The sequence below is a fragment of the Lissotriton helveticus genome (assembly GCF_964261635.1).
Source record: "Lissotriton helveticus chromosome 1_1 unlocalized genomic scaffold, aLisHel1.1 SUPER_1_unloc_47, whole genome shotgun sequence".
Lineage (NCBI taxonomy): Eukaryota > Metazoa > Chordata > Amphibia > Caudata > Salamandridae > Lissotriton > Lissotriton helveticus.
The window spans coordinates 665,938-738,026 of record NW_027611689.1 but is presented as its reverse complement, the minus strand read 5'-3'; the positions used below and the strand labels follow the sequence as shown (position 1 = coordinate 738,026).

Here is a 72,089-nt window from a genome sequence, read left to right as displayed (position 1 = left end):
ACCGACCCCAAGACCACCCTCAGAGGCACCCTCATCTACAGACCCCCGGGACCACGCACACAATTCAGCGAAGCCATCGCAGACTTCATCAGCCCACTCGCCCTCACCTCCTCAGACTACATCCACCTGGGAAAACAACAATGACAACAACACCACCACCCTGCTGGACAACCTCGCCAACCTTGGACTCAAATAACTGGTGAACACCCCCACCCACTACGCCGGCCACACGCTTGACCCAGTCTTCTCCTCCAGCACCACATCTCCTTCAGCCACTCCACCAAACTACACTGGACAGATCACAGCTGCGTCCACTTCAACTTCAGAAAAACCACAACCCACCACCACCCGCAACAGGCTCCCCTAAGATGATGGAGCAAGATCACCACCAACCAGCTCACGACCTCGCTGAGCCAGAACCCTCCTACCACCACTACGGACCCCAACGAAGCAGCCCGCAACCTCACACAATGGCTCACCAACTGTGCCGATGCCCTTGCACCACTGAAGAATCCCCGCAGCGGACCCGGAAGCAAGAAAGCCTCGTGGTTCACCAACGACCTCAAAGACTCCAAGAAATCCTGCCGCACCCTCGAGAAAGCCTGGCTCCACGACCAGTCAACAGAAAACATGACAGCCCTCAAGAACGCCATCCGCAAACACCACCAGCTGATCTGCACCACCAAAAGGACAGCATTCAGAGAACGACTGGACAACAACACCCACAACAGCAAGGAACTCTTCAGCATCGTAAAAGAGCTTTCCAACCCCAGCGCCAGCAACAACGACATCACGCCCTCGCAAGACCTCTGTGATTCACACGCCTCGTTCTTCCACCACAATATCACCGACATACACAACAGCTTCGGCGCCCAGACCACGCACGCTACCACCGAACCAACGCCCCCCACCACCACCCTCTGCACCTGGACCCCCGTCAGCACTGAAGACACCACCCACGTGATGAACACCATCCACTCCGGCTCCCCAACCAACCCCTGTCCTCACCACATCTTTAACAAAGCCGACTCCATCATCGCACCCCAACTCCAGAACATCATTAACAACTCCTTCACATCTGCCACCTTCCCAGAGAGCTGGAAGCATGCAGAGATCAGCGCCCTCCTGATGAAACCCACCGCGGACCCCACGGACCTCAAGAACTTCCACCCCATCTCGCTCCTCCCTTTCCCCGCTAATGTCATCGAGAACACCGTCAACAAACAGCTGGCCGCCTTCCTCCAGACAAACGACTCCCTCGACCAATCGCTGTCCGGCTTCTGAGCTAACCACAGCACCGAGACCGCCCTCATCGCATCCACCGACGACATCAGGTCCCTGCTCGACAATGGGGAAACTGCTGCCCTCATCCTCCTTGACCTATCGGCCGCATTCGACATGGTCTGCAACCGCACCCTAACAAACCGCCTCCACCATGCCGGGGTCCAAGAAAAAGCTCTGGAATGGATCACCTCCTTCCTCTCCGACAGAACTCAGAGAGTCCGCCTCCCTCCCTTCCGCTCAGCAGCCACCAAGATCATCTGCGGCGTTCCTCAAGGCTCCTCGCTAAGCCCCACCCTCTTCAACGTCTACATGAGCCCCCTCGCAGCCATCGCACGCCAACACAACCTAAACATCATCTCCTACACTGACGACACCCAGCTGATCCTCTCCCTCACCAACGGCCCTGCCACCGCCAGAGCCAGCCTCCAGGAAGGAATGAAAAACGTTGCGGAATGGATGAAGCTCAGCCGTCTGAAGCTGAACTCGGACAAGACAGAAGTCCTCATCCTCGGACCATCCCCCTCCACCTGGGATGACTCCTGGTGGCCCCCTGCACTGGGCACCGCCCCCATTCCCACGGACCACGCAAGCAACCTGGGTTTCATCCTGGACTCCTCCCTCACGATGACCAAGCAAGTCAACGCCGTCTCGTCATCATGTTTCAACACCCTGCGCATGCTCCGAAAGATCTTCCGGTGCATCCCCACCGAAACCAGAAAGACCGTCACCCAGGCCCTCGTCACCAGCCGACCGGACTATGGGAACGCCCTCTACGCTGGAACCACAGTCAAACTACAGAAAATACTCCAACGCATACAGAACGCTTCTGCATGACTCACCCTGGACATCCCCCGTCACAGCCACATCTCTGCCCACCTGAGAGACCTGCACTGGCTCCCGGTCAGCAGGAGGATCACGTTCAGGCTCCTCGTCCACGCACACAAGGCTCTCCACGACATGGACCTCAAATACCTCAACAACCGCCACACGTTCTACACACCCACCCAGCAGCTCCGATCCGCCAGCCTCGCCCTCGCCACCGTCTCACGGATTCGCAGAACCACCACCGGAGAAAGATCTTTCTCCTACCTGGCGGCCAAGACATGGAACTCCCTCCCCACCCACCTACGGCTGACCCAGGACCATCTCTCCTTCAGGAAGCAACTCAAGACCATTACTCTTCGAGCATTAGCAGCACCCCTTCTCCCCCCAGCGCCTTGAGACCCTAGCGGGTAAGTAGCGCGCTCTATAAATGTGTTTGATTGATTGATTGATTAATTGACCTGTCTGGAATTCCATCACTATGGACAAGTGGGTAAGACATATTATCCAGTATGGTTACTGCCTGGAACTTTCTGCTACTCCCCTCAACTTACCACCCAAACAGCGTCCAATGTCCAGGGAACATCTAACACTCCTCAAACAAGAAGTTCTTTCACTGCTTCAAAAGCACGTAATAGAAACAGTTCCCATAGAACATCAATGAACAGGGGTTTACTCCCTGTATTTCCTAATTCCCAAAAAAGACGGGACTCTAAGACCAATACTGAACCTCAGACCACTCAATTTCTACGTTCAATCAGATCATTTTCACATGATCACTCTTCAGCAGATCTTTTCACTGCTTCAAAGAGGCGACTTCCTTGCCACACTAGATCTCAAGGACTCCTACTTCCAAAGTCCCATTCACCCTGCGCACAGGAAATACCTAAGATTCACAGTGGACGGCCAGCATTATCAGTTCAAGGTCCTTCTATTTGTGGTGACCACAGCACCCAGGCTGTTCACAAAGTGCCTTGCAGTAGTAGCAGCGCACTTAAGAAGGCAGCAAATCCACACATTTCCACACCTGGACGACTGGCTCTTAAAAGCCAAGTCATACGTCAGTGTGTTCATCACACTTATCCAATGATCCAGCTATTACACGACTTAGGGATCACACTAAACTACACCAAGTCACACCTTCAACCCTCCTACGAACATCAGTATCTAGGAGCTACAATAGACACTTGCAAAGCTCTAGCATACCCCAATCCAGCCAGGATAGCCAGCATGCAAACCCTCATCACCAAGTTTCAGCCTCAACACTCTCTCCCAGCACAAGTGTTTATGCAGCTAATAGGGATGATGGCCTCTTGTATTTTCATCGTACCTCACGCAGGACTTCAGATGCGCCCTTTACAAGCATGTTTGGCATGACAGCCAAACACATCGCTCTCTGCGGTGGTGGAACACACAAAACCTTTCCAAAGGACGGCCGTTCCTAGAGCCAGTTTCACAAATAGTGCTAACGACAGACGCATCACTCACCGGCTGGGGAGCCCATCTCCTAAATCACACAATTCAGGGCAAGTGGACCACTCAACAAAAAGCACTCCACATCAATCACCTAGAACCATTGGCAATATTTCTAGTTCCAAGTTCATTTTCTCAACAAGGCTGCCTTAGTCCGGACGGACAATATGACAGCAATGTACTACATACAAAAGCAAGGAGGAACACATTCTTTGCAGCTGTCTCACCTAGCGCAAAGTATAAGGAGGTGGGCCATTACACAAAACATATATCTCCTGGCAGAACATCTTCCAGGAGTAAACAATCAGATAGCGGATCTGTTAAGTCGTCAGACTCAACAAATACACGAATGGGAACTTCATCCACAAGTCCTTCAACCTTTCTTCAAAATGTGGGGCCAATCAGACATAGATCTGTTCGCCACACACTCAAACGCAAAATGCCACACCTTCGCTGCCAGGTTCCCATTGTCCAAGGGCAATGCAATATGGATGAACTGGTCAGGGAGATTTGCGTACGCTTTTCTGCCACTCCCACTCATCCCACTAGTAGTACGCAAGCTCAAACATTAGTCTTTCAAGATGATCCTGGTTGCTCCCACATGGGCAAGGCAACCATGGTTCACAACACTCCTGGAACTCTCAATAGTTCCACACCAAAAACTACAACTGGCCCCAAAACTGCTGATGCAGAACCATGGAGAGATAAGGCACCCAGATCCAGCACAACTGAATCTAGCAATCTGGCTCCTGAAATCTTAGAGTTTGGTTACCTGAACCTCCCATGGACTGTATGAATATTATTAAAGAAGCCAGACGCTCCACTACTAGAGCTTGCTATGCAGCTAAATGGAAAAGATTTGTCATTTACTACAATAACAACAAAATTGACCCATTAGATGCTTCAATTCAGAACATTATTTGCTATTTACTACATCTACAAAGATGAAATCTTACATACTCATCAATCAGATTACATCTACCTGCTCTTGCAGCCTACTTACAAAAGAGACAACATTTGTCATTGTTTCGGGTACCTGCTATCAAAGCCTTCATGGAAGCCCTTAAAAGAATAATTCCAACCAGACTGCCACCCTCTCCAGTTTGGAACCTAAACAATGTTCTTACTAGGCTCATGAGTCACCCGTTTGAGCCTTTACACAAATGCGAATTACAATTCCTTACATGGAAAGTAGCTTTCCTTGTCGCAATCACCTCTCTCAGGAGAGTAAGTGAGATTCCGGCTTTAACCGTACAAGAACCATTTTTACAAATACATCGCAACAAAGTGGTTCTTAGAACAAACCCAACAGTTCTTCCAAATGTGATTTCCCCATTCCATCTTCTTAATCAATCAGTAGAGTTACCAGTATTTTTCCAAAAGCCTGATTCTGCCGTGATGGATATACTGGGGTAGTCAATAAGGCATTTAGAGTGGAGGAAAGCGATGTAACTGCTTCACTTTGGGATTCGGATCATGTATTGGGCCGTGGTATCGGCATAGTTGGAGCAATCGCGAGGAGTTCACGCGTCAGCTGCTATAATGGGCATGGCACATTGACACTTCTCAGCCATTGAGCGATAAGGATTTTGCCCATCATAGCAGCTGACGCGTGAACTCCTCAAGATCGCTCCAACTATGCCGATAGTGCAGGATCAATAATGAAGGTCATGGAGCTGCAGCTGTGTGATAGCCAGGTTGCGTACCTCACTTCAGAAGAGTTCAGGATAAATAATGAAGGCCACGGAGCTGCAGCCGTGTGATTGCCAGGCCGAGCACAAGGTGTCTGTTCAGCAGATACAAATTAATAATGAAACTCTCTGACCCACGTGCTCTTTGATAGTCAGGGTGAGCACGCAGCTTCTCTTCAAGAGAGTGAAGAATCATTTATAAATGTCAATGAGCCGCATGTTGTGTGATATTCAGGTTGAGCACAACAGTACGGGCTCATTCACAAAAGTCACAGAGCCTCACACTGTTTGATAGCCAGGCAAAATCACCATTTTACATTCTTAGACAACAATTTCTAGATGGCTAATGGAGCCAAATTTTGAAATGATTGTTCCACAAAAGAAATGAAAAACAAAAAGATTGATTGCACAAAAATAATATATAGCTAGAACCAATCAAGATGCTATAAAATGTACACAATAATTACTAGCTTTTACATGTTAAAAAGAAATGCATGTTTTTTGATATGTAAAGGAATAAAAAAAATGATTTGGATATTGCCATTTGACTGCTGATTGTAAAGAAATGAGATTGCTCCCCTAAACTCAAGATAATTTGTGCTGTCAGCAGGGAGTCTGATAGAGGTGGCAGTAGAAGGGGGTCCCGTCTCGACAGTGTAACTGCTGTCAGCAAGGAATCTGACAGAGGTGGCATTAGAAGGGGGTCCTGTCCCGACAGTGTGACTGCTGTCAGCAGAGAGTCTGACAGAGGTGGCATTAGAAGGGGGGGCTGTCTCTACAGCGTGACTGCTGTCAGCAGAGAGTCTGACAGAGGTGGCATTAGAAGGGGGGGCTGTCTCGACAGCGTGACTGCTGTCTGCAGAGAGTCTGACAGAGGTGGCATTAGAAGGGGGTCCCGTCCCGACAGTGTGACTGCTGTCAGCAGGGAGTCTGGCACAATGAAGAGACAATGCTTGAAATGAATGTCTAGAGTCTTCGGAAGTTGTTAGGGTCTCGATGTGACACTGTTAGTCAAATCTTCAAGGGGAGTTCACAGAGACTCAAAGCCGATGGATTTCAATGTTGAGCCTGTTTATCGCCACTTAATCATCCACACTGATCGTAATAAGTGATTGGATCAGGCCCTCTCCTACCAAATTGTGTTTAGTATGTATTAGTATTATATTTATCTATGATTTTCTACTGTACCATTCTGCACATTGATGTTAACTACGATCCCATTGCACTTGTTACTTTCTTATATGATTAGTTGATTTTTGTCCTTCCGTATATACTCTTGTATGTCTTTATATGATTTACTTTATGTAATTTTGTCTGGAAACAACCAATAAAAACTGGTTTGAAATCATAAACCACTAGGACAGCGGCTGATGTCAAACTCTTGAAGGAGGAAGAGTCACGTTCCCTAAACCGCAAACTTCGGACAACTTGGCCTCCACTGGTTCTTTTGGTAGGGCACTGCCAGAACCTCCTTTAGGCTTACTTCAGGAAGTAGTGGGTTTGAAACTCTGTGACTTGGATAACAGTCCGTCTTTGTGTAAGTAGCCCTAAAGTTGTAGGGTGCTTCATAGGGTTAGCATTAAAGTTGGAATAGGAATGTCCCGTGCATTTTTTTCAGAGTTTTATTAAGCTCGCACTCGACCCGAAGGTATCGGGGTTCATAGTGCTTTATTTGAGCCCCAGTTGCTTTACAGATGGACACATTCATTTTTGTTAGGCACGTGGATATTGAATGATTTGCCCAGAATCACAGGATGTCTCACGTGACGGATCTGAGTGCCATGCCTGAATGTATAGAACTGGAAATTTTCAAGATTATTAAGTCACAAACAGATAGTTGGATCGGTGCACTAATATACAGACCCCCAGGAACTAAGACCAATTTCACGGACCAACTGATAGATCTAATTGCTATACATGTGCTCCCCTCAAATACATTTCTTTTGTTGGGGGATTTTAATTTTCATGGTGAAAATCATACGAACCCTGAGGTTAATAAACTCCTCTCTACACTTGACATGATTGTACTCACCCAAAGAGTTACAGGCCCAACTCGTCCAGCTGGCCACTCGCTAGACCTAATCTTTTCTAATATTGATCATCTAACCTGTAACCTCCCAGACTCTCTCACTTGGACTGATCATTCAATGATCAGGTTCTGTATCCAACAGCCATGACCTAAGAGCTCAGACTTAAGTGCAGGGAAAAAACAAGTGGCACAAGACCGTGGCGAAATCTTTCTGTAGAAGCCTTTAATGAGGATTTTCACCTGGAATCACCAAAGAAGGATAAGGAGGCTCCTACGGCGTTGGAAGAATTTAATACTGCCTTTGTGACAGTTTTGGATTCTCCCCAATGTCCACCATCAGCCCCCTGGTGCACTACGGAGCTAAAGATTGAAAAATCCAAATGCAAGAGATTGGAGAGACTTTGGCGAGTTAGTAAGGACCCACAAAACAAACTACGCTTTAAACAATTCTTGTCTAGCTGTAATCTGAATTTAAAATCAGCCAGACGTCTATTTATTATTAACCAAATTGAACGTGCCAGTAACGTCCCAAAGGCCCTTTTTAATATAGTAAAAGACTTCGTATCTCTTCATGTCTGTAGACAATTGCCTATGGAAACACAAGATTTTTGTAATTCGTTAGCAATCTATTTTCAAGAAAAGATAATTGATATTTATGCTAACTTTTCATCGATCACCTCTCAAGACCTTGAAGCCTCTACTAGAACAGAGGGCTTAGAAAAAATGTCAGCTAGCACCTTAGATTGTTTCGAGTTAACCTCGCTTGAGGAAGTTTTCAATGCTCTCTCCTTCTCAAAATCTGGCTCACCCCAAGATCTTTGTCCTCCAAAGATAATGGCCCTATTAGCCACTCGTTGCGTGCCATCAATTCTAAATATCAATAATTATTCAATACAATCAGGTACCATTCCAATAACATGGAAGGAAGCATTCAAACGTCCAATATTGAAGAAACCGACTGCGGATCCGCGAGAACTTAGCAACTACCGCCCTATTTCTTTGCTACCCTTATTGGGCAAGCTGCTGGAAAGTATAATTAACAAGCAACTAAGTCTATGCCTGAGTCCAACGAAATTCTGGATCAATCACAACCCAGGTTTCAACCGGGCTTCAGTACCGAGACTGCCATGCTCGCTGTAACTGACTCGCTCAGACAGAAAATAGACATTGGAGGATACTGATCCTTCTAGATCTCTCGGCGGCTCTTGATACCATCTCACATTTAGTGCTCGTGAGAGCCTAGCTTCCTGTGGCATTCAAGGGACAGCCTTGAAGTGGTTGCAGAACTTTGTCAGACAGAACACAAACTATCATGCTAGGGCCATATCTGTTAGAAAAAATTGTAGAACAGCTAGGTTTTGAGATAATTTCATATGCTGATGATACTCAGCTTATATTTACTATTGGCCCAAAGATAGAAGCAGAGAAATTGCGGTTCTCCAGCAGAATGCTTGTAATCTCTAGCTGGATGACACAGAACTGCCTCCAGTTGAATCTTGGAAAATCCGAGGTCATGCTAACGGGGAAAGCCTCAGCTAGCTGGTCTGAAGAATGGTGGCCCTCACAATTGGGACCAGCTCCTGTTCCTAAACAATGTGTTAAAAATCTAGGCCTAAAATTAGATCAGTCATTAACCATGAAAGACCACATTGCTGCCACTACTGGCTCCTGCTACTATAGTATGTGATTTCACAAGATGCCGAGCGAGGAGAGTTACAGGTTGCCCGTACTGCAGGGACCTGAGGATCTAGGCGGAAGGATTGGTTCCGCATTTTCGTCACTTCTCTAATATACGGATAGAATCGGAGCAATGTCAATGTACGAGATGAGTAATTGAACCTTGGGAGACAAGCCGGAGAAATATTTTAAGCCGACTGTTTGATTTAATCAGCGTATTTACATGGTGAAAAATCGGATATTGAAAAAAGTTTTTAAAGTATGAAAGGGACTCTTACCCTGGGAAAGACAACCTACTTCTTGCAACAGCGAGGGACAGTAATCTGGAGCTTACAGGATACATAAGCCCTGAGGAAGTCGTGGGTACACACCCAATGACGACGAAATGCGTTGGCATAAGGGAGTGGAAGACTTTGATCAAGTGAAAAGGAATATAGACACAAGACAAGCACAATAATTTGGAGATCAATCTGTATATTCTTTTGTATTGTCAATTTATATGTTATTTGGCTTGTGCTTCGGGAAACTGTTAAAATTGCATTCAATCTTCTGATTGATTTAATAGGAGGGATTGGGTGTACACTCTCCTTTTCTGAAGGCACAGCGATACATAGCAAATGTCAGGATACTGTGGGTTCATAACAAATTGTGTGTAAATTGTACATGAGCGCCCAGAATCTCTTTAGACACCCAATTTTCAGTTTCTACCATTCCAATAACATGGAAGGAAGCATTCGTACGTCCAATATTGAAGAAACAGACTGCGGATCCCCAAGAACTCAGCAACTACCACCCTATTTCTTTACTACCCTTATTGGGCAAGATGCTGGAAAGTATAATTAACAAGCAACTAAGTCTATGCCTGGAGTCCAACGAAATTCTGGATCAATCACAATCCGGGTTTCAACCGGGCTTCAGTACCGAGACTGTAACTGACTCGCTCAGACAGAAAATAGACATTGGAGGATACTGACCCTTCTTGATCTCTCCGTGGCTTTTGATACCATCTCACATTTAGTGCTCGCGGAGAGACTAGCTTCCTGTGACATTCAAGGGACAGCCTTGAAGTGGTTGCAAAACTTTGTCAGACAGAACGCAAACTATCGTGCTAGGGCCATATCTGTTGGAAAAAATTGTAGAACAGCTAGGTTTTGAGATCATTTCATATGCTGATGATACTCAGCTTATATTTACTATTGGCCCAAAGATAGAAGCAGAGAAATTGCGGTTCTCCAGCGGAATGCTTGTAATCTCTCGCTGGATGACACAAAACTGCCTCAGGTTGAATCCTGGCAAAACCGAGGTAATGCTAACGGGGAAAGCCTTAGCTAGCTGGTCTGATGAATGGTGGCCCTCACAATTGGGACCAGCTCCTGTTCCTAAAACATGTGTAAAAATCTAGGCCTAAAATTAGATCAGTCATTAACCATGAAAGACCACATTGCTGTCACTACTAGCTCCTGCTACTATAGTACGCGTTTACTCTGCAAAATTCTTCCCTACTTGCCCACTAATCACCGCAGAACCTTAGTTCAAGCCATGGTCATCAGCCAATTAGACTATGGTAATACTCTGTTGGCGGAAGTGGGAGAGACCCTGCTTACTAAATTACAAGTGATTCAGAACACGGCGGCCAGAATGTTACTGAACCGCCCTGCTGGCTCCCCTTCTGCTCCCTTGCTGAGAGAGCTGCGTTGGTTCCCTGTAAGGAAGAGATCCTTTTTCAAAATCTGTTGTCTCACTTACAATGCGCTGAATGGCAGAGGCCCTTAATATCTACAAAAGAAACTCACCTTGCATACACCGAACAGAAATCTTAGATCCAGTACTCTAGGCCTTCTACAGGTTCCTCGTATACGTTTGAGTCAGACTGGTGGAAAAGCTTTTTCGCATCTGGCCCCAAGATACTTGAATAAACTACTGCTGTCCCTAAACAAAATGTTCATATACTGCACCTTTAGGAAACAACTAAAAGCATTCCTGTTCTAACTCTGTTCTGACTTTCAGTCCTCGGGCCAAATTTCTAGGCGAGCGCTGAGATGCCCCCGGGTGAGTCATGCGCTATAGAAATGAACTTAACATAACGACATACATAACATGCCTGAATGTAGCTAAACCAGAACCCCTAAATGTGCGCTGCTAGCTTTGCTCAGTTTGACTTCTAATTATTATAGCAGCGCTTCAGCACTTGACAGCTCAGGAAGCCATAAAAATGTGTGACTTTGCATTTCAATACGGTGATGCGGACCACCACATTGAAACGTGTTACTCTAACCCCTGATGCGTGGTACTTGTCAGGCCTGTTCCCCTCAACGCAGGCATCCTTGCAGTATGGTGCAAGGCTGCCTGCATTGGCGCTAGGCAGCTAAATTCAGCACCAGCACAGGCTGAAATGCAGGGCTGCACCGTATTCTTGTAAATACGGTGTAGCCCTGCATTTCAGAAGTGGAGAGCGTAGCGTTAAGCCAAGGAGGCCAACGCCGTGCTCCACCATTTCCTTGTAAATATGTCCCTTAATGTCAACAGCCTGACATATTTTATCAAGAGACAGAAAATCCTTTCATTTCAGTAGATGCACCGCCTTGATGTAGCATTGCTCCAGGACACACACCTGTCACCTATTGAACATGATACATTCAGAAGGGATTGGATGAGTACGGTACTACATGCCAGCAGGATCCAGACTACCCTTACACAGCCATCTACTCCTTTGGAACAGGGGGAGAGTGGGTTGGACATCTGTTTTCACAAATCCCTGGGGGTTTGCACACTGCAGACATGGCGGGACCCCCCGGCTGATATATATTTGCCAAGGTTCAGATTCTCAATGTATCTTTGTGTGTGGGCTCTATCTATGCCCCGGCGGCTGACCAAACTCCTTCTCTCCTTTGGAAGAGGCAGGGTATTAATGAGGGATGTGCTGGAATATGGCACCTTGACAAGTCCAGAAACCATACGACCAGGCAGCCCCGAGACCGGTTCATCCTCTCTGACATTATTGATGATCATGCCTTGATGGATCCAGGGTGATTGACGCACCCGAGGGACGTGGACTATACTTTCACCTCCTACGTCCATTGTAAACGTTTACGCCTTGATCCTCCCAAACAGTACCTCTGATCATGATATTCTGCTACTCGACCATAAACTTTGATTGTTGAAAACCCCTCAGGCCCGTTGGCGTATGTACACAGCATAGTATAAAGCCCCTGAAAACAAACACAGACGGTTACAATATCTGAGCCAGTACTTGGAGGAGAACGCTGGGTCCATCTCCTCTGCACAGGTGCTGTGGGAGGACAGGAAGGCCGATGAACGATTTGGCTGCCTATAAGTGCCACTGTGAGGCATAACAGTGTTGGTTGACTGACCTTGAGTTTCACCTGGCTCAGACGTATAACGCATTGCTGACCCCTGCTCTTCTCAAGGAGCTGCTTGGGGCCAAGTATGATCTGAACTCCCATTACACAGTGGAGGGCCAGAGAGAAACGATCTGTTGACGATATAGTAGGGGACGGTGAGTTGGCCCCCTTTGCTACACTCATGCGTGATTGTGGGCTGCCACAATCGCATCACTGACAGTATCGACAGCCTATGCAGAGCCTGCGACACATGCTGGGTGCTCCCCTTATGATCTTAAGACTGTCCCAATGTTGAGTTATAATCTGATGCGGAAAGGATTCAAGGACACTATGGGCCCGATTCTGATGCGGTGTGGAAAGCTTCCAGACCAAATGGGTTTGGGAATGGTTTCCAACCAAATCTGATCGGGAGAGTCCAACCAGCCGAGTATGATGCGTTGGGATGCTTCCAGATATGATTTGGTTGGATTCCCATTGACGTCAATGGGAGCCTATGTTCCTAACCTCATCTTAATCGGGCCCGAGGTGGGAATGCTTTCCTAATCGCATCGTAATAGGGCCCTCAATTGGTAAGACACGTTCCCGATCCGATTTGGACATAGCAAATGCCGTTAGGAGGCCTTCCTGACCACATCAGAATCAGGCCCTAAGGTGGAATTGTATGTTACAGCTGTGGACAGTCTTTTTTAAAGCACTGCTGCCTACAATCTATGCTGTTTGCTGGAGTAGAGGTTGGGCCTCTCACTCTCTGAGCAGGACTCCCATGACCTTTGGAAAGATCATGGTAGTTTCCTCCAGGAGGTCAGGTTGAAATCAGTTATTTCAAGTTCCTACATCACTGGCACTGGACGCCGGAGTGGATCTATAAAGCACATATGGCAGACGATTCCAAGTGCTGGAGGTGCTGATGGTGTAGCGCACTCGCCTGTGACATTTTGCATTTCCTGTGGACTGTACAGTACTTTGTGCTACTGGGCTCCGTTTGGGATACCTTGATGACCAACCTAGGGGTGGCACCGCAATTCATGGCCCCTCAGACCTTGCTTCACAAAATGTAAATATTCCAGGATTTAAATCCCCATGGTACGAGTAAGCTGGCTGCCTTCGTAGTGGGAGTTGGTTTTTTGGGGGGCGACCATGGGTCCTGGCACCCTGACTTTTCTCTCCTGTTTCCAGGTCCCTTCCCCTCCTGTTCCCCCTCGTCCTCCCTCCCTGATCTTCTGCGGGATCTTCTAGGACACATCACCTCTATCTGGAAATGTTATTTTATTTATCATTTTTCCTGTTATCAATGTCGTCTCACCAGTTCTAGTTTACACAGTATCTTGGACTCTGCTGAATTGATAAACTTCAATCCCTGTTAAATGCTCATTGTGTATGAAAAGTCAATAAAAAAATTAGATATTTAAAAAAGACACAGGGAGTGGTGTCACTTAACATTTGACTTTGACAATTCCAAAGGAAGAGACATTACTGAATTTATAGCCATGATCAGAAGAAATGTAAAGTGATCAAATTAACAACCAAGTCTCACTAAAATTGACGTTCAATTTAACATTCCACTGAACTGTGTGCAATACTCATGGTGAAATATAAGTTTTGCCACTAAAATGTGGGACAGAGGGTCTGCTCTGTGCCGAATAGTCACGTGTGAAGTTCTAGTTAATCCCCATGTTTTGGAAGAATGAACCAGGTTTGAGTGACACTTCAGACCGACCTCCAAATGTGTGAGTGTCACTCATGATGGGTGAGGTTTGAGAGCTCTGATGTATGCACGTCCGAACTAATGTTGCTGTTGAGACATTCAAGACTGCTTGCATGACAATGCTACAAAGAGTTGACGCACTCACTAATCAGTGGTGTATTGATGACGAGCGTACGATGATATAGGGGCCTATGTGAAGGAGTAGAATATTTTCCAGTACTCAAATGCCCCTCCCCAGTTCTTCAGACCTGTAACACCCACTCATTTTTATGATACAATGCAAACTGTGTGAGAAATTTCTGGTTCATACTTGATATCTCTATCTTAGGAATGTAAATGTATGTAAATGTATTTCGATTTATATAGCGCACGAATCACCCGAAGGTCTCAAGGCGCTTGCTTAGGGAACCCGTCCTGGTATTCCCCTGTGAGATACCCCGGCAGGGTATCCACAAGGTGAAAACCAGGCATCCCGCCGCGAGGGGCCGTAGTGGAGATTAAGCAAGCTATTGCCCAGAGTCGCAGAGTGTGACCCCGTCAGTCGAGTAGGCACCGGAGCGAGAATTGTCGAGTCCGTGGAATTTTGAGCACAATACCCGCCGAGGCGGGGAATCGAACCCTGGTCCATGGCTGATCTCAGCTTCCAGGTCTGCCGCCTCTAACCACTGAGCCACGCTTCTCCACGAATGAGTTGTTTCAAAGATAAATTGCTTTATTTTTTGTCAGTGAATCTTTGTTGAGAGAGGATGGTGGTTACTGTAAACAAAACAACAAAGCCTGGAAGAGGCCGGTGTCTTAATATTTTAGGTTGTGCTCTTACACCAGAAACTCAAAACCTAATTAGAACCTACAATTCAATCTTGTTCGAGGATATAAAACCGTATTAAATATAAGGAAAAAGTCACAGGCATAGGAAAATTAGAAATAAGCTCCTTCAATTGTCACTTTGACACATGACCTATGCCTCATTGTCACTGATCTGGTGTCTTAACCACTTGGATGCTATGGCATCCAACGATTACCTGTAAATTTCCATTGAAATGAATGGGCACTCCATGACGAGCTGACCTTGTCATTAGCATGTTAACTCCATGGTATTTATCTCTGTTTACTTTGCTATCCAGCACGTTGTGGATTTGAAAAACTGCAAATAAATTATTTAAAAGAATAAATAAGCTGTCCAGTTTAATTGCAAAACTGACCTAAATACTCATATATTCATTAAAATACCGATATATTCATTGAAATACAGGTATATTCATTGAAGTACAGATGTATTCATTGAAATACAGAGCCACTGCCAGTTGTCACCTTTCTGTAAACACTCTCAAGTCCTTTACATCAGTGTTTGGAAGATGCTCACCTGAAGTGAAGCTATAAATACTTTTCTACAGCAGCAACCAAGTGTGAGGCCCTGTACTTGACCTGTCTGACCCTTAAAACCATTCCCGTCTGTGACATCTGAAATCCCAGGTCTTTACAGGTGTAAATGCTTGTTTGTGTGAAATGTATTCACTGCTGTAGCCTGGAGATGGTGGTTCCGACAGCGGCCACCAGAGGGCGATCCTCGCCTGCTGATGAACTCCACTAAGCACATAAAGGGAGAAGAGTTTCCTCCTCCGGGTCAGCGGTGGCAGAGACAGCATCGGCAGCGATGGTGACATCACTTCCGGCCTCCCCTGGTGTGTGCAGCCTGCTGCAGAGGAGGAAGGAGCCCTGTCTGGTGAGCAGCGACCTCCATCTACAGACCCCCCCCAGTGGTGGTTCATCTTCAGACTCTCACAGACCCCTCCCAGCCCCCCAGGGGGAGGAGAGAGCCTGGAAAGGTTTCTGATCAGGTAGGAGAGGCCTGTCCAGGGGTGCAAGGGGGAGAGGCCTGTGCTGGGGTGCAGAGGAGGTGAGGCCTGTCCAGGGGTGCAGAGGAGGTGAGGCCTGTCCAGGGGTGCAGAGGAGGTGAGGCCTGTGCTGGGGTGCAGAGGAGGTGAGGCCTGTCCAGGGGTGCAGAGGAGGTGAGGCCTGTCCAGGGGTGCAAAGGAGGTGAGGCCTGTCCAGGGACAGAGGAGGTGAGGCCTGTCCAGGGGTGCAGAGGAGGAGAGGCCTGTCCAGGGGTCCAGAGGAGGAGAGGTCTGTCCCGGGGTGCAGAGGAGGAGAGGCCTGTCCAGGGGGTGCAGAGGAAGAGAGGCCTGTCCAGGGGTGCAGAGGAGGTGAGGCCTGTCCAGGGGTGCAGAGGAGGTGAGGCCTGTGCTGGGGTGCAGAGGAGGTGAGGCCTGTCCAGGGGTGCAAAGGAGGTGAGGCCTGTCCAGGGACAGAGGAGGTGAGGCCTGTCCAGGGACAGAGGAGGTGAGGCCTGTCCAGGGGTGCAGAGGAGGAGAGGCCTGTCCAGGGGTCCAGAGGAGGAGAGGTCTGTCCCGGGGTGCAGAGGAAGAGAGGCCTGGCCAGGGGGTGCAGAGGAAGAGAGGCCTGTCCAGGGGTGCAGAGGAGGAGAGGCCTGTCCCGGGGTGCAGAGCAGGTGAGGCCTGTCCATGGTTGCAGAGGAGGTGAGGTCTGTCCAGGGGTGCAGAGCAGGTGAGACCTGCCCACGGGTGCAGAGGAGGTGAGGCCTGTCCAGGGGTACAGAGGAGGTGAGGTCTGTCCAGGGGTGCATAAGAGGTGAGGCCTGTCCAGGGGTGCAGAGGAGGTGAGGCCCTTCCAGGGGTGCAGAGGAGGAGAGGCCTGTCTAGGGATGCAGAGGAGGCGAGGCCTGTCCCGGGGTATAGAGCAGTGAGGCCTGTCCAGGGGGCAGAGGAGGTGAGGCCTGTCCAGGGGTGCAGAGGAGGAGAGGCCTGTCCAGGGGTGCAGAGGAGGTGAGGCCTGTCCAGGGGTGCAGAGGAGGCGAGGCCTGTCCAGGGGTGCAGAGGAGGTGAGGCCTGTCCAGGGGTGCAAAGGAGGTGAGGCCTGTCCAGGGACAGAGGAGGTGAGGCCTGTCCAGGGGTGCAGAGGAGGAGAGGCCTGTCCAGGGGTCCAGAGGAGGAGAGGTCTGTCCCGGGGTGCAGAGGAAGAGAGGCCTGGCCAGGGGGTGCAGAGGAAGAGAGGCCTGTCCAGGGGTGCAGAGGAAGAGAGGCCTGTCCAGGGGTGCAGAGGAGGAGAGGCCTGTCCCGGGGTGCAGAGCAGGTGAGGCCTGTCCATGGTTGCAGAGGAGGTGAGGCCTGTCCAGGGGTGCAGAGCAGGTGAGACCTGCCCACGGGTGCAGAGGAGGTGAGGCCTGTCCAGGGGTACAGAGGAGGTGAGGTCTGTCCAGGGGTGCATAAGAGGTGAGGCCTGTCCAGGGGTGCAGAGGAGGTGAGGCCCTTCCAGGGGTGCAGAGGAGGTGAGGCCTGTCCAAGGGTGCAATGGGGTGAGGCCTGTCCAGGGACAGAGGAGGTGAGGCCTGTCCAGGGGTGCAGAATAGCTGAGACCTGTCCAGGGGCTGCGGAGGTGAGGCCTGCCCAGGGGTGCAGAGGAGGTGAGACCTGTCCAGGGGGGCAGAGGAGGTGAGGCCTGTCCAGGGGTGCAGAGGAGGAGAGGCCAGTCCAGGGGGGCAGAAGGGGTGAGGCCTGTCCAGGGGTGCAGAGGAGGAGAGGCCAGTCCAGGGGGGCAGCAGAGTGGAAGCCTGTCAAGGGGTGCCGAGGAGGTGAGGCCTGCCCATGGGTGCAGAGGAGGTGAGGCCTGTCCAGGGGTGCAGAGAAGGTGAGACCTGTCCAGGGGGACAGAGGAGGTGAGGCCTGCCCACGGGTGCAGAGGAGGTGAGGCCTGTCCAGGGGTGCAGAGCAGGTGAGGCCTGCCTAGGGGTGAAGACGAGCTGAGGCCTGTCCAGGGTGCAGTAGGTGAGGCCTGTCCAGGGGTGCAGAGGAAGTGACGCTTGTATAGGGGTGCAGAGGAGGTGAGGCCTGTCCAGGGGTGCAGAGGAGCTGAGGCCTGTCCAGGGACAGAGGAGGTGAGGCCTGTCCAGGGGTGCAGAGGAGGTGAGGCGTGTCCAGGGGTGCAGAGGAGGAGAGGCCTGTCTAGGGGTGCAGAGGAGGCGAGGCCTGTCCAGGGGGAGCAGAGGAGATGAGGCCTGTCCAGAGGGTGTAGAGTAGGTGAGGCCTGTCCAGGGGTGCCGAAGAGGTGAGGCGTGCCCAGGGGGGCAGAAGAGGGGAGGCCTGTCCAGGGGGGCAGAAGAGGTGAGGCCTGTCCGGGGGTGCAGAGGAGGAGAGGTCTGTCCAGGGGTGCAGCAGAGTGGAAGCCTGTCCAGGGGTGCAGAGGAGGTAAGACCTGTCCAGGGGTGCAGAGGAGGTGAGGCCTGTCCAGGGGTGCAGAGGAGGTGAGGTCTGTCCAGGAGTGCAGAGGAGGTGAGGCCTGTCCAGGGGTGCAGAGGAGGTGAGACCTGCCCAGGGGTGCAGACGAGCTGAGGCCTGTCCAGGGTGCAGTAGGTGAGGCCTGTCCAGGGGTGCAGAGGAGCTGAGGCCTGTCCAGGGACAGACGAGGTGAGGCCTGTCCAGGGGTCCAGAGGAGGTGAGGCCTGTCCAGGGGTGCAGAGGAGGAGAGGCCTGTCTAGGGGTGCAGAGGAGGTGAGGCCTGTCCAGGAGGAGCAGAGGAGATGAGGCCTGCCCAGAGGGTGTAGAGTAGGTGAGGCCTGTCCAGGGGTGCCGAAGAGGTGAGGCCTGCCCAGGGGGGCAGAAGAGGTGAGGCCTGTCCAGGGGGGCAGAAGAGGTGAGGCCTGTCCAGGGGTGCAGAGGAGGAGAGGTCTGTCCAGGGGTGCAGCAGAGTGGAAGCCTGTCCAGGGGTGCAGAGGAGGTAAGACCTGTCCAGGGGTGCAGAGGAGGTGAGGCCTGTCCAGGGGTGCAGAGGAGGTGAGGTCTGTCCAGGAGTGCACAGGAGGTGAGGCCTGTCCAGGGGTGCAGAGGAGGAGAGGCCTGTCTAGGGATGCAGAGGAGGCGAGGCCTGTCCAGGGGGAGCAGAGGAGATGAGGCCTGTCCAGAGGGTGTAGAGTAGGTGAGGCCTGTCCAGGGGTGCCGAAGAGGTGAGGCCTGCCCAGGGGGGCAGAAGAGGTGAGGTCTGTCCAGGAGTGCACAGGAGGTGAGGCCTGTCCAGGGGTGCAGAGGAGGTGAGGCCTGCCCAGGGGTGCAGTCGAGCTGAGGCCTGTCCAGGGTGCAGTAGGTGAGGCCTGTCCAGGGGTGCAGAGGAGGTGACGTCTGTCCAGGGGTGCAGAGGAGGTGAGGCCTGTCCAGGGGTGCAAGGGGATGAGGCCTGTCCAGGGACAGAGGAGGTGAGGCCTGTCCAGGGGTGCAGAGGAGCTGAGGCCTGTCCAGGGGTGCAGAGGAGATGAGGCCTGTCCAGGGGTGCAGAGGAGGTGAGGCCTGTCCAGGGGTGCAGAGGAGGAGAGGCCTGTCCAGGGGGAGCAAAGGAGGTGAGGCCTGTCCAGAGGGTGTAGAGGAGGTTAGGCCTGTCCAGGGGTGCAGAGGAGGTGAGGCCTGTCCAGGGGTGCAGATGAGGTGAGGCCTGTCCAGGGGTGCAGAGGAAGTGAGGCATGTCCAGGGGTGCAGAGGAGGAGAGGTCTGTCCAGGGGTGCAGCAGAGTGGAAGCCTGTCCAGGGGTGCAGAGGAGGTAAGACCTGTCCAGGGGTGCAGAGGAGGTGAGGCCTGTCCAGGGGTGCAGATGAGGTGAGGCCTGTCCAGGGGTGCAGATGAGGTGAGGCCTGTCCTGTGTTTGGGTGGTTCACAGAATGTGGGGCCTCTCCAGGAGGGATGCAGTGAGATGAGGCCTGTCGGTCCAGGCGGGGTGGTCGAGAGCTGAGTTTAAATTTGTTAATTGTTGTCCCAAGAGATTTGTGGAAGGAGTGTAAGTTGTTTATAAAATGGCCAATTGAAGAGCCACAGAGTGAAGCGCCTCAAAATATTTTATTATATATTACAAGAGATTAATGCAGATTTACAGACAATATTGCAAAGTCGTAGACCGGGTGAAGGAGGACGCGCTATCTTCCAACACCACAGTCTTCGTGACTAAGACCAGTAATACTGAAGACTCTGAGACTCACAGCAGAAATTTCTCCTTTCAGAGCGTTATTGCTGCAGATGGAGTGAAGCCGAGAAGTAAGCACATTACTAAGGTACCAACAAAGTTTAATATTGTTCATTTGTATTAACTGTTTCTCTTTTGCCGCATTTGAAAATACATTTTCTAGTTTTGTTGTTCTTTGTTTTGTTTTTTCATGTAGGTTGTTACCTTTGGTTTAAAGGGAATGATGTTGTAGTGTATGACCTTAATGCTGCAGTTTGCATTTTATTACCATCATTTGCTTACCCTGGAGAATCTCCAGGGTGCAGGAGGTTTGCTGTTCCAGAGTTCTTTCTTCAGCTTCTGGGCAGTTGTCACTCTGTGGTGATCTGTGGACCTGTTTCTCTGCTCTTCTTATAGTAGCTTCTATCAGAGCTTCATCCTCCCGCCAACGATAATAAGATGCCAGGCATCACCCAGCACACAACACAGTCTATGATGGGCTACGTCTATCTGTTCGGCGCAGTTAGAGCGAAGATAAAGTTCTCCGCACCTATCAGGCTGTGACTGTAACCTAAGGGCTTAAGATGAAATGAAGAGCTTACCTCCTTCCTGAGTGGCTCCAGTCTGCTGTGTGCAGACCCGATAGCTGGCAGCACCCTGGAGTATGTATGTATAAATCAGATTATGTTGGAAGTAACCTGCAACATAGTGGCAGGCAGCACCCTGCCATAGAGTAGGATTTCTCATAGTATTTTATTTCCTGACACAATAATGGTGCTAGTCTATTAACTGGCAGAAGAAGAACACTGGCCATACATTTCCTGCCACAGTCTTTAAAATTACGTACACATTAGGAATGGCATTTCATTCTGCTGGAATAATAACACATGTTATCTTGCACTCTGCTATGATGTTGCACCACAGATCTTTGGCTGCAATGCATTCCATGTTTCATTCAAACATGCTTTCTACGGGGCACATACATGATTTGCTGCTGTAGGGAAATAATGCTCCTGTGTACTGTGGCAGACTCAGAAATATTGAAAAACTTCATGATTTCTCTTTCAGCTCTTCCTAGTAAAATCTTTCACTTTTTGACCCAGCAGAAACATAACTTAGTACCATTAAAATAGTTGTGATGGGGAACAATCATGTGGGGTTAGGACTGCCTCGACCAGAGAGCATGCTGAGTTGGAGGAGTATGGAGTTGACCACCTTGCCTAGTCCGGTGTGGAACCAAGCCAGCGATGCTTTGCTGCATGCTCATTTGCCCTGATAGCTGGTCAACAGTTTGAGGAGGAGGAGGTGAAGAGCTGGCTAAGTGTGCCATGAGGCTGGCATTTCAGTACATCCCTGAAAAGTGAGCTTTGAGTCGATGTAGTGTTCCTCTTATGCCACGTGCAATTCATCCTCTCCAAAGCCTCAAGAATTCCTGGGTGTGAAGGGCGGCTGATTCTGATTGGGTGCTTGATAGTTTTACAGAAACTCATGTTCTTAATTGTTCATGTTTGTCAGTAAATTAAACACGCCCAGGGGTTTTATCTCTTCAGTTGACACAAGCTGTAATAAAAGTTTTCTTCTCGTTGCAAAGAAATATGAACAACTGACGAGCCTCTGTCTGTCAAAGAATGGAAGGGCTGGGGAACTGTCAGTCATCTCACTGCTAAGCAGAGCAGAGCCTGCTTCATCCTCCGTCAGGCCTCTGATTTTAACCAACATCACTTAGAACACTGGGACTTTAGAGACCATCCTTTTAATGAGAAAAACAAAACTACAAGTCCCATAAGCCAAGTCAAGTCAAAAAGGCTTTATTTCGATAAAAAAATTATCATAAAAGCTTCACATAAAATTCATGAATACATTAAGAAGAGCCAAAAATAAACAAAGTACAAAAAGAATCTATGCATGAACAATTAAAAAGGAATTCAGTGTTTTTTAAAAATCACATCATAAATTATTTAAGAAAGAATTAAACAATTGATTTAAGCCTTTTGGCTCGGATAGACCAAGCCCATGATAAGAATTTGGCAAGAGCACAAACATAGGTGGTACGGCTATCAGACATTAGTATGCGTATTGCATCTGAGTGACACCTAGTGCCCAGTTGGCGGCATAGATGTTTAAGCCATATCTTCCTGGGTAAAGTATACTCTCCACATTCGAACATGAAATGTGCCACTGTCTCTGGTCTAACTAGACATGCTGGGCAAAGCTCTGCAGTTTGTGCAGGCAATTTCCATCGTGAGGAAAAAGCGTACAACGGCAATGTTCCTGCTCTAAATTTTAAGTAAAGTGCCCTATCAAAAGGTTTTCCAATAACGTCTAAATAAAGTTCTCGTTTTGGTAGGTCCTTAAACTTTAGAAAATCTTCAGTAAGTCTGCCCAAGGAAGCATTAGTATTCCATTGTAACGCAATCCAGTTCCAATAAAGTTTCTTAAGGGTTGCCTTTGGGGGAGAAGATCTATTTGCCCACTCATCATTTAGACCCAAGTTAAGTAGCAAGGTTTTCATGTCTCTCAGCCATTTAATTTTGTGCCACCCTGATAAAGACATAATTTCTGCGAGGCCTTGCGCATATTTACTAAGTTCGGGCACTCGCCACAATCGTGCCCATAATAGGAGTGGGCGAAATTTTGCTAAATCGTCAATAGGGCGACAACCCAGATCCAGCATTAGTGGGACCGTAGGGGTACCCTGAGGGAGTGACATAATCGCCCTACAGAATTTCTTTTCAGATCTTGGCAAATCATTGGTAATAGATGAACCCCATAGCTCCGCCCCATACAGAGCAGAACTGACCCCTTTAGCTACATAAATATCGAGGACAACAGCTATTGGTCTGATTTCGCAGGAGCGTTGTTCTTTCAAAATAGCTCCTGTTATCCTCTTATGGGACAATAACATTTTATCCAAATGTGGGGTCCATTGCATTTTATGGGATAAGCGAATGCCGAGGTAGTCAAACACTTCTACCCTCTCCAAAGGTTCAGCATTCAGAGTTGGAGGGCGTGCTAATTTTTTTGGGGGGTTCAACACAAGGTATTTCGTTTTACCCGTATTATTTACCAGGCCCGTTCAGTGCAGAAAGATTGGAAGTTGTTCAAAAGCCTTTGAAGACCTATTGGGGTTTTCGATATTAAGAGCGTATCATCCGCAAAGAGAAGGGTAGGTATACGTTCTCCAGCCAGGGATGGTTCATCTGAAGGATGTTCCCGAAGGTGCTCAACCACCCCGTTGATATAAAGGGAAAAAAGGGTGGGAGCTAGGACACATCCCTGGCGGACCCCCCTCTCAACCTGGATACTGCTAGTTTTTTCTCCTCCCGAACCCCACCTAATCTGGGCAAAACTATTATCATGGAGCCTAACCAGTAATGAAAGTATATGATGTGGCAACCCCATATCGGCCAAGACTCTCCACAGGGTCTCCCTCGGTACAAGGTCAAAGGCAGTCTTTAAATCGATAAACGCGAGATAAAGACTGCCTTTGCCTATAACCACGACCTTCCAATACACCATCATCAGCCTAAAAGCTTGTTCGATTGTCCCAGTACCCACTCTAAATCCTGCCTGGTAGTCAGAAAGGATTTTATTTTCTTCTATCCAGTCCAGTATTCTGACCAGTAGAACCTTGCCGACTACTTTTTGACTAATGTCCAGCAGGCTAATGGGCCTATAGTTGGTCGGGTCTTCTCTGGCGCCTTTTTTAAAGATGAGGACAACCTCTGCCCCTTTCCATGGTGAAGGGATCGGAGCACCCCTGCAGATGGCAACAAGTAAGCAGTGAATAAGTTTCCCCCACTTTGGGATGTCTAATCTCAAGAGGTCACCAGGAATACCGTCCGGGCCAGCGGCTTTTTGGGGCATGATGGTGCTTACGGCATACTCCACTTCTTTTATTGTGAAGTCAAACTCTTCGGGGTAAATACCCCAGTCTGTTTGATTCATTGTTAGGGCCACAACCCTCCCTTCAGCATCATTGGGAGCCTCAATAGAAGTCTGATCATCTTGTCGGGAGTATAGCTTTGAGAAGTGGTTAACCCACGCCTGGCTTGAGATGTTGCATGTGATAAGATCACTATCTGGCCTATTTCTGGCTCTAATTGTATCCCAGAAACATTTTGGATCTTTTTTGAGGCTAGCTTCTTTAAGAGTGAACCAGTGCTCCTCTTCCCACTCTTTTTTTGCGTGTGCCAGTGTGCTCTTATGCTCTTTCCTGGCTGTCTGGATCAGGGATTGAGATTTACTTTTGACGGCCTCTAGTAAGAGAGACTTTGCCCGTCTGCATGCTGGAGTATACCAATCATGCTTTCCCCTGGGTTTGTAATGAGACGAGTTCCTCCCTGCAGAGCCCCTTACCCAAAAAACTTCCCCTATGGACTTGACAACTGCTTCGAAAATAGGTGTTACCTTTTCGATTAGCAAGGCTGGATTAGTGTTGTCTAATTCTATTTGTGAGGCCATAAGTAATTCGTCTATGGTGGAAAGCTTGGCAGCATCAGTGGCAATTTTATTCCACTTTAGACGTCTTCCACAGGAAGAAACAATAGTTGTGTGTGGGCAGTTAAATGAGACTACAGATGCATTGCTAAGCCAGGGATTCGTTAAAGATAGGGAAAGTGAGTTGTGGTCGCTCTCCACAGTAGGTGTAACTACCATGTCTTGGACCAGTCTCCAGAGTTTTAGGTCCAACAGAATATAATCAATCCTTGAGGAATGATCAACTCTGTTGAACGTATGGGCACCCAGGCGGTCTGAAGTTGTACGATCATTCGTAGCTCTTAAACCAAACTCTAGTGTCAGCGCATTTAGCTGTATTGCGCTACGGGACCATCTTTTTATCGGGGGGATAGTAAGTGCAGGAATACCCCATCTGCTGTCCTCCTCAACTAGGTCTGAAATGTCCTCCATAGGGAGTGGCTCATAGGTGCAATTGAAGTCACCTGCTACCAAGGTATGGTCAGCTTCCACATGATCTCTAAGTTGTGTTTCAAGATCAGAAATCACCATAGAAGTACACCCATTTTTTGTGCCTCTGGCATAGATATTATATATGGCAAGGGATAAGCCCATACTAGGATTAGTTAGTAGGATCCCTAATATATCTGGGCTATTAACCTGCCTAGATGTTATACAGCAGTTAAGGGAAATGCTTATCCAAATAAGAAGACACCCCGAGGGACGTCCCTTCCCGTGCGTTGCTTTCTCAGCAGGCACAAAATGGGTTACAAATCCAACCCGATGGAGCGGTTCCATACTCCAGGTCTCCTGGAAGAGGCAGATTTTGTGTGCCTCAACCAAGTCGTTCCATTCAGGCAGGCCCAATTTCCTATGAATACCTGCAAGGTTCCAACTAAGAATTTTTATTGGTTCCTTGGCGGGTTTACTTTTATAGTTGTTAGTTTCAGTAAGGATTTGGGCTTCCAGGCAATCACTTGCCAGCATAGAGGGTGTTTGCTGGGTTAAACTAGTGACTAACGTGGTTAGAGGATTAGAGCACGTGGGTTGTAATACAATCGGCGCGCGCTCCTCCTCGCACCAGTCCAAGTCCAATTATGGGGTGGTAGTTTCCTCAGAAATGAGTCAATCTACCTCATCAAGGGCGCAGAATCTGTTCCAATGTGCAAACTGGGATAAAGAAGGGTCGAATTCAGGGGGGCCTTGCCAGGGTGGCTGGCGATATTGGATAGTATGATGGGGAACATATGTATGGGCCCTATTGGTTGGAAAGCCAAATCTCGGAAATTGTTGTCTTGGTGCCACAGGGTAAAAGAAAGAAAGAGGAAATGGATGGACTTGGGTATTGGGTCCACTACTGGGTGCGTTACATATGTAATTTACTACTTCTGTATCCCTGAAATTAACAGTTATAACGTCCCCTGCTATGGTCTTAGTGTTTCTTCCAACCCACTCTCCTCTTCTAACTGCGAGTATTTCACCATACATGTTTTGGGGTAAAGGTCTATGTAGCTTGAGCCACTGTGCACATTTATTTCTCAGCTCAACAAAGGATTCCCTTCTTCCCTCCTTGAGAGGTGGAACACCCGTTAACACAACCACAAATGGTGAAGCCTCCGGTGGCAAATTAATTGTCTTAAAGCGAGCTGGTCTTTTTGCTGGCTCTTGTTTTTTGGTTGGGGAAAAGGCTATTGTGGCACTTTTACCAGTGCTTTGCACACCCTTCGCTGATTGGTTGGGTGATTTTCTAGTACCCAAATCCTGTTGCGTCTCCAGAATAGAGCCACTGGTGTTAGGATTTGAAGGAGTGGCAGCAGGTTTTTCCCCAGTTTGAATCGGGCGTTGAATATTTGCTCCTGTGGTTGCTGGAGGCAGTTTAGGTTTAATGGGGGCATCTTTTGATGGTTTACTAATCGTTTCTCCCAATGGCACCCCTTTCAAGTTTCCTTGGGTAACTATTGCCATATTTCCACTTGATTTGTTGGAGCCAATCCCTTTGGTATTGATTAGTGATGTCACTCTATCAATTTTAGACATTAAAGGCTTTATGTGGGCAATAATCGTGGCTTCAAGATCTGATTTTAGATCAGCTACCATGTTTACTACCCAACACGGTATGCCAGATGCGGAGTTGGGAGCGGGAGACACCAAGTTATGGTTCTGTATAATATTTTTGGGCTTTTTCTTTGACATTGGTTTGCTATTTATAGGACCCATACTCTCTTTTCCTGGCAATAAGTTGCTTGTTGATCCATCCTCCCTTGTGGGGCTTAGGTTAGGTGGAGTATCTTGTGAGCTCCCTGGTTGTTCAGTGAGAGGTTGACCACACGGAAAATTGGCAAACGAGGCGCTGACTCCGAGGCTTAAGTCCAGCTCATCATTAGCATCCTGAGATAGGGCCAGGGGATCGGCTGCTACCTCCCGAGAGTCTGACAAAAATATAGTTGGTGGCAAAGATAACCTCCTTTCAGTATTAGCAATTGCGGAAGATACAACCCCTATAGTCTGTTGTAACATGATGTCGATTGCAGTGAGGGTAGGAACCGGTTGGGGAGTGGGTTCTTTTAGTTTAGATCTTAAAACAGGCATTCTACCGGGTTTCAAACCTTTCCTCATACTGTATATTGTCGAGGGGATAGAGTCAGTGTGCACATAAAATGTAGAGTATTGTGATGGCAAAATATCCTGACCTTTAGGGCTTGGTGGTCGATGTGAAAGTGAGGGGGCCTGACCTGACCTCCTCTGACCGATGAAGGCCGTAGAGGGCCCGCCCTTTGCCCGGGCGTCCCGCTCGCGTCCCGCGACGCTGAGGGCTCGCTGAATTTGTAGCCCCTCCTGGCGCGTCTAGCGCGTCAGGGAACGCGCCGCCGCAAAGGCTGCCGGGATTTGAAGTCCCGGAGCGGCGGCGGCGTGCCTGGTGGCGGCGGTCGCTGTTGATGAAGTTATTTGGCGTGGCGTGGACCTGCAAGACTCCTCTTGTGCCTCGATCCTAGCGTTTGCTTGCCAGGTAAGAGATTGATTCCCCCCGCTCCACCGAGGGCTCGCTGAATTTGTAGCCCCTCCTGGCGCGTCTAGCGCGTCAGGGAACGCGCCGCTGCAAAGGCTGCCGGGATTTGAAGTCCCGGAGCGGCGGGGGCGTGCCTGGTGGCGGCGGTCGCTGTTGATGAAGTTATTTGGCGTGGCGTGGACCTGCAAGACTCCTCTTGTGCCTCGATCCTAGCGTTTGCTTGCCAGGTAAAAGATTGATTCCCCCAGTTCCATAAGCAATAGTGATGGAAGGTGTCACGCGTGACCTGGGGCAACATCCGATTCAGCACATCCAGTTTCATTTTTTAAGTATTTGACACAATATTGAATTTATAACCTTTGTTTTTTATGATCATGAGTCACCAGAATACTAAAAACGTGTCTTTTATTTTCAGGGTCAATTAAGTATTGGTCACCTGCTTGGAAGCTCTGTTCATTGTTCAGTATTTGTCATTGATCTCCACGTATGGCTGGTTTGGGTCTGCCCCCGCATCGTTCCCGATAACTCGCACAGGTAAGGAGCTTGTAGCAGCAACATGATAACCTCATTCTCGTATGTAAGAATTGCGCTCCGAGGCAGGTATCCGGTCATTTCTGTGAAACAAGCAAGCGCCAATATCTGCTATGTACATTTGTTAAAATAAAACACAATCGAATCACAGTATACTGTTCCGGAGGTCGCAGACACCCTAGGAAGCATGTGCTTTTAAGACAAGTTGCATTCACTCACCTGAAGGTGACATGCTTCATCGTTGGGCTATACTCCTCACCAGGCCGGCGCTACAATGCCTGGCAAGCACCACAAGAAGGCACTTTGTTGGAGATCTTTTATTAAGTACGCCGGATGAGCATAGAAGGACAGAGGATTTTGTGCCATAAGATGTGAGATTGGTGAAAGTCTGAATATAAGATCAACTATCGACCAGTTGCCGCAATATAGTTAATGTGATCATCCTGGTCCATGTTGAGGTTCAAAACAGTGGCAGAGAAATTGAGGAACTCATTGCCCCTATCACTGTGTGAAAGTGTTGATCACCTATGGACCTGCTGGTAAGATGGGGTCTATACTTCAGGTCAACGTTTTTCATGCCTTGTGTAGTCATGGAGCAATCAGGTGGCACTTCATCAGGACCAAATATGGAAAAACGAGTAAATGTGACCTAATCTTCTCCACAGCGTGAGGAGCTCTGTAACCCAAAGCCCTGCACCGTGCATAGGTGATAAGGTGCCTATTACCATCTTACTACCACAGGTGAGCGCTGCCTAACAGAGTGCACTAGATACGGTAACCCTCCTAAAATTCAGTATATATTGACTTGTCCAATAGCAAGGACGCCGCATCAGAGGGCACCTGGTTTGAAAAGCACATGCTTCCTAGGGTGCCTGCATTCAGTTAGAGATAATGTCTGTAGGACTGAACCTCCAGAACAGTATACTGTGAGTTGATTTATATGAAGAATGTGTATACTGGACTGTCATTTTCCTCAGCATCTCTTGTGCTATGTAAAATAAAACACAACACATCGGGAGGCCAACACATCTATCATACATTTAATGCAAAAATAGCAAAAGGCCAAGCAAACTAACAAGTGACAATTGTCTTTGCAATGGACGAGAGCATCCACCCTAAAGCAAGTTGGAGTATATAATGCTAATGCTACACAATGTATTTTTATGCACTTTTCTCCTAATACAAGTCAATGAAACATGAACACGTGATAGAAGCAGTTACTGAAACAACACTAATGAGGAGGAGGCAGGATCTTCTCTCGAGAGGAATGTGAGGAGTCCATGAGATGCAGATAAAAGACAGAACAGGAACCAAGTTTCTGATCCCATGTAGGCTGCACAGCCACGTGAATGAATTAATCCAATCAATTAATGCTTTCTTCTTTTTACTTCGCTTAATCCTTTTTTACTCAATTTCTTTTTAACCATTTTTCATTTGCTTCAATCCATTTTATTCATTCTACTTCCAAGATGAAACGTTCCCAAAAACACAGGAGAGGTGGTTGCCATATGTCACGTTTTTTTTATTGTTATTAAAAAGCCCAATGCATTTCGGGAGATTTCCCTTCGTCAGGGGCATCTAAAAAACAAGCAAATTCATGTGCATTACCATCAACGTACTTTACACACATGTCTTTAAAATATATACATTCTTAATATGTTTTGTACACAAACAAAAAATGTCCATGAAACGTACTGCAAACAGAATAGCACTCCACATTTTGATAGTCATCAAGTTGCACTCAGCGTTGAACTTATACCCCTCCGTAGCTAGCCCTCTTGCCAAACAGCAATCATACTTTGCAATATGCTGCCCCATACATGTGGCGCTACCTTGCGTCATCTCACCACCCCAAGCTGTTACCTGTTCCTAGGCGTTATTCTTATGCCCTCAATAGCCATTGCCTATCTTTAACAAAACCCTGCTTCATAATACACTGCCCTGTATCTGTGAGGCTCAATTTCGTCATCGCAACAACCCTCACTTCTACCTGCCCTTAAGTCCACTTCAATCATATTAGGCTTACCGTGACATATGCTGAAACGATTGTCACACCATCCTACTTGGCAAACTGCCCACTCTTGCTGAATTGACCGTGTAAACTTCTTGACAATTTAGTCCGATGTTCTGCACTGCTACAACCCGCATCTTGTTAGCAATTATATCGGTCTTAATTGTTACGTACTACGTGATTTTATGTCATCCTTCCCACTCTGAAATCAGGTGTTTCCTATCGAACCAGGTCACAGTCAAATTGCTCTCGTTGTTTGTGAAGAACATCATTTGTTATCTGTTGCATTTACAGCAATGCAGATTAACTTACACATCCATTTGTTTACACCTGGGAGTCGTAGCTGCATACTTGCAAAATAGACAACACCTATCTCTCTTCAGAGTACCAGTGATTAAAGCCTTCATGGAAGGATTAAATAGGGTTATACCCCCAAGTATTCCCCCTGCTCCAGAGTGGAATTTAAACATAGTCCTTACAAGGCTAATGGGCCCACCTTTTGAACCAATGCACAAATGTCCGTTACAATTCCTATCATGGAAAGTTGCTTTCCTCAGAACGATAAACTCACTAAGGAGAGTTGATGAACTTCAGGCATTACCTATACAAGAGCCTTTCTTTCAACTTCACAAAGATTGAGTGGTTCTACGTACCAATCCTAAATTTCTCCTTAAAGTAGTTTCCGCGTAGGGGTAATTCGTGTGCGATATCAAATTAAAATAACATAACATTAGCATTTTTATTATTAATTTAACCATCGTAATTCTTGTAAAGAATTTATGTGCTGCAATTATAATAATGCAAAAGACACACAATTGATGGACGGAATGCAGAACAAATCAAAACCTTCACCCTAAATCAAGAGATCTGGGTAAATCCATCATTATTTTGCTCACCATGCCACCCCAGTTCAGACATGGCCATATGCGAATCAGTCTTGACCCTGTGCCTCATGGGAACAGTCCAACCCGAACTGCAATGATAATAGAAGCAGATAAAAGTAATTAGCAAAATAAGCACATTGAACAGAATAAATTGTTCCACCATCTTTCTAAAACATTGTACATATGCAAGCGTATAAAAACTGTATATAGCGTTTTCCTACTATGCTTTCCCGTGTGTGTGTCTGTGTGTGTCTGTTGGTCTCTGTGTTTCTGTCTCCCATTCCCTGTAGGGAAAGTATGTAGCTCCCCGTTGTAGAAGAGTCGGTCAAGAGGGAGCACACTGCATTGAATAATTTCTTGGTATGTACTTTTTATTAGTATTACAGGAAATCACAATGATTGATTGTCTCTGTTATATTCTTCTTTCCCACAGGGTCTTCCTCTTCAGTCCCTTAGGTGAGCCTCGGCCGCCGTCGTCCCTCGGACAGAAGTAAAAGACCCAGGTAAGTGTTTTTGCTTTATGGTTTAGTCAAGGGAGGATGTGAGGGATAAATAATAGCTATGCATAAATGTCAAGGGAGGGTGTAGAGGTTGCAGCAACCAAAACAAAAAGAGTAGCCGATGATTTCTGCTCTTGTCTTTGTTTCCATCTCACTTATTTCCTTTTCCTTTGGTCCCTTTTACCCCTCAGCCTCCCCTCCCGTCCCTCTTTGACTCAGCCCCTTTCCAAAAGCCCCGAAGACGCCCACGCACCTGGAAGAGCCATGTCCCTCCGGGGCCATGGGGTGGTGACTCCGTGTCCTTCAGTGAGGTCTGGTCTTCTGCTTCGGCTTTCCCTCCTCCGCCAGGTTCGGGTGTTCTGCTCGCCGACAAGCTGTGACCTCCCCTGGGCTCCGGTTCTCTCTCTCGTAAGGCTGTTAGTCCTTCTCTGTCTTTCCGGTCTTCCCCGCTGGTTTTTCCGCCTCGCGTTCCCATGCCGCGTGTAGCTGGACCAACTACTGACCAACCTGACGCGCTCTCCGCCCCCGCCTTCTTCAAGTGTGTATCCTCTGATGTCCGTCCTCAGCTCCGGCTTAAAGGGGCCGCCTGCCGATTCCCCTCTCTCCACTTCTTGATAACAGCAAATCGAACAACTGGTTAAAGGGGACTGTGAATATAGGAGGGGAGAAATATATGAAGGGATGGCATGGCACTCCTTACCCTCTATCCCATTGTCTTCCACAGGGGCTACCTGACACACCCCACACACCCCCAAAATAGCTTATCCTAAAAACCCACCTCCCAAAAACAAGATACCAAACAAAAGGAAAATCTTAGGAGCTTCAGGTGATGTCCCTCGTGTCTGATTACTGGTGTTTGTTTAGGTTTACAGAAGTCCAGATGTTACATAGCAAACCTTGTCTATGCATGCCGTGTATTTTTCATTCATTATTGTAGTGTTTATGTAATCCACTCATCGCATGCCAGAAGGGAGATGTATTTGGCTACAGTTGTTTATATAGCGCCAGACTAGATCTGGTCTATGTCTCCTGCTCCACAGCTTGTACCCATAAATGTGCATCAATGTCTCCTTCCCTTGGAAGAAAATCCACTTGTATTCCAGTTTAAGCATATTTATTCTCATAGAATCACTTTCAAAATCCACTGTTCCTCAAGTAAATTCAAATTCAGTCTGCCCCAATTCATTTTGGGGGTTCTCCCTTCATCAGGGTATGCATGTGAGGAATCTATCTTGTATGTTGTGTGCGGAAAATAGTGACATAAGAATTAACTTGCAATGCAATCTGATCCTACAGATACATAAATTATTAGTTTACAACATGTCCTGGTAGAGCCTAACCGCATGTCTGCGTTTGTGTTATTCCAGGGTCTCCACCTTTTTCAATAGTGAGAGCTACTTCTGATCGAGGAGAATCATCCTGATCGACTGCCTTTATCACGTGGCTTTGCTAAGGGTAGATAAATGCCAAGCAACTGAATTGCTGCCCCTAGAGCGCCCAGTCTTGCTGCAGTGAGCACATTGCATTTGTAGCACTGGGTTAGGAAAGGTTTACCTGTAGGGCCCCTAAGCCTTTGTAGCACTGTTAGGTTTACCTGTGGGACCCCAAGCATTTATGGTACTGGTAGGAACGGTGTATCTGTGGGGTCCCCAGGGACGCGTTATGTTAATTTTATTCTTATTAAGGAATCACATCTGAGAGGTCATGCAATACATGGGATGGCATTGTTCTCTTTGAGTGAGAGTGAAGACAGAAGACTTCTATTATCTGGTGAGTTGCCCTCCTGTTCATTGGCTCCTGTCCAGATCCTGGCCCTGGTTTAACAATTCAAGATTAATGTTCAGTAGTGGCAGTCACAATATAAGGACAGTGAGCAAGACCTGCTGTAGAGTTTTCGCTGTCCTAGGAAATATACGTGCGCTGATTGCAGTGTCCGATTTATTAAAAATTGCACACAGAGTACCCCTTAGAGGGGTCCCGTAAAATCTACCACTCCTTAGTGTGGTTACCGCCTGAGCCAGCCTGCTACCACCAGAGTGTATTCTGTCCTCATGGGGTAGAGTGCCTGTGCACTTCGAGGTCAATACCAATGCCTTTCCTGGGTGGAGGTGTTCACACCTCCCCTGGTCAGGAAGAGCCATCTGTGGCAAGGATTTTCAAAGGCCTTGCCGCCTTTGTAATGCGGCCCCAGCCTCTCCTGTTAGAGGGAGCAAGCGATCTTCCTGTCCTCACCCCCTTTTAGGCGCAAGGACAGGTGGGAAACCTTAGATACAACAGGAGGTGCAACCCCCGCTCCCTCTGTTAACTCCATCCCTCAGGTGCTGGAGGCGAGGTGAAGTACACTTTGTAGTGCCCACCATCTTGAAGATGATGGGACTTATCCAATCAGGGCTAGGACTATGTCCCCTTCCCACAGGAGGTGGGCATGATAAGAGGGTGTAGACACCCCATGAGAGGGGCCCATTAGCCTCTACCTGTCACTCCCTTTTAACACCCTTAAATCAAGATTTTAGGTGGCATCCCCAGACCCTGAATTTCAGTTCTTGGCGACCTAAGGGCACTGCAGCCTTCTCTGCTGGTGAGGATCTGTAGAGAACTATTTTCTTGGTCCCAGTCCTACTGGCCTGTCTGCATCCCTGGATGATCCAGAACCAAAAGTCAAGTCGTCTTGCAGCCCAGCGACCTCCAGAACCTTGGGAGGACTACCTGCCTTTGATAACGGGCAATTTAGTTTTATGTAGTGGGATTTGGCCAGGGAGTGTCAGGACAAGCCAAGCTATGTTACTCACTCTATATTTGCAGACTTTGTGTTTTTGGTCTAATCACTCTCACTAATGTGCACCGTATTTTCGGTGTCAACACCATCGATTGAGCACTTGTTCAATAAAAAGAGATTTACAAAGTACCTGTGTCTTGGCAAGATAAGCAGTATGCAGGTCATTTAAAATTAGACAAAAATGAGTTCTGACACCCTGAATGGCCTCAACCCAATCGCCATCGCCAAGCGTGCCTAGATCCCTCTCCCACACAGCTCTCCGCGTCCCCAAGGCATCCAGAGAATTGTAGATCAACTTCCTATAGATGGTTGAGATTGCTTTTTCGGTCAGGAGATCAATTAGTAGCTGGTCCTCCAGTAGGGATGCATCAGGCAACTGCCCCCCTTCCCGGATGTGACTTTGCAGAGCATGATCCACCTGCAAATGTCAGAACCGTTTTTATTCACCTAATTTATACTTTTGTTGTAGCATCGTGAAGGACACAAGCACCTGTCCCCTTCACACATCGCCCGGCCGCTCTAATCTAATCAATCCCCATTTTGTGAAGCCCTGCAATACTCCAGCTGCACTTAAGAGATCACCATCATACAGTGGAGTAATTTCAGTCAGCTTACCTTCCCAGCCGAAATACCTGGTAGCCTCTTTCCACACCTTTACCAATGTTTGGGTATGAGTAGGCAGGGTGCACTCATACTTTCTTCGATACAGCACCAGGGTGGGGTAACCTCTCTTGTCCATGGCCAAACTATCTACCCAGTAAGCAGGATCCTCACAGTCCGCAAAAACCCAGTTGTTGACTGCCACCAGCTGCGTGACCCAGTAATGCTTGTGAATGCTCCGGACTGCCACTCCACCATAATAAACTCCCCTCTGCAACTTACTCAGCGTGACGTGCCACCATCCCACAACAGGAGCCGAAGTTCTCAGACTATCTTTTGAAAAAAAATGACTGGTGGGATCTTAAAGGACGTTGTTTGCACAATGTACAAGAGACCCTGGAGGGTCGTCACTTTAAATAGGGCCACCCAGCTTAGTAAGGAGAACGGGAGCGCCCGCAAGTGTGGGGCATCCCAGCTTATTTCGGGAGTATGTTCCTGCCTGTGCTCTCATGTAATGAACACAACCAAATATTTAAAGCCATGTAGTGCCACCCTAACTGTGCACCTAGAGTGCAGCCGCAGGGTCCCTGCCACCAGCAGGAATATTAAGGACTTCTTCCAGTTGATATTATCTCCTGAATAATCTCCAAGTACGTGAAAAATGTGTAGGATTCGTTCACTCGAGAAGGCTGGCTACGTGTCATACAACAAAACGTCTGAGTAGACGGAGATTCTCACATCCCACTCCTGATCAACTGGAATACCCCATATGAGAGGTCCTAGTGAACCCAAACATGTGTGAAGAGCATAGGAGACAAGGAACATCCCTGTCGGATGGCAAAGACTCGGTAGACTGTATTATTGAGGCGCATACTCGCTAGAGGGGCCACATACAAGAGCTTAACAGCAGCGCCACTGGTACAGCAAAGGAATCCCCTATTGCATATGGTACTCCATTAAGGTGTCGGAGATTTAAGCGCATTCCCTGGTGTGGCATAAAGCCCGATTGATCAGGATGAACCACTGTTCCAATTACTGTCCGCAGGCAGATCGCCAGGGCGTTCGCAAGGACCTTAGTCTCAATATTAAGCAGGGAGAAAGGTCTATAAGACCCACACTCAGTTGCTGGTTCGTCCTTTTTGGGATGACCACCACCTCAGACGTTCTTTGGTCCTCCGGGAGACACCCTGAAACCTACTCTGGAGGCTCTCTCTGATATTATCCATCATGCTTTTATATAATTCTAACGGGAGCTCATCAGGCCCCGTCGCTTGCCCTGTTTGCAAGGCTCCTATTGTCTTATTTATTCAGTCTACTGTCAGGTCTTGGTCTGGTGCGTCTCGGTCCGCATTCATTAGCATTGGCAGGGTCAGGTCTTTCAGGGAGTCTCTCCCAGTATTTCCGTCCCCTTGTCAGTGTCCTCAAGGATCCAGTTCCGTCCTTTGTCTTGTCTCTCTAACCATGTAAGCAACTCATTGGCTTTATCACCAACAACATAGAGACAATGCTGGGTAGCCAGCGCAAGACTGCACGCTATTTTCCATTAGTGCTCTTAATGTGTGCTGCTTCAGTTGATGGTGTAATGGGAGAAAATTGATTCCCCACTTGCCAACCCAACCTCCAGGAAAGCACATTCCTTGTCTTGAGCCTCGCACTTCAATTTACGTTCCTTCGACATTCTCCCAATCAAGGCTTGTGTATGGCCGCGAATCACTGCCTTAAATTCACCCTATAGCATGCAAGCTGATTCAACAGGCCGCCCGTTCTCCTTAAAATAGAATTCTGCTCTATCTCTCATACGAGCTTTGTACGTCTTGTGTTTTAAATATCACGGATCAACCCTAGGGGGTAGGATGAAGTCCACAACCGGACCATCGAGTTGCACCTCCACCAGCGAATAGCTTTGAGGCCTTTGACCCCTAACGATCTTTCTCTACTGATGAGGAAGTTATCCCGAAACCCGAGACATGTCTCGGGCGATATCCTAAAACCCGGGACATGTATCGGATCTGGATATATGACGTTACCACGCGTTCTTTTACCACGCAGACCATTACCACGCATTTTTTACAACGCAGGACCCTTTACCACGAATACCTTTACAACGCAATAAACTACAACGCAGGTACTATTACAACGCATACCATTACAACGTAAGTATAGGTAAGTAAATAATATGGTAAAATAATGTAATTAATAATAATATTTTTTTTAAATTAATAAATTATTATTTTAATATTTAGTATTTTAATTATTTATATTAATATTTATTTATTAATTTTTAAATATATATGTTAAAAATACCCCTGTACCCCAAAACCCAAACCCAGCCCTAAAACCTAAAAATACCCCTGAACCCCAAAACCCACACCCAGCCCTGAACCCTAAAAATACCCCTGTACCCCAAAACCCAAACCCAACCCTGAAACCTAAAAATACCCCTGTACCCCAAAAACTGAAAACTGACCCTGAACCCTAAAAATACCCCTGTACCCCAAAAACTGAAAACTGACCCTGAACCCTAAAAATACCCCTTTACCCAAAAACTGAAAACTGACACTGAACCCTAAAAATACCCCTTTACCCAAAACTGAAAACTGATCCTGAACCCTAAAAATACCCCTTTACCCAAAAACTGAAAACTGACCCTGAACCCTAAAAATACCCCTTTACCCAAAAACTGAAAACTGACCCTGAACCCTAAAAATACCCATTTACCCAAAACCCAAACCTAAAATATTTTAAATAAAATTATATACTTACCAATACTTACGTTGTAATGGTATGCGTTGTAAAGGTATCTGCGTTGTAAATACCTGCGTTGGAATGGTATGCGTGGTAAAGGGTCCTGCGTTGTAAAAGTTGCGTGGTAAAGGTAGGTCGTGGTAAAAGTTGCGTGGTAAAGGTTGTATACCATCGGGTCTAGAGATTCATCAGTCCAACAAGTACCGACTTGCACCCACCTGGGTGATCCACTAAAGAACTACAAGTACCAGAATCCCGAGGGGCGATCCGGAGGAGGGGCTAGCGGTGTGCGCTCCATTGATGACTAAACACAATATGGCTCCCTTGAGCTTTGGGCCGACGGGCTCTTGGACGACGCACCTGCGTGCCGGTTCTGGCATCGAGGCCTTTGACTGTTGTGTGGCGGCCTTCTCTTCCACACCTAACGATCTTTCTCTACTGATGAGGGAAGTTATCCCGAAACCCGAGACATGTCTCGGGCGATATCCTAAAACCCGGGACATGTATCGGGTCTAGAGATTCATCAGACCAACAAGTACCGACTTGCACCCACCTGGGTGATCCACTAAAGAACTACAAGTACCAGAGTCCCGAGGGGCGATCCGGAGGAGGGGCTAGCGGTGTGCGCTCCATTGATGACTAAACACAATATGGCTCCCTTGAGCTTTGGGCCGACGGGCTCTTGGACGATGCACCTGCGTGCCGGTTCTGACATCGAGGCCTTTGACTGTTGTGTGGCGGCCTTCTCTTCCACCCCTAACGATCTTCTACTGATCGTGAAGTTATCCCGAAACCCGAGACATGTCTCGGGCGATATCCTAAAACCCGGAACATGTATCGGGTCTAGAGATTCATCAGTCCAACAAGTACCGACTTGCACCCACCTGGGTGATCCACTAAAGAACTACAAGTACCAGAGTCCCGAGGGGCGATCCGGAGGAGGGGCTAGCGGTGTGCACTCCATTGATGACTAAACACAATATGGCTCCCTTGAGCTTTGGGCCGACGGGCTCTTGGACGACGCACCTGCGTACCGGTTCTGGCTTCGAGGCCTTTGACTGTTGTGTGGCGGCCTTCTCTTCCACCCCTAACAATCTTTCTCTACTGATGAGGGAAGTTATCCCGAAACCCGAGACATGTCTCGGGCGATATCCTAAAACCCGGGACATGTATCGGGTCTGGAGATTCATCAGTCCAACAAGTACCGACTTGCACCCACCTGGGTGATTCACTAAAGAACTACAAGTACCAGAGTCCCGAGGGGCGATCCAGAGGAGGGGCTAGCGGTGTGCGCTCCATTGATGACTAAACACAATATGGCTCCCTTGAGCTTTGGGCCGACGGGCTCTTGGACGACGCACCTGCGTGCCGGTTCTGGCATCAAGGCCTTTGACTGTTGTGTGGCGGCCTTCTCTTCCACCCCTAACGATCTTTCTCTACTGATGAGGGAAGTTATCCCGAAACCCGAGACATGTCTCGGGCGATATCCTAAAACCCGGGACATGTATCGGGTCTAGAGATTCATCAGTCCACAAGTACCGACTTGCACCCACCTGGGTGATCCACTAAAGAACTACAAGTACCAGAGTCCCGAGGGGCGATCCGGAGGAGGGGCTAGCGGTGTGCGCTCCACTGATGACTAAACACAATATGGCTCCCTTGAGCTTTGGGCCGACGGGCTCTTGGACGACGCACCTGCGTGCCGGTTCTGGCATCGAGGTGAGGAAAACTGAATTTTGCCCTGCTATGTGTCCCCTACGTGTTCCCCATCATGTAATATATATGCATGATCTCCATGCATTTTCCCTCCATGGCCGAAAATAAAGACGCCTTTGCAGTTGCGTCCAACGTTAATATGTCAGTTATCCAGTCCTCCGTGAAAGCAACGTGAATTAGGCTTTTAGGCCTATGTTGCCAACGTCTTTACATGGTGCACGTTAAATCATCGAGATGCACCCGTTTCTAAGGCTCCACAGGGCCCGGACACAAGATCCAGGCCTCAAGCCTCCTGAAACGTTCCGAGAGATGCAGCCCCGCCCGCATCCCTGACCCTTCCCTTACTTCCTGCCAAGCAACGCGGTGCCCGGCTCGGCCTGGCCTGCTTGCCAAGAATATATTATGCCTACAGTTATCTGTTCAGCTCCCCGGAGCCACATTCCTAGCTAACGAACAGGATAAACATATCCGTCTACAGTCCAGTCTTTCTGTCTCCATGCAAGTGATTTACTGAATTAGTATCCATAGAAGATTCATAGCCCACGCAATACATAAAGAAATATATGCATACACTAGCCTTTGCCCTGATGACTTTTAGAATCAAGCAACATGTACTCCAATCACAAGATATCAGATACGCTATAGGTACAGGTCGTTCTGACATCCCAGACTTCAGTCTCCTCTACTAGTGCTAGAAGTCAGCGCCCCCCAGCCCTCCCCAGTTACACGTCATGACTCGTTTTGCGCGCACCAGTAGGTTAAAGGTTCCAGCTGCCCATGAAACCCCCTCCATGTGTCCACCCACTTATGACACTTCTGTGACGTCTACATCACACACCTCCGTGCACGCCCTGTGCACGCCTTCTTTTACGCCCATATGTTCTTATCTTTCTTTTTTCACTTGTTACGCCTACTGTATTCAATGCAACTGTACGGTTCTACTATATATATTGTATGATGTTAATGAAATGTTGAATGTCCCTTCCTGAACCTTAGTAGGTGATGGAACCCGATGTCCATTGGCTCGAGCCACTTAATTAAAGCCCGTATGACTCAGATACCACGGACTCTGCCTCTCATTTATTGAGCTGTTCTTATAATCATTTAATGCATAGAAAAATAGTCCCGGTAATTATTATTTACCACAGAGGCCTTTGACTGTTGTGTGGCGGCCTTCTCTTCCACCCCTAACAATCTTTCTTTACTGATGAGGGAAGTTATCCCGAAACCCGAGACATGTCTTGGGGGATATCCTAAAACCCGGGACATGTATCGGGTCTAGAGATTCATCAGTCCAACAAGCACCGACTTGCACCCACCTGGGTGATCCACTAAAGAACTACCAAGTACCAGAGTCCCGAGGGGCGATCCGGAGGAGGGGCTAGCGGTGTGCGCTCCATTGATGACTAAACACAATATGGCTCCCTTGAGCTTTGGGCCGACGGGCTCTTGGACGACGCACCTGCGTGCCGGTTCTGGCATCGAGGCCTTTGACTGTTGTGTGGCGGCCTTCTCTTCCACCCCTAACGATCTTTCTCTACTGATGAGGGAAGTTATCCCGAAACCCGAGACATGTCTCGGGCGATATCCTAAAACCCGGGACATGTATCGGGTGTAGAGATTCATCAGTCCAACAAGTACCGACTTGCACCCACCTGGGTGATCCACTAAAGAACTACAAGTACCAGAGTCCTGAGGGGGCGATCCGGAGGAGGGGCTAGCAGTGTGCGCTCCATTGATGACTAAACACAATATGGCTCCCTTGAGCTTTGGGCCGACGGGCTCTTGGACGATGCACCTGCGTGCCGGTTCTGACATCGAGGCCTTTGACTGTTGTGTGGCGGCCTTCTCTTCCACCCCTAACGATCTTCTACTGATCGTGAAGTTATCCCGAAACCCGAGACATGTCTCGGGCGATATCCTAAAACCCGGAACATGTATCGGGTCTAGAGATTCATCAGTCCAACAAGTACCGACTTGCACCCACCTGGGTGATCCACTAAAGAACTACAAGTACCAGAGTCCCGAGGGGCGATCCGGAGGAGGGGCTAGCGGTGTGCACTCCATTGATGACTAAACACAATATGGCTCCCTTGAGCTTTGGGCCGACGGGCTCTTGGACGACGCACCTGCGTACCGGTTCTGGCTTCGAGGCCTTTGACTGTTGTGTGGCGGCCTTCTCTTCCACCCCTAACAATCTTTCTCTACTGATGAGGGAAGTTATCCCGAAACCCGAGACATGTCTCGGGCGATATCCTAAAACCCGGGACATGTATCGGGTCTGGAGATTCATCAGTCCAACAAGTACCGACTTGCACCCACCTGGGTGATTCACTAAAGAACTACAAGTACCAGAGTCCCGAGGGGCGATCCAGAGGAGGGGCTAGCGGTGTGCGCTCCATTGATGACTAAACACAATATGGCTCCCTTGAGCTTTGGGCCGACGGGCTCTTGGACGACGCACCTGCGTGCCGGTTCTGGCATCGAGGCCTTTGACTGTTGTGTGGCGGCCTTCTCTTCCACCCCTAACGATCTTTCTCTACTGATGAGGGAAGTTATCCCGAAACCCGAGACATGTCTCGGGTGATATCCTAAAACCCGGGACATGTATCGGGTGTAGAGATTCATCAGTCCAACAAGTACCGACTTGCACCCACCTGGGTGATCCACTAAAGAACTACAAGTACCAGAGTCCTGAGGGGGCGATCCGGAGGAGGGGCTAGCGGTGTGCGCTCCATTGATGACTAAACACAATATGGCTCCCTTGAGCTTTGGGCCGACGGGCTCTTGGACGATGCACCTGCGTGCCGGTTCTGGGATCGAGGCCTTTGACTGTTGTGTGGCGGCCTTCTCTTCCACCCCTAACGATCTTCTACTGATCAGGGAAGTTATCCCGAAACCCGAGACATGTCTCGGGCGATATCCTAAAACCCGGAACATGTATCGGGTCTAGAGATTCATCAGTCCAACAAGTACCGACTTGCACCCACCTGGGTGATCCACTAAAGAACTACAAGTACCAGAGTCCCGAGGGGCGATCCGGAGGAGGGGCTAGCGGTGTGCACTCCATTGATGACTAAACACAATATGGCTCCCTTGAGCTTTGGGCCGACGGGCTCTTGGACGACGCACCTGCGTACCGGTTCTGGCTTCGAGGCCTTTGACTGTTGTGTGGCGGCCTTCTCTTCCACCCCTAACGATCTTTCTCTACTGATGAGGGAAGTTATCCCGAAACCCGAGACATGTCTCGGGCGATATCCTAAAACCCGGGACATGTATCGGGTCTGGAGATTCATCAGTCCAACAAGTACCGACTTGCACCCACCTGGGTGATTCACTAAAGAACTACAAGTACCAGAGTCCCGAGGGGCGATCCAGAGGAGGGGCTAGCGGTGTGCGCTCCATTGATGACTTTGCACCTCCACCAGCGAATGGTCTGAGATTCCCCCTGCTATGTGCGTATTGGCTCTAAAATCAACTTTATGGACAGTCTGGGTGAAAGGATGGTGCAGGCATGCCAGACTACCATGTGCTGTAGACAGGTGCGTCCGATTCTGATACCCTCTTCCCCTCTAGGGTTCATTTAAGAGTATCATGAATATAGTATAGGTGCAGTTCTGTCACTCCAGTCACCCCAATGCGTATATGCTCTGTCGTAAGCGTCTTGTCCTTCCACAGGATGAGTCTGTCTTGTCTGGGTCTCTTTCCTGTTTCCCGGCACTTGAATGGCACGCCCGAAGACTCGAGAGAGCAGTGACCCACCAGCAGGCTTTTGTGGAGCGCTTTTGTCCTGGATGTAAGGCTGCATACAGTACACACTCAGGGCACACACTCTGTCTTTTCTTTGCAGTTGCCAGAAGATTAGCAGTCCCAAGGTAGCAGTCACACCTGGCCTGTCTGTAAGTGCAGCCCCCTCTGGAGGCCCGACCGTCAGCAATTGAGCCCACACTGTGGCCGGCTGGACCACAGGCGTAAGCTCAGACAGGGTGTTCGACACTTGGATAGTTGTAGTCCCTCATGGGCATCTGACAAAGAGTAGTCAGAAATTCAGCAGCTAAAAGCCCAACACATGCTCTCCAGGAAGCTTGTAGATTCAGACCCTGTTGTGTTAGGAATATGGCAAATGCAACCTTGAACACGCCGTTGGCAGCACACAATCGTCCTACTGGGCCTCAACAATCACTTTGTCGTAGAGTTTTATTTTTTCCTTGAACTGTTGGGAGAGTCTTGGCGGGGCGGGAAGTCCCTCAGACTAGCTGGTCCTGCTGGATGGCTTTCCGGTCCGCCCTACAGATAACGGAGATATGCCAGACCTTGCTTCTTCCAGGACAGCCTTGTCCTCCTGCTGGATAGTCAAACTCCCTTCCCTTTCTTACCAGACAGGCAGGCTTCTAGGCAGACTTCTAGGCTCTTCAGGACAGATACACAGCTTCTTCATTAAGTAATTCAGCCTGCAGGTGCAGGTGATGTCCCCTCAACTAGATAGGCTGACACCATCCCTGGTGTCCCAGCAGGCACCTGCGTACTTTGTAGAGCACATTATTCCTTGGTAACAGAGGACTTTGAACTATGGTATAAAAGAGGGATAGATGGTCCCACTTGCATACACAACTGGCAGGCAGGAGATGGTGTTTACTCTGTCGCACTCTCACATTGCATTTATGCTACGCACACCAACACCCTAAACATGCACTTGATGTTATCGCAAAGTCTGGGCACAGGTATAGAAATGGAGCATTACATGGGTGTGTCAGTAGGAAGCCACTCCACTGACCATGATGCAAAGATCTAATCAGGCTATTGATCCTTACAACAGGGTGCATTGCCATCACCGCTCTAGCTGTTAAACCCATGACAGTCCTCTGCCTTATCTTATCCTATCTTAGGTGCAATTTATAAAGCGCACTGACGCCGAGGCTTCCTGGCGCTGGCTGCCTTAAATGAGGGCACACTGGGTGTGACCCTCCAGGTCACAGGACCGGTCCAAGATCTCTCATAGTCCCTTGTTAGAAGTTGCACAGCACTGGGGTCGCAGAAAAATCTCACGTAATGGGTTTGTGGTAGATTTATCCCAGTAACGTGCAGTTACAGCTTTGACGCCATGTACTGGGGAGTTGCCACGAGGAACAGATTCTTCTGCCTGTCAAACCACATGCCATTCACTATTTCATACTGTTTTTCTGCTTTTATTTACCACTTGTTTTAAGCAGGAGGTAGATATATGCATGTGGTTGGTTGGGGGGGAGATTGGCGAAGAAGGGGAGGGAAGGGGAAAGATATTTCTAACAGAGGGAAGAATTGTGTGTTTCCCCCAGTTAGTAAAAAAACAACATAAGTCTTGGCTGCTTGTGCTGCACCGAGTCTTGTGGGTCTTTTCAGTCTAATTTTTCTGTCTGAAAAAAAATTGTGTCCTGTTTTTCTAAATCCAGGTGCAGACAAGCCTAACGACTGATAATCAGGTGGAATAAAATGAACACATGAAAATTCTCCTTAATTTCATTGCCCTTGATTCATACTCTGGACCATAGTTGAGGGATAGGTCTAGGCATAGTCCTCGCAACACACAATAGATTTGCGTGCGGCAGAGGCCAGAGCTCAAACGTCAGGTTACCAGATACAAGTAGGTGGTAACTTAGGGCAGGGGGAAACGCCTGTTGTCCGTGGAGGGGAAATTCCCATCCTAGAAATCTACATTAAAAATTAATTAATAGTATTCTATTTTCAATATCTTTTTGGTGCCAGTCCATATGACTTTAATGTCTGCTTTTGGGATTCTATGTTACAAGTCCATAGGGTACATGTATCCTTTCTGAGCTTAATAAAATGTTGGATATTCTACAAATCCTCACTCCTACATCCAAGTACTCTCAGGCTACCATTCTACACTCTGCTCTGTCTGAAGAACAGCTCAACACTTTCAATATTCTGCAATTCTGCATTGATATGACTTGTAAATTAATTTTTGGGAATATTTACATGTATTATCTATTTAATTTTAATACTATAGGTGATTGAAATTATGGACGAAGAAAGCAAGATTTAGCACCAGCCAACTGAATGTTAGTGCCATAAGAAGGATTATTTTGAAAAACTGAAGGACATCCAGCATTCTAAGTTTAAACAATTTCCAAAATCTAGGTGTGGCGAGGGTGTGGGAGCAGAGGAAAGTACTATACCTGTAAGTGAAGGCTCTAATTTTGCATTTCGTTAACCCAGAGCAAAGTCATATCTGTCCTCACAGCATCAGAAATAATGCCAGAAAGACCAATCACAACATCCTCATCCGAAATATTATCAGAAAGACAAATTGCCTCAGCATGACAGAATAACGTTCATCTAAAGCATGCATGATCTAAAGCCTCATGTAATTCCAGAGTGGAAGCACTCACTGCATAAAAGAAAGATATAACAAAAGGTTTCTTCTGCAAACCATCAAAGAAAAGACACTGATAGAAGACTCCGAAGCTGACACGCTAACATCCAAAAGATTGGAAAATCACCTTTGTTCAACAACCGTTTTTAACCAGTTACGCAAGTTTGAGACTATCTGCCTCGGGATATAACACCCCGACCCACTCTGATCACTCTGGCGAAACCTTAAAATTTCACCACTTTATTGTGTTCATGACCATCTCAGATTGTTTCCTTTTTATTGTGTACTGTTCTGCAATTCTATGTAAATCGCCTCAACATTATCTGTTGTGCAGGAGTGATATGTAAAACTGTTAAATATAAAAACTGATTAAATGAGCACCGTTGCGCTATAGCTAATTAAATAAATCCTCGTCTTCAGAACTACAATCCTTAACCTTACACCAAACATAGAAAGGGTAAAAGGAACTGATGTTCTGCGACTGGTGAGCCACAATATTACTGTGCATGTTCTAACGCCCTCAGTTACTGCCATTACAAAAAGGTACTTCTCAGTTTAATCATTAAATACCAAACTAACACCTTATCACTGCATTGATAAGAACCTATACAAATAGATTTGACAAAAACTTCAGTCACAAAATAAGTTGCTGCCGGAGAGGCTATAACCAAAAGACTGTTATCTGCTAGAAACATTTCAACAGGTTTTAAAGGGCTGCATCCAGACATATTTTGCTCAATTCAAGTGTTAAGAAGATTACACACAATTTCTTTTAGAGATAAATGCAGAACATTATCTAAACAAGCCCGACTCTAAAATCGGGTTCACTCTTACTGTGGCATATAAGCAAGAGAAAACTAAATGTAGAGATATTAACTCTAGGAATACACCTTATAAAACACTGGCTGTGAGAACAAATTCAGTGTTAAAACACGCCTCAATCAAAGCAAAATAACCCAAGTTGGGGAAAAAAGTTACCTGTGCCAAAAAAGATTCAGCCATAAATCTCATCTCACTGAATTTGAGAGAATGCACACTGGGAAAAACCTCTCTCCGTGCAAAGTATGCCAAAAAAGTTTCAGCCGTAAATCGTATCTCACTGAGCATATGAGAATCCACACTGGGGAAAACCACTCTCGGTGCAAAGTATGCCAAAAAAATTTCAGCCGTAAATCGTATCTCACTGAGCATATGAGAATCCACACTGGGGACAAACCTTACCAGTGCTCTGAATGCCAGAAAAGTTTCATTTACAAATACAGTCTCACTCAGCATAGAAGAGCCCACACTGGGGATAAACCTTTTCAGTGCTCTGAATGCCAGAAATGTTTCAGTTGCAAAGGCAAACTCACTGAACATACAAGAATCCACACTGGGGAAAAACCTTATCAGTGCTCTGAATGCCAAGAAAGGTTTTGTAACAAACAAAGTCTTTCTCGACATGTAATAACCCACTCTGGCGAACAACCTTACCAGTGCTCTGAATGCCAGAAAAGGTTTAGTTTAAAAGCGAGTCTATATCGACATGTATTAAACCACTCTGTGGAAAAACCTTACCAGTGCTCTGAATGCCAGAAATATTTCAGTGAAAAAAGAGACCTTACTGTACATACAAGGACCCACACTGGGGAAAAACCTTATCAGTGCTCTGAATGCCAGAAAAGGTTTTGTAAAAAACAAAGTCTTTCTCAACATGTATTAACCCACACTGGGGAAAAACTTTACCAGTGCTCTGAATGCCACAAATGTTTCAGTACAAAAAACAATCTCATTCATCATATAAGAACCCACACTGGGGAAAAACCTTATCAGTGCTCGGAATGCCAGAAATGTTTCATTGGCAAAAACAGTCTCACTCGGCATAGAAGAACCCACACAGGAGAGAAACCTTATCAGTGCTCGGAATGCCAGAAATGTTTCATTGACAAAAACAGTCTCACTCATCATATAAGAACCCACACTGGGGAGAAACCTTTTCAGTGCTCTGAATGCCAGAAATGTTTCAGTGTAAAAATCAGACTCACTGAACATACAAGAGTCCACACTGGGGAAAAACCTTATCAGTGCTCTGAATGCCAGAAAAGGTTTTGTAACAAACAAAGTCTTTCTCAACATGCAATGACCCATTCTGTGGAACAACCTTATCAGTGCTCTGAATGCCAGAAATGTTTCAATGAAAAACGCCATCTCACGGTGCATATAAGAAGCCACACTGGGGAAAAACCTTATCAGTGCTCTGAATGCCAGAAATGTTTCAGTTTAAAAAGTAGTCTCACACAGCACATAAGAATCCACACTGGGGAAAACCCTTATCAGTGCTCTGAATGCCCAAAATATTTCAACCGTAAATCACTTCTAACTGCACATGTGAGATTCCACACTGGGGAAAAACCTTATCAGTGCTCTGAAAGCCAGGAAAGGTTTTGTAACCAACACAGTCTTTCTCAACATTCAATAACCCATTCTGTGGAACAACCTTATCAGTGCTCTGAATGCCAGAAATGTTTCAATATAAAAAGTAGTCTCACACGGCACATAAGAATCCACACTGGGGAAAAACCTTATCAGTGCTCTGAATGCCCAAAAGATTTCAAATTTAAATCACTTCTAACTGCACATGTGCGATTCCACACTGGGGAAAAACCTTATCAGTGCATTGAATGCCACAAATGTTTCAGTGAAAAAAGAATACTCACTCGGCATACAAGAACCCACACTGGGGAAAAACCTTATCAGTGCATTGAATGCCACAAATGTTTCAGTGAAAAAATCAACCTCACTCACCATATAAGAACCCACACTGGGGAAAAACCTTATCAGTGCTCCGAATGCCAAAAATGTTTCAGCCGTAAATTTGATCTCACTGCACATGTGAGACTCCACACTGGGGGAAAAACATTATCAGTGCTCTAAATGTCAGAATAGATTCAGAGGTAGTGATGGTTACATGCACCATAAGAAAACACACCATCAAAAATACTTCAGTGCTTCAAGTGCCAGAAAAGCATCGATTTTAAATGCAATCTCACTCTACATAAGCAGACGCGCACAGGGAAAAAACATTACCTATGCTGTGAATGGCAGAAATTCCTATTTTTTGACAGGCACAGCCTCATTAACCATAATCAACTTCATACTGATGAAAACCTTATGAGTACTCTGAATGCCAGAAAAGCTGCAGAGAAAAACGCTATCTCACCATGAGAAACTCCACACTGGAGAAAATCCTTATGCCATAAAAGCTTGCATCTGAAAGACACAGTTATGCTTCATGAGAGATCCCACTCTGGGGAAAAACCTTATGAGTGCTCGAACTGCAAGCAAAGTTTTGGTCACAAATTACTTCTCACTAGTCAGGAGCAAACTCACAAGGGAGAAAAAAGCCTTATGTATGTTCGTAATGTCAGATAAGGTTTATTCACGAATACAATGTCATTTCACATGAGAGAATTCACACTGGACTAAAGCCTTATACAGGAGGGGAAAGCCAGAAACGTTATACTCAGAAAGGAGATCTCACTAAACATGAGAAATGCACCCACACCAGGTGAAAAGTAAGGCGTATCTTGAGTTGCAGAAAAGCTTCTAACAACCTGACTTTACATGAGAGAGCACATATTGTAGTTGCAATAGGATTCATCAAGAAATTCTTGCAGGATAACTTAGGCTGCCCGCATGCAACCTCCAAAGAAATTTCAGGCCTTGAAAATGTTTTAATTGCAACAAAATCCACAATTTGAGTATCTGAAAGTTACAAAACTCTCAAGGTCTTTACTTGACACAGAGAAGTGTTCGTACTTGCAAACATCAACTAATTAACAAAAAATTCACAATATTAATGTCTTAAATTTTCTCCACCCAAAATGTTTCTACTCACACTTGTTTCTTAACCTATGACTGAAATCTAGATTTTCATGATAAGATTAGGCCTAGGCGGTGTTCCGCGAAGAAGAACTCCGCAAAGTGTCAAACAACTCAACCGCTCAACGCAGAGTTCTGCGAGCAGCGGAGTGCGTTAGGGTCAATTTGAAGCGCTTTTTCAGCTAGTAGCACGCTACTCCAGGATCCAAAAAAGATTAGTGGTGAATTAGTGTAGGGAAATAGAAAATGTATTTGAGAGCTGGACATGTTGGTCTGTTAGTTGGGTTGAAAAAGAGAGTGGAGGGATGGAAGAGGGAAGGTTTTGCATTTATAGAGCGCTTGCTACCCCTGATGAAGTGTTGAAGCGCTTTTCAGCAAGTAGCATGCTACTCCAGAACCCAAAAAGATTAATAGATATATCAATTATTGTGGGTAGGTTGTTTTATTATATAAATACAACTGTATGAAAATTCATAAAATTCTGTTGTAAAGTTGTATCCAAAAGGCAAGTATAGTCTCTGATAATAATGTATACAAAGTTGGCTTGCCATCAAGACTGATGCCCCGTAATGTTGATGCAAAGTCATCTGTGCTGGAATATCCTAGACTCTTGTTGAATTGTACCATCCACCTTGTAGGTACTGCTATTTGTATCAGGTTCACGTTGTAGGCAGACATAAACGCCGAAATTGCACTATTTATATTAAGCATAATGTAGGTGAACAGATGACAATAACCACTGTACAAGCTGGAGTAGGTGTTTAGAAGTAGAGTGTCATAGAGGGCAATAAACACTCCACTAACTCTGTCACTAGCTTACTACAGACAAACGCCAAAGTCTTCGTACATGATGAAGCATCAGAGTGCACCCTCTTTCTGCTTCCCATGGGCATTTTGGCTTTTGTTCTACAGAAAAGGCTGCAGACACTTCCGTAGCCCTTTATGTAGCGTGGATCACGTAGGAGAGATTCTAAGCGGGCCTGCTTTCCTTTGCATTGGACATGGCCACGTTCAAATGTGGGAAAACCTTTTGTCTTGCGACTGCACTGTATTACTGACACGGGCGAAAGGGCAAACAAGCAGTCAGGAGGCGCACTGATTGTATACCACCACCTGACAGGATGGTGACAGACCCCAACCACCTGCAGGGGAAACTTGCCACCTCGTTTAATAGCTGCCAGACGGTTTACTTTGTAAGCAGACTGGTGGTTTACAACTGCCCCTACGTTGGGGCACCACATGCTTTTCCAGCATAATCTGGTGTACTCCCCCTGTGTGACATGACAGCACCCGCTGAAGACTGCACCGTTGTGTAGTCTGGGACAGTGCACCTTCCCTCTAATTCTGAACTGGGCCTTTAAATACGGTACTATTTTGTGTGCCTATTTAATTCAGGTATACAAAGTATGTGGTACTACTTACATACTAAGGTAGGACAAGGAAGATTGAATTTCTACGGTGGCAGCAATGTTTTTGTCAAAGTCTTTACGCCCTAAACACCCTCCCGTACCCTGAACATAATGAGATTACGTAGATTACACCTCTGCGTGCTTAATGCTGCCATTTGTATTTCAAGACCAGTGATTAATGTGGCTTTATCACGTTCAAAGCCATTGGGCGTTCCCGACCTGTCTGATACTTGCATATGGAAAAGATGGGCCATTTGGAACCTAACGATAGATAAAACATATTCATAGGTCACGATTTAAGTCTGCATCTAAAATAAAACTGAAAATTAGGAGAGGTGATAAGTGAGATGTTAAAAGGCAGCCGCTAATCGAACTGCATTTGTACATAGGCCTTCCTATATTATGAGATTTATTCCTGCTTCAGTCTTTAATTGCGATGAATACTTTAATACCCAGGCATGAAGTCATTGTCGAGCTGTTTAAATATCCACCTGTCTCCCCACCTCTTCCCCACTGCATCCTTAACCAGTGGCCTAGCCAGTGTGCCCTGGGCCCTAAGGCAAGAAAGGAAATGTGACCACTGCCCTCTGTTTGGACTGTGGAAAACAGCAATAATCATTGTTCTGTGGGGCCCTCAGGCCTCTGTGTGAACTGTGACAAACAGCAGTTATCAGGGTTCAGTGGGCCTTTAAGGCGTCTGGGACCTGGTGCCACTGCACCTGCTGCACCAATAGACAGCTAAGCCCCTGCCCTTAACAGCTTCTATTCTAGCCCCACTGGTGAACTGAACCAGCCAAGTAATGATCTGGCCATATCTGCAGGCATGCAGCCGCCTCTTCCACTGAAGGGATTTAAGTCGCATGAAAGCAGCATGCGGGAAACAAATATTTTCTGAGGCAGTCAACCAACACCTTGTCTGTTCCAACCTGAATCCATTTAAAACCAGGGACTAAAAAACGGTTCATCGTCATCTCTTGCTTATCAAAAGGGTAAAACAGATTCATCTTACATTACAGTGTACCACATAAAAAAATGGTGATTCTGTTTACAAATTAAAACTAGCATGCATAAAGAAAGGGGAGCCTTTGGCCAAAATAGCCATTTTCCCTACCTATACATCTAACACATCTTTTACAAAAATGTTTTAACTACATTGTCATCTGGAAATAGTCATTAGCGCCTACTCATAAGCAAATGACATTTAGAATTCTCTTTCACTTCAAGCTTTCAAAAGTAAATTGATATAAAAGCAGTATTGAATTTTTTTGACATTGTGTACTCTTACCAAAATTTAGAGCATCAATTTTATATGACACGCCATAGAAAAAAGGAGTTCTTTATATATACTAAACCTCCAGAAACATTTGATTAACCAGTTATAAAGTCACGTCTAGCTTAGTTAGTTTATAGTCTTCTTTTTTAAGAGAAATTATTTCACATTGTTACTGGATCTGCATGGCTAAACACTTATAAGGTCCCAAAGGCGAGACCTATTGGCTATGCCAATGCTTGTTATTGATTGAGTACAATGAGCAGCAGCACTTTTGATTAGGTCCTGAAGAAAGCCGCAAACACCTCTTTGGAGGGTTAATAGGCTGAAACATGTTGACCTCTTATTAACTTTCACTCTGCTGCCCCCACTACCCTGAGCTCATTTTTGTGGTATTTCGTATACCATTCTCTATAACAAAACATGCCTGAACTCCTCCCTCTCAGTGAGGGGGCTGTACCCTGTACTGTAACTAGGTATAATGGTGGGAGGAGATTCCGAATGAGGAAGCATGCCAACTATGGTGGGTGAGGGAAATCTTCCCTTTAAAGGGATATTTCATCTTAGCTAGGTCTTCATTTGCAGCAGTAATCCTCATAGACACAAGGGTTTCTTGATTGTGGTAGAAATACATTTTTACCCCTTCATTGTACGTTTAAGCACAGACCATTGCTTGAAATGTTGTGATCAATGTAGGAAAAATACTCTGTGCACTGAGAAAATGTGTTAAAATAACTGAAAGTTGATAATTGCATTTAATACCTTCTCATACCTGGATTTATCTAGAAGAGAAGTCTGTTGATTCTAGCAGATTTTTGATACCACAAGGTATAAGAAATTAGGGGATCTTTATCTGATATCTTTATCAGTAAATTATCTCAAATTATTGGACATAAACTTTTGCAAGTATTATTTCTAAAGACTAAGGAAGTTCTATATTTGTCTTTTCTAAACTAACCCCAGTGCGTATGACTACAACAACCACCTCTCTCAAGTCAATATTGCACTTGGTTTAGTGAGAAAGCTAAATGATCTAGGAGAAACCAGGACTGCGCGTCAGTATTTTTCTTAAGAAGAGTGAAAACACTTTTTAGAATGCCCCAAAAATTGTGACAAAGATATTTCAATATGTTTGACAAAAGAATAGGTACATTTCATGACAATATTGAAATGGAAAATAAAATAATAGAAACAAATATTTACAGCAGATGACAAAAATATTAGAGACTACATTTCAGCAATATGTAGGAAATACTGAGGTTCATGTATTAATAACCCATTTGTTAAAAGTGGTTGCTTGTGGAGTCAGCACACTACTGTGTCTGTGATAGCTTTTAAATAAAGGCATTTTTAATGCACCCCATTTTACTTTCAGATTCACAAATGTCCCCTTGGGTTACTACCTCCTGTTATGGTTTTTCAGCCGACATATGGTTTCAAAGCTCAATACATACCGTAACAATGTATTAAATATTCAGAAGGGAAACTATTAACATTCCCCTTCCAAATTCTGAATTGTTAAATGGGCTTAGTACATTTCAAAAAGGGGTTTAGCTTTTGCAAACTCTGTGAAGTACTGAACCCTTAGATTTTTTTAACAATAAAACATGAGGCCATTTTTCTCAATTCCCTCCAAATTAAGTTTGCTAATAATGTTAGTTGAATAATAACCGGGGCATGTACCTATTTAGTGTAAGTGTTGCTTCAGATCAAATAAAAACCATCACACATAACTCTTACACAATACTTAAAGACAGAATTTCTGACATCCAGCGTTAATGTTTTGTTAAATATATTTGCAAATGTTGTCACTTATACAGGAAAGCAGCTAAAGCAGTCTCTGGACATAAAATAGGATGTAATCATAATCTTTAGATACATTTTCTGAGTTTCCGGAACAATGTGTGTCTTCTGGGTTTACTCTAAACCACTAAAATAAACATATTCAATGCATTGAGATTTGATCTGTTTGTACTGGTTTCTATTGCAGACAATAATCTAGATTTAGACCAAGGATCAATTCCACCCATGGCTTTTAAAATCTATTTATCAATGATCTCTATTAGTGTTATCGCAACTAAAACTGTAATAGAACTGATCTGAGAGATGGACCTTCAAGTATTATGCTCAGTCAATTTATTGAACAAACTATGGAGTTAAAATCTGAATAGATTAGATCCACAAGCATTGCCTGACCACTGTATTATACATCAATCTCTAAGTACAATTCAGTCATCTTCTATTTTTTGCGGACCTCGTGCTGGGTCTATTAGAACTCTTTCAAAAATATGACATTTAAATGTCCAAAAAATCAGGAATTCTAGTTTCAAGCCTTGTCAAACCTTAATGAATGCTACACCAAAAGATGCCCTTCTGTTCCTACATTTTATTGTGCACCATGATTCAGAAATGGCATGTTTTTGCTTTTGGAGGTAAAATTCTAAACATATTTATTGTTGTTGCCAGCCGAAACATTATCACTAATTGGGATGATAACAACAAGTGGTCTTGTGATGCTTGCTGGAATGGGAAGTGTTTAATCAAAAAGTGGATGGAATTCAAGTTTAGGAGACAATTTTACAAAAGTGTATGGATTTTGTATATATTTCAAATTGTTGATCTCCAAAATGGCCTAAATCAATAAATTGAATTGAAATTCAAGTTTATCATTTGAATCCTATTGTTGGAAAAGATGTGATTTTGAACCCCATGAGGTGGTTCCTTTCCAGGAAGCATTCAGGTTGTAATCATGAGTCAAATAATGCTGAGGAGGTTAAAATATTCAAATTGAATTCTAATTACATATGAAATGTTCATTGTTCAATATATTTCTCTTAGTATTTTAATGTGAGGACTTTATTGCTTAAGCAAAATAATTTGTATTTGTTTTTCTATATGTAGGAAGCATTACATTAATAAAATCACTGTATCCTACCTTCTTTGTTTCCTTTCCTGTTCTTTATGAACGTTTCTATTGTTGAACTTTAAAGATTGCCCGAAATTAGGAATTCTGCTATACGTAACTTTGCTGTGTTACAGTATGTTCATTTTTATGTACTACTTTTGTCTCTTATGTGTTAGGCAACTGATGTTTTTTTTTTGCTTTAATAAACAGCTTATGTTTATTAGGTTTTATTATTCAATAAAATGTTTCAAACACAACAAATGGTAGTTGATATGTATTTACAACTGCAGTATTGTTATTGTATGGGCACTTTCAAAGGGGCCAAAAATATGGTCTGTGGGATGACGGAGGTCAACATTGGCATCAGCAGGGAGAGGTTTGGGCAGGTGATTAGGGGTACATGTAAGGTTGGAAGTAGGGGGAACAAAGCATGTCCATTGTGTGGACTGTGACTCCTGGAGTTAGTGTGAGGGATACCATGCTACCCTGTAAATGAATCCCCTAGTAATTATTATCAACAAACTTTCTTCGGTTTTATAAAAAAAAAACATCTTCCAAGTTACAGATTGACAAATATATTATGTCCAAGTTAATCAGAACACAAGATAAAAATTCATGAATTACAGTAGTAGCATTTTGCGTCTGTGAGATCTCAATGAATGCCGTCATCAGAATCGGTAGCCGCTGGGGACAACCCATGCATGGGCCATTACTGGTTCAAGCAAAGTATCAACATCCGTTGGGATGACTGATGGGAGTGTGGACTGTGACTCCTGGAGTTATTGTGAGGGATACCATGCTACCCTGTAAATGAATCCCCTAGTGAATATTATCAAGAAACTTTATTCGGTTTTCTAAAAGAAAAACATCTTCCAAGTTACAGATTGACAAATATAATATGTCCAAGTTAATCAGAACACAAGCTAAAAATTCATGAATTACAGCAGTAGCATTTTGCGTCTGTGAGATCTCAATGAATGCCGTCATCAGAATTGGTAGCCGCTGGGGACAACACAGTGCATGGGCCGTTACTGGTTCAAGCAAAGTATCAACATCCATTGGCATGACTGATGGGAGTGTGAGACATGTGTCTAACACGCATTCTTCTCAGCATAGCAGGCAGCGTAGAACAGGTAGGATGCAATCTTGCCAAATTGGTCTGAATGACAGAAACCATGTGGTATTTAATTCTCTTAGACGAGGTAGTCCCAAAATTTGGACGTTGCGCTCACGACACTTCATCGCCAGTAGAGTTGTCTCCATGGAGAACTAGGTGTCGTTTGTGAAATGACTTGCCATATCGCAGCAATAGGAGCAAAAATAGTATTCCTGCAGCGAGTCCCACAATGAGAGGCAATCCGCCAAACACTGAGTGCACAAAGTTTGGAAATAATACTAGGACTGCTTCAAAAGGTGCTACAGTCCAGAAAATACGGTCTTAAATACATGTACAATACCACTCGTATCAGACATGTTTAAGATACGACTTAACATTTCTGAGAAATGTATAGGGCAATTTGTAGTTAAGAGGGCATGTAACTCTGCAGAAGTCCTTGCGACTTGCAGATCATAGGTTTCTTTGTCCGAGGTCAGTGGCACAGTTTTTTGCAAAAGAATGGCTTTTATTCTGCTTAAAGTATCAATTCGTATAGAAGAGATGTTCAGTGAAGGCCAAAATGGCGACTCCCGGCTGTCTTGGTTTTAGGAAACAATACTTGCATACTGCAAGTGACCCTGGATGACACAGTTACTAGATATGGTATTCTTGGCAACATGATATACACATAAGAGGGGTGGAGAAAACAAAACACATAAATTAATCAAGAGTATACAAGCAATGGCACACTCATGAGTGATGAAAAACTGCCCTCACTCACACACAATGTGTGTGACAATCTTCATCATCGGGTCTGCTACAACGTCCGGGCGTAGCCACACCCCGGGCGGAGCATAGGGAGGGGGAACAAAAAATATACAAGGACAACGTGTAACACAAAACTGTAAGTGACAACAGTGTTCACAAACAAAGACCAACAACTCAAGACTGAGTACAGTGATAGACAAAAAATTGCAGTAGGGAATGGTTAAAACTGGCTCCTGGATACCACATTTAAACGTTATTAGTAGGTTCCAAGGTCAGGATTAAAAATAAATGGATGGTAGTGCTAGGGTAGGGTATTAGGACCCCCTAGCGCCCCTTCTTTACTGCTGTAGTCAACATGTTTCGGCCTCTTTTTGCCCTTAAATACTGGGTCACCTAGGTCTTCTTCAGGACGTCTTCCTGTCCCAGTCTAATATAATATTACCCTTACCTTAATTAGGTGTTAACATGGGTATAGGTCCCTCATGCCCATCAGTAAAAGGCTATGTGGAGGGAATTCCGCCAACACGGTGACACAACTGTGAACATAATTAGTGACATTCATAATTATGGACATTCTGAGTGAGCGGTTGAGGATGTCTCTGGCAGATGCATTCTGGGTGATTTTCAGCCTTGTGGTGAGCTGTTTAATGATTTCTGCATAGAGAGAGTTCCCGTTGTCCAGACTACTGGTGATGAGTGCTTGGATGACGGGCTTCTTGTGTTGCATGGGAGTCATTTGAAGATTTTTTTCAGCCTTTTCAGTGTGTGAACAAAGCAATACCAAAGGGGATGATGGACGGAGCATTTGAGCAAATCAAACACTCACCCTCAGTCATCTGATCAGGGTTTAATCCATCACCATTCTTTAACTCACTCCACCACCCCAGTTCAGACATAGCCATATGCAAATCAGTCTGACCCTGTGCCTCATGGGTCGCTTTGTTCACCCTAAGTTGGCAGGGAATGCCCAGACGTGGGTCCCTTGCTCACTCTACCACTGGATTCAAGATAACCTGGCTGATGAGGATTATGAATCCGAAACCGGTCCCAGGATGCTTCTTTCCAGTCCAGGGAAGACATGGCTTGGCAGTTCGGGCTGGACTGTTCCCATGAGGCACAGGGTCAGACTGATTTGCATATGGCCTTGTCTGAACTGGGGTGGTGGAGTGAGCTAAAGAATGGTGGTAGATTAAACCCAGGTCAGTTGACTGGGGGTGAGTGTTTGATTTGCTCAAACGCTCCGTACATCATCCCCTATGGTATCGCTTTGTTCCCCCTAAGTTGGCAGGGTATGCCCAGATGTGGGACCCTTGCTCACTCTACCACTGGATTCAAGATAGCTTGGCTGATGAGGATTATGAATCCGAAACCGGTCCCAGGATGTTTGTGTCCAGGGAAGATATGGCTTGGCAGTTCGGGCTGGACTATTCCCATGAGGCACAGGGTCAGACTGATTTGCATATGGCCTTGTCTGAACTGGGGTGGTTGAGTGAGCTAAAGAATGGTGATGGATTAAACCCAGATCAGTTGACTGGGGGTGAGTGTTTGATTCGCTCAAACGCTCCGTCCATCATCTCCTTTGGTATCGTTTTCAGTGTGTGAAAGCAGTGACGACGTTGGCCTGGGCAGACATGTCCAGGCGTTTGTTGATAATGATCCCTAGGTCACTGGTGTGCAAGCCTGGGGTGGTAGTAGGTCTTACGGTGGCTGGCCATCAGGTGTAGTCTTGTGGGCAGGTGTTGTTTCCAAAGATCAACACATCTGTCTTGTCAGTTGAGTTTGGGACAGTTGGATTTCATCCATGTCCTGCAGACGGTAAACGTGTTACTTGTGTTGTGGGTTTTATTCAGAGAGGGACAGTATTATTTGCATGTCGTCGGTGTAGAAGAGGATGGTGATGTAGTTGGTATGGATGACGTTGGCCAGTGGGGTAGTGTAAGTTTTGAAGAGGGTCCGGCTGAGAGATGAAACTTAAGGTGCTCCACAGATGAGATTTCCGGTTTCCAAGGACTATGACATCAGGTTGACTGTTTGAGTTCTTCTTTTTGTCAGGAAGGAGCAGATCTATCATAGGAAGGTCCTTGAGTCCCATCTCGTGAAGGTGTCCATGAGGAGGAGGTGTGATACCATGTGAAACACCACCGAGAGGTCCAATAGGATTAAGGCCCCGCTCTTGGCTTCTGTCTATGATCATGTGTATAGCATAGGTGGGTGCACGAGTGCTGTTTCCCTGCTGTGGTTGGGACCTGGTGGCATTCATAGTCAGATCCAGGCAGGATTTGTTTGCTTTGGAAACAGCTTTATATTTCTGTATTTTTAAACACTGATTCCCCTGTGCATAACGTGCATAACGTGCAGCATATGCTTTAGAAAAGGGTAGGTTGGCATATTTTTTAGCACACTGTTTTTAATGTTGCTTACTTAAAATCACGATCAAACGCCTTTGTGCACCTTGTCTCCACTGCACTAGGATCCTGTAGCCTTTTGCTTTCTGGTCCGCTACAGCTTGTGCTAGTTGAGCGGAGAAAGCCTCTGACATCACTTCCGGCGGAAGTGCGGTTAGCACTCCAGTGGTTGCGGCATACACGGCCATAAAAGCTAATGCCGGGACAGACGCACAGCGAACGCACCGCTGACATGCAAAAGGCAAGCCCGTCTACGCCCGTCCGTGCCTGGTCGTTGCCAGCAGCCAGGAACACTGGACCTATTGAGGTAAACAATCAGATCAGGTAATCGCCTACTGAGAGCACAGAACAAGGCTAGCACACCACTACAGCTTTTCTGCATCAACCGGTATCCACACACACTAGAAGGTCCGGTGGCCTGTTATAATTGTCAGTTCCAAAGTGACCAAGAAACTGGGATACCACCAGGGAAATTACCCAGACCCTCTCCAACCAAATATGGCCTAAATAGTCTTCTTTGTAATGTTAGGTCACTGGCCAAGCACTCAACCGAGATATGGGATTTGATTTCCTCCCAGTCATCAGATATTTGCAGAGACATGGCTAAACCCCTCCAACCATCCAACCATCGCACTAGCTATCCCTAATAACTATAAACTAATCCTTTTCGATAGAGGGAAAAAAAACGAGCGGAGGCATTGTCATAGTTTTTACAAACACAGTTAATGTGACATGGGTCTCAACCACCTGCACTGACTCGATTGAGTTAGGTATTTTTGAGATAAGAGTGTCCACAATGGAAATGTGGAATGGAGCACTGATTTACCACCCCGGGGCCCCGGTCCAGAAACCAATTTCAGTCACCTATTGATAGAACAGATAGCCATGCATGTTCTAGCTTCAAACACATTTTTCCTACTAGGTGACTTTCATTTCCATGGGGAAGAACATACCACCCCGGAAGTTAGGAAACTTCTAATAGACCTAGAAACATAAGGACTCTCCCAAAGAGTCAATGGCCCGACGCATACAGCTGGTCACACACTAGATCTAATTTTTTCCAACATAGAACAGCTGGACTGCAAGACACCTCTCCCCTTACACGGACTGTACATTTTCTAATTATTTTTGAGGTTCAGCCCCCTCACTCCCCTACAAACAGCAGGCCGCGATGCAATGCTCATAGACCTTGGCACAATCTTAGTCCTGAAACCATTAGTGATGCTTTTCACCTCAAGTCACCAAATGACAACCCTGAGGTCTCTGAAGTGCTGAATTCCTTCAACTCTGCCCTTACAGAGGCACTGGACGAAACAGTTCCCTTTAAAAATCACGGTCTCACACATCACTGACCATCAGACCTGTGGTTCACGCCAGAACTAAAACTAGAAAAAACTAAATGCAAGATCATAGAGAGATTCTGGCGTATTAGGAAAGAGTCCCAAGACAAGGATCAGTACAAACAAGTGCTGTCTCGATATCATCAGAATATCAAATCTGCTAGGCGGAGCTTTTTCACTAATCAAAGCAAGCCGACAACTTCCCCAAAGTCCTCTTTAGGTCTCGCCTGAGACAGCGCATGCTGTCTCTTTGAGACATTTAGTAAGTGGCTTTTAAAAGTTTCACCAGAGGCTTTTGGTGGCCTAAAGCTTGCGTGCACATGAGCGCGCACGCGCGCAGCTGCCATCTGCCTCTGTCATGGCTCATTAACCCTCCTCCACCCCCTTGCTGTCTGCTCTCACTACCCCCTCCCATCTCCCCCTCCCTCCCCCCTCCCTTCTCCTCCTCCCTCCTCGTTAGCTTCCTATTCTTAACTTCGGAAGCATCTGATGTGAATTATTCAAGGAGCAATTAACTTCCGACTAAGCCAATGCCGCCTCAGACAGTAGACATTTTCTGGTGCTTGTTCCTGTTTTCATTGGTTCCATGGACCCAGCTGATGTTACTGTTTGCTTACGTTGCACGCTTTATGGCCACCTTATCTTTTAGTATTGTATGCTCCGGCCAGACTTCGGTGTCAGAGCACGCTTTAACCCTCTACACCGCAACACAAAGTCATCGAGAGCGAGCAACAAATGACACCAACACACTGTCCCTTGTGGGGACATAGACTGTGAGAGTAGCACTGCAACTTGAGTTTCACCTACTACCTCTCATTTTTAAAGTGGAATTGCCAGCTGATGTCCAAATATTTAAGAAGCCCCCAAAGCTTTCCTAATTGTAGCCTTTGTTTGGAAATCCTGGGCAGGACGGGTTAGAGCGGCGTCCTCTGGCATATGAATGTGTAACCAGCTGTTGGAAGGGGCAATCTCAGAGGGCCAGGTTATGCTCACCCGGTCACCCCAAGACCCACCTCTCCCACAGATCTTGCCGAGTCTTATCGTGAGGTCCTCACCGGGGAGGACTTCGAGTCTAGGATCGTACACACTAAGCTCACACCACACTTACGAACAGACACCACACCGTTGGGTACTTAGTAACAAGTTCTTTATATACGGAATAAAAGAAGGAAGTACTTTTATGTACACAGTGATCGAAGGATCACAAAGTCGTTGCGGGTTCAGGAAGGGGGAAGCGGGACAGTCTTTTCGTCTCTGGGGCAGTACGGGGTGTACCCTACGCACAGCTCTCAATCCTCGAGCCGGGGGGTACGGACGATGATGGTCGTACTGGCTGCTTCACCTCCGTCGAGTCGGCTCGGTCGTGATGGTGGCCTCGATGGTCCAGCCGGACCAGAGTACTCCTCGAGCCGCGACGAGGTCAGCAGGGCTCGATCCGGAGAAGTTCGTGGGGAGCCGCGACAGCGTCAGCAGGGCTCGGATGGTTGCAGGTTCAAGCTTGAGCCGCGAGAGCGTCAGCAGGGCTCCGGTGGTCTTAGAGGTCGAGCCGCGACAGCGTCAGCAGGGCTCCAATGGTTACAAGTTCAGCTCGAGCCGCGACAGCGTCAGCAGGGCTCAGGTGGTTCAGTTCCTTGTTGCAAAGAGGGAGCCGCGACAGCGTCAGCAGGGCTAAGAGGTTCAAGATGAGTTCTTCTTAGGGTCAGCCGCGATCAGATCAGCAGGCTTCAGGTCCAAGATACAACTGCCCGCTAGTTGTCAGGCGGGCCCAGATATAGTCCATTAGCCCTTTGATGTCCGGACCCTCGCAGGCGGAGGTTGCAAGCCCTGGGGGCTGGTCGTGGGCGAGGTCCGGCGGTCGGCTCTTTGATCCTTTGAAAAGAGGGGTCCGGGAATTCCCAGACGCCCAGCGGGTCTGGAGCCAGCACTCGGGGAGGCCAGAGGTGTGATAGAAACGGGTCCATAGAGGAGGGCCAAAGGTGTGACAGATACCGGTCTCTCAGGGGAGGCCGGAGGTGCCATCGAAACTCCCTGGCTTATCTCACTCGGGGAGCGCTTACCCCCCAGCCGGGACTGGCGCGCCTTTGGAGTCTGGGTTTCGCTGGGGCCGGGGTCACGCTAGGCCCGGGGAGCCAGGGATGTCGGGAAGGGAAGATGGCGTCCGGGCCTTGTGGGGCATGCAAGGTTAGGCGCTCGGAGCCGGTCGTGGGACGGGAAGGGCAGGCCTGGTCGAGGTGCTAGGGGGATCTAGGCTTAACTGGAGTAGGGCGACCAGGCTCGGGGTGCAGGCTACGCTAACAGGGAGGCTGCGCAGGGGACTCGGGGTACAGGACTACTCTCACAGGGTGTGGAGGGACAGAGGCGAACCACGCCACGAGGCCGGGTCCAACACCAGCTCTTCCCAGTTACCCTTTACCCCTCCCTTGTGAGAAGTTTCAAGGTATCGATTGCTATAGCAGGCAGTTGCTGTTTTGCCATCAGTTTAATCCCTTGCAGTGTAACTTTGCTTTATTTATTTATTTGAGTCTTATATAGCGCATGGTTACCCTTGGGCATCTTAGCGCTTGTCAAGAAGTCCGTCAGACCAATGCAAAGCTATTCAGCGTGTTTAAGATGGGAAAAGATATGTTTTCAGAAGCTTCTGAAAACGAAGAAAGCAAGTCTCAGGACGCAGCTGCAAAGGGAGCGAATTCCAAAGGGTGGCTGTATGCACCGAGAATCTTCTACCTCCAGTGCGAGCCTTATGAACTCTGGGGACCTGTAACAAAAGTTTTTGATCAGAGTGAAGAGCTCTGTTGGGTTTATAAGGCACCACTAGCTTCCTTAAAGAGGGGGGTCCTTTCCCTTGAAGAATCTTATGGGCCGTACAGAGAGCCTTAAACTTGACCCTCTCTCTCACCGGGAGCCAATGCAATGCTTTTAAGGCGGGCTAAGCTGATTGTCGCCTTGATGTATTAGTCAGCAACCTGGCCGCAGCATTTTGCACCTGCTGCAGCTTACTGAGTGTGGCTTCCGGAGCACCAAGGAAGATAGCATTGCAGTAATCAAGCCTGGAGATAATTAACCCCTGGATGAGTAACCTCCTCGATGACAAGGGGAGGAGGGGCAAGATTTTACGGGCTGAGCGAAGAAGCCCGAAGCAAACCCCCGCCGTTTTCTTGGCCTGAGTTTTAAAAGAGAGATCCTGTTCCAGCCAGACTCCCAAGCTCTTGATCTCCTGCTTGGGGCTGGGGAGCTCCCCCAGGCAGCTAGGCCAGACGGACAAGGGGAGAGAGGGAGTCTTGTGCCCTAACAGCATAATCTCCGTCTTAGAACCGTTTAGTTTAAGTGACGATTCACTCATCCAGGTATGTACATTAGTCAGGCATAGGCGCAGCACGTCTGGCTTCTTCTCCAGTTGGGATAAAGCGACCACCAGCTGGGTGTCGTCAGCATAGCTTACAATTTTTATCCCAAAAGGGGCCACCACATCCTCCAGGGGGGCCATATAGACATTAAATAACGTAGGGCTCAATGAAGAGCCCTGTGGCACACCGCACTGAAGGGGGATAGATGGAGACTTCTCGCTGCCTTCCCAGACCTGATAGGTACGGCCATGCAGAAACGACCTGAGCCATTGCAATGCAACTCCTGTGACCCCCACATTGGACAGCCGTTGGATCAACACTTGGTGGTTTACAGTGTCAAAGGCAGCACTGAGGTCCAGGAGGATCACTGCCACTGACCCTCCTGAATCCAAAATGCTCCTTGCTTCCTCAACGACTGCCAAGAGGGCGGTGTCTGTGCCCTGCCCTGGCCGGAAGCCAGTTTGAGAATCTCTCAGCAAGCCGTTGGATTCCAGAAAGACTGATAGTTGTCGATTAACCAGTCTTTCAGCGATCTTACCAAGACCCGGCAACAGAGAGATAGGCCTGAAGTTGGCCAAATCTGACGAATCTAGATTGGGTTTCTTCAGAAGAGCCTTTACGACCGCTCTTTTCCAGCTTGGCGGCACCACGCCCTGAGTGAGTGATGTGTTAATCAAGTTCGCTATAGGAGCTGCAACCACAGATGTAGCTTGTTTCAAAAATCTCATTGGAGCTGGGTCCTCTGGTGAGCCACTCTTCATGGATCCCAGCTCCTTTGCGACTTCAGCTACAGAGATTAGACCGAAGGTATCCAGGCGGGGGCCTTCTCCTGCTATCTGATTGCCTATCTGTACAATTTGTGCGACCAGTGGCAGGGCAGCTATGATGTTCTCAATTTTTAGATGAAAAAATTCTGCTAGCTCTCTACTCTTCTCAGCAGGATTATCCTGAGATGGTGGGGGCTCCGGAATTTTGAGGAGTTCCTTTACCACTGCAAAGGTCTCTCTCGAAGAATTAGAGGCACTTTTTATCCTTTCTTCAAAGAATTGCATCTTAGCACTGCGAAGGGCGTTTTTAGATGTTCTTATTGCAGTGCGATATTCATCCCGGCTTGCCACCTCCCAGTTTTTTCTCCAGATTCTCTCCAGTCTCTTGCATCCTTTCCTAAGGATGCGTAAGTCCGGCGAATACCAAGGGTCGGAACCCATCCTTTTACCCCTCTTTGCTACTCTTTTTTTGGGGAGAATGGCATCCAGGGAGTTGGTTATCCACAACTCAAAATCTGTATCAGCTGTAGCCGGATCCGCTGCTACCCGGGGGCATGAGCTCTCAAGTCTCGCAATCCAGTTATCAACTGATAGCCTGGACCAAGCTCTCTCCAGAGTACAAACTCTCGGAGAGGGGGCCGCTCTCGGGTCAACCTGCAGACTAACCTGGACCAGAAAGTGGTCGGTCCAAGGCAGCGGACAAGCGGGCAGAGCTGTAAGATATGAAATATTCGTGAAGATAGGATCAAGAAGGCGACCCTTGGAGTGGGAGGGTCCCAGGTTTTTTAGGACAAGATTATAGGCTTTCAGATCACTCAGCAGATCCGCCACCACAGAGTCCGTTGGGTCATTAAAATGGAGATTTAAATCTCCTAACAGCATAAAATTAGTTGTCGAGGAAGCCAACTGCGTGACTGTTTCCATCAAAGAGCCAATAAAACTCCCTAACACTCCTGGTGGGCGACAGATCAGGATGCCAGACACAGTCACCGTAGGAGACACCTGAAAAGAGAACTGGCAACTCTCACAGTCCAATACGTCACTGTTCTGCGCCTTACACACCAATGTGTCTCTATATATAATGGCAATACCGCCACCCCGCCCCTTAGGTCTATCAAGATGGTATATCAAAAAACCAGGGGGAAGGGCTTGAACCATGTCTGCGCCTGAGCTGGCAACAATCCAAGTCTCCGTCAAGAACAGGATGTCCAGTTCGTGATCTTGTATCAGGAAATTAATTTCAAGAGCATGACACGGAAGAGATCTACAATTAAGCAGCGCCATTGAGAAGGAGCTTTTTCCCTTAAATGGTTGCATAGTAAGGCATGTCCTACAGGCGGTGTAGGGTGATGAATCCTTATAGATGTACTTACATGAAGGCTTTTTAGGAGCTCGCAGCGACATAATGTCCTCTCGGGAATACGTTATCAGTGTTTCAGGAGAAAGAGCCAGCGAATCAGGCCCTAGGCCCGTCTGGGCCCGGACGGGCACAGACGGGCTGGACTCTGGCGTGACTCCGGCGCAATTACGGCGCGCCCGCTGCGCGTTTCCATGTGAGGATTAAGTAGGGAGCTCGTGTGTCCAGGCGAACACTAGACTACTGCCTCGAATGGCCAGTCACGTCCCAACCTCCACCCAAGATGGCCGACACGCTTTCCCCAAGACCAGCAACCCGCTAATGGCCCGCCAAACAGCGGTGAGGATCACCAAGTTAGAGTGCAAATAGGCGCTCTAATAGCAGTGCAAAAACGGCGATTATGACAGCAAATACGGCGCGTTTAAAACTGGGGCAAATAAATCAATACTACTGAGATACAAAACAGGGGAAGCAATTTAAAAAGCGCAAGCCCCTAGAATGCAGTAGCTGTAATAAAAAACGCTGGGAAGTGCAGGGCAGCGTCATGCAGGAAGCCTTGACCAGCTTGTGTAACAGTAACATTTCACAGACTGCCTTCCGAGTGCGTAAGCTTGAATGGAGCCCCCACCACCCTTCTGGTTTTGAAACAAATACTCAGAGGCAACATTAGATGTTTTGCACATTGACCCTTTAATAATACAACGTTAGAGCAACTTCAGAATTATGCTGATCTGTAGGGATACGGCACTGCATAAAGGATGTATGGAATATTGGCTGTGAGTTGCAGTTTTAATGCCTTTTCACTTGCCTACCCTTAGTGGTGTGAAACGCACTGGTACCAGCATGCTGCACAGAGGATGGATGCATTCTTTAAGTTGCAGCCCTTTTGCTGTTTCCTACACACACTCACCTAGCACCATTTTTATGCACAATAAGCATTGGCATAGCCAATAGGTCTCGCCTTTGGGACCTTATAAGTGTTAACCATGCAACAGTTAATGTTGTTGCACCAAGGATATTGTGCTGCATAACTTAATACTTATAAGGTCGCAAAAGCAAACCCTATTGGCTCTGCCAATGCTTGTTAGTATAGTTCGCGATTTTATCTCCCACAAGCATGCATTCAATCTCCTGTGGAATCCCAAGACCTCTGTGACTCTGTGCCTAATTTCTTCAAGGAAAAACCATCTCTAAACGAGAGCAGACAAAAGTAACCCTCAACACGCTAGACAGTTTTCAGCCTATCACTGTAGAGGAAATACACAGCTCCTTGGATGCAGCTAAGTCTGCCCCCCCCCCCGGGGTCTCTGTCCACTTAAAATAATATCCCTTCTATCTACCTGCTGCTCCCCAAAGATCCAAGAGATTTTCAATTGACCCGCTGCGCCCCAAAGAATCAGGAGATCGTCAATTGACCCGCTGCGCCCCAAAGATCCAAGAGAGCTTTAAATGCTCCAAATCAGGAATTATTCTGACAGAGTGGAAGGCAGCATGCGTACGGTCCATATTCAATTTAAAAAAACAACGCTGGACCAAAAACTCTCGGCAACTATCGCCCAATATCCTTGTTACCCCTTCTGGGCAAACAGCTGGAAGGCCTAATAAACAAACAGCTGGGATCCTATCTTGAACTCAATCATAATCTTGATCCCTCACAATCTGGCCTTCGCCCGGGGTACAGTATAGAGACTGTGCTCCTGGCCGTGACCGATTCATTGAGACAGGGGGTGAATACAGGACTGCCATTGATGCTGATTGTGAGAAGTTGGCCTGGTATATGATGTTCACTATTCTAGTGAGCACCCTGCACTAGTTCAGGTACAAAGAAATAAAGACGTGAAGATCTTCCAGATGCAGCACGGTTCTTGGGGATGCGAGAAGCTCTCTGTTCGAGGCATGGACTGCAGCGACGACAACAGCTCCAGTGGCCACGCTCTTCTCCCACGATGCTTGCAGCTTCCGCTCGATGCGACAACTACAGCGGCGACATCCAAGATGCGACAGCAGGAGCTGTGACGGTGGCACGCTTCTCGGGGATGTGAGGTGCTCTTGGTTGATGCGGTGCAATGCGACAGTTCCAGCGCCGGCACCCTCCTTCAGAGTTGCAACGGTAAGCACAGCGACACGCTCCTACCTCGTTGCGAGATTGTTCTACTGATGCGGTGCAGTGTGACAACTACAGCGGCGACACCTTCCTTCGGAGTTGCGACACCAGCAGCAGCGACGGCAACACACTGCCTCTTTGTTGCGGCATGCTTCTCACCGATGCGGTGCAGTGCGACAGTTCCAGCGGCAACACCCTCCTTCGGAGTTGCAACGGCAGGCCCAGCAACTGCAACACGCTTCTTCTCGTTGAGTCGTGCTTCCAGCTCCTGGCGACACGCAGTCCCTCGGAAGGTCCAAAACAGCAGCAGGCACTTCCAAAGAACTCTGGGGAGCTGGGGGGTGAAGTCTGTTGTCCCTGAGACTTTATCAGGAGGCAAGCTCTTTTCCAAGCCCTTGGAGATCCTTCACAATTTGAAAGCAAAGTACACAACGTTCCTTTCTCCTTCCTTTGGCAGTAAGGCAACCACTGCAGGCCAATCCCCCAAGCAGCACTTCAGCTTGGGAATAGTCTCTCCTCAGTTTCTTCAGGTTCCTCTCCTCAGTAAAGGTTTCTTCTTGTAGTCCAAAGTGATCTAATTTCATGGGATCAGGGTCACAATATTTATACACTAAATCCTTTTGTTCTCTGAGAGGAGAGAGTCCTTTGCCCAGTCCAAACCAGTTCTGAAACACTCTGTTTACCGGACTTCTCCTTTCCCTTCACAGTGCAGGGCATGCACATCAGACGCTCCACAGGAGGTGGAGCCAGCATTGTGGAGGGCAAGTACAGTCCTGGAGCACTTTGTTTACAGGACTCCTTCTCTTCTTTCAGTGTGCAGGGCAGAGACATCAGCCGCTCCCCAGGAGGTGGAGCCAGCATTGTGGAAGGCAGGCACAGCCCTATTCAAGGTTCAGGTCCAACTCCTCCCTCCCATCTAGATGCAGATCTCTCTATTCACCACCGGGTGACTCAGCCTGTCTCATGGAATTCCCCAGCCCTGTCACTTACAGAACCAGACATAGGAATACACAACCTAGCAAAGGCAGGTTTGAATGGGGAGCTCATTATGATTACCGGGCCACTTTTCCACCCGCTGTGTCTTGTCTATTGGGGCTAAGGAGAGCGCTTGCTCACACCATCGCGAGGGGAGAACACTACATCCCCCAGGTGCCCTAGTGGCGTGACTGCCGCTGACAGAGATCGAACGCGCCAGGAGGCACATAAGAGGGCGTGAGAGTCCCCGCACCGCGGGAGCTCATTGTGATTACTGGGCCACTTTTCCATCCACTGTGTCCTAACTGTGGGGGCTAAGGAGAGCGCTTGCTCACACCATCGCGAGGGGAGAAGACTACATCCCCCAGGTGCCCTAGTGGCGTGACTGCCACCGACGGAGATCGAACGCGCCAGGAGGCGCATAAGAGGGCGTGAGAGCCACCGTCCTGCGGGACGTATGCGGACGAAGCCCGGGCCAAGGGTGGGCCTGTCCTTGCCCATCAGTGACTGTCAGAGGCTGGGCTGGGCCACATCTCTAACGTCCCGGTTGGACCCTGTGAGTTAAACTCTGTATATACGTGCGACTGTTACTGGAACTATCTTGTGTAGTTAAGGAGAGATAGCATTGGTATCATTAGTATTGTATAAAGTCTCAGGCTGGAACTCAAGTGTTATTAAGGAAATATTGTATTTTAACTATTTCAGCTGGGTTAAGTCAGGGTGGACACCAAGTAAATATGGCCAGAAGGAACACAACTAAGGCGCAAATGGAAAATTCTGCACTGAGATAGATTAATTTCTTGTTAAAGCAGTTAGTGCCCTAACTGAGGAGATAGACCTTACAGAAAGACGGTTATCTTTAGGGCCTAGCCATATAGAGAGAGAACTGAACAACGAGTCCTGAATGAGTTGTAATGGGGCCATATCGAGGGATTTAACCTCTGAGCATTATATAACGGTTGAAGGACCAATTGAGGCCCCTAGCAATACGACTAATGTTATTAGTTCTGATATAGAAAAATCCCATATTTCCATGACCCCGACAATGTCTATTCCAGACACCCCCCCCCCTCACCTAAAGGGAAGAGAGGTTGTAGGAAGAAATTAACAATTCAGGGTAACACTAAGGTAAAGGCAAAGAAATGGAAAGTAGAGGTGACTAAGAGGGCCACAGATATGGGCAATAATAGGAAGGTACTGGCAGATCTCCCCAAACCCATTTTAACTTTAGAGGCTATCTCATTAAGGATGATAGATTGGACAATCTAGCTAAAGAACTTCATAAATTGAGAGATTCTCTTGATGCAATTGATAATAGATTACATCATGCCCATTTAAAGGCTGTCCAACTAATTGATGGCCCCAAATTAGCTTCCCCTTCTAAAGGCAATGACAATACCTCCATAGCTACCAAGACGTGTAGCATATCTAGGGAAACTTACCCTGAGTTAAACATAGGGATTCATGGCACGATAAGCAATGTGAACCCCCAACTCAGTCAGAAAGGGTAATCCCTATTGACCCAACCCAGTCAGAAAGGGTAATCCCTATTGACCCAACCCAGTCAGAAAGGGTAATCCCTATTGACCCAACTCAGTCAGAAAGGGTAATCCCTATTGACCCAACCCAGTCAGAAAGGGTAATCCCTATTGACCCAACTCAGTCAGAAAGGGTAATCCCTATTGACCCAACCCAGTCAGAAAGGGTAATCCCTATTGACCCAACCAAGTCAGAAAGGGTAATCCCTATTGACCCAACTCAGTCAGAAAGGGTAATCCCTATTGACCCAACCCAGTCAGAAAGGGTAATCCCTATTGACCCAACTCAGTCAGAAAGGGTAATCCCTATTGACCCAAATCACGGCAGTGTACGACGGTACAGGTTACCTAGTATGGAGGCTCTGAACAAGGTTAACCAAGGTATAAACCCACATCATGAGGGAAGGGCTCCAAGATTTATAAACTTACCCCCAGAAAGCGATACGTATGTATCAGAAGGAATTTGTGGCAAGGTCCCTACATGAGTCACAAAGTGATCTCTACTAGGTCTTCGTACCCTATTGTTCTAAACAATACCAATCACACACATATTGTTACCTACATAAGCGTATATAGCAATTAAAATTTCATAAAAATAGAAGCACACTGGATTACCAGCTGGCAGTATCTACAATATGCATGTTTATACATAAAAGAGCATAAAAAAGGTAATAAAAGAATAATAAGAGAAAGGGAGATACGTTGTGCAAAGTGGTACAAAATTTATTTAGCAATGTTATCAATTTTTTGTTATCACTGGCAAGATCAACACTTAATATAAATGCATTCAAAAAACAATTTATAAAAACATCAAAGATCAATCATTAAAATGTTCATCAGAACAAGGGTCGACGCAGCGTTTCGGTTGGGGATTGGAATAAAAAACCTTCTTCAGGACCAGTTCTAAGAAGAAACAGACAATTAATATTTTATATCTACATAATGTATATTTTATGCACAAGTTAACTCCAACAACATCTTTATCCCATTCTGTACATCTTTCTCAAAGAATCACTCTATATATTGTTAAACATATTGTATTCTTTACTACAAGCTAAACATCCTCATCTAAGTAGGTTACAGTATTGGTATTGTCAGGAAACAGAATCTTGGGGTACGGTCAAGGTCATAGCTATTGTAGCTGGTTCGGGTTTTGTCTCTCTATAAGATATATACAACCACATGGCTGGTTACCTGAGGTTATTAGAATTCCTCTGACTTGGATCAGTCTTGAAGCTTATTGGGTGATGAGATGAAGAGTAAATTCAATCTCTGTGCGTTATGTATTCATTAATCTGAAATCAGATAC

At 46.8% G+C, this 72,089-nt stretch overlaps 1 protein-coding gene across 1 annotated transcript; it reads left to right on the top strand.

Moving 5' to 3' along the window:
• The first annotated feature begins 15,687 nt into the window (after window positions 1-15,687).
• On the top strand, window positions 15,688-48,690 carry LOC144806115 (uncharacterized). The gene is made up of 5 exons (XM_078672548.1): window positions 15,688-15,881; window positions 20,099-20,149; window positions 27,921-28,039; window positions 31,365-31,434; window positions 45,276-48,690. The coding sequence occupies exon 5, from the start codon at window positions 46,671-46,673 to the stop codon at window positions 48,552-48,554; it is 1,884 nt and encodes a 627-aa protein (XP_078528674.1). The 5' UTR covers window positions 15,688-15,881; window positions 20,099-20,149; window positions 27,921-28,039; window positions 31,365-31,434; window positions 45,276-46,670; the 3' UTR covers window positions 48,555-48,690.
• The last annotated feature ends 23,399 nt before the right edge of the window (window positions 48,691-72,089 follow it).

Bases quoted from the DNA above. Each gene is read 5' to 3' on its own strand.
- LOC144806115 (XM_078672548.1), top strand. From the start codon at position 46,671: ATGCACACTGGGAAAAACCTCTCTCCGTGCAAAGTATGCCAAAAAAGT.